Consider the following 64,535-nt stretch of genomic DNA (forward strand, 5'->3'; position numbering starts at 1 on the left):
TGAAAAGTGTCGATGATATGGATGATAATCACGGTAAGATCTTGTTTAATAAATCTTCCTCTCCGAGCAACTCCAAGGGTGGGAAAAAAGGGAAAGGAAAACGACATCAAGAGCAATCCCGAGACAAATCGAAAGGCAAATACAACCGGAACAAAGAAGGTGATTCGGGTATGAAAAAGGATTATTCGGGCGTTCAATGTTTTCGGTGTGACGAGATGGGTCACTTCGCTTCGGCATGCCCGGAACGAAGAGGAAAACGAGTCGGAGCAAAACGACCCGAATTAAACCTAACCGAAGCAATCGGACAAGCAACCAAGGAAGTTTTGATGAAGATAAGTATTAATGAAGAAGTTTTCTTGAATGAAGAAAACGTGCATCCGAAGCGGTACGAGTCGGAACCGAAGGAGGATGGCGTTTGGTACCTCGATAATGGGGCGAGCAATCATATGACGGGTACGAAATCTTACTTTTCTGATTTAGATGAAACGGTTGCTGGACAGGTTCGTTTCGGTGATAGTTCGTGTGTGGACATAAAGGGAAAAGGGTCGATAACTACTATTTGTGATGATGGTGTTGAGAGGGTAATCACTAACGTTTATTTTATTCCAAGTTTAACGAGCAATATTTTAAGCTTGGGACAAGCAACCGAAAACAGGTGCAAGGTGATTATGGAAGATGACCAACTTTTAGTGCTTGATAAATCGAGAAAGGTAATAATGAAGTCGGTTAGATCAAGGAATCGGTTGTATAAGGTGCGGCTTCGGGTTGGAACACCGGTATGTTTATTATCAAACATTGAAGATCCGGGTTGGTTATGGCACGCGCGTTTAGGCCATTTGAATTTTGAATCAATAAAACTTCTAACAACCAAGGATATGGTACGTGGTGTTCCTTCGTTTATTGCTTATACTAATCCGTGTGATAGTTGTTTAGTAGGTAAGCAAACCCGAAAACCGTTTCCCGATCAAACACGTTTTCGAGCCAAGAAACCACTTGATTTGATTCATGGCGATTTACGTGGTCCAATTTCACCGAGTACATCGTCAAGTAAGAAATTTATTTTTCTTATTGTTGATGATCACACGAGGTTCATGTGGGGATTTTTGTTAAAATCAAAAGACGAAGCTTTTGATTATTTCAAAAAATATAAAAGTTTGGTAGAAGGTGAAAGTGGGTACAAAATTGGAAATTTTTGAACCGACAACGGAGGAGAATTCACGTCTTGTGAGTTCTCAAAATTTTGCACAAGTGAAGGAATCACACGACATTATTCCGCCCCATACACACCCCAACAAAATGGTGTGGTGGAGCGGAGAAATCGAACCGTCATTGACACAATTAGAAGCATGCTCCATGTCCCAAAAGTTCCAAAACGGTTTTGGGGAGAAGCGGCGAGACATGCTATTTATATCCTAAACCGAGTACTGACGAAATCACTACCGGAGAAGACTCCCTATGAAGCTTATAAAGGTGTAAAACCGAATCTTGATCATTTACGGGTTTTCGGGTGTGTCAGTTATGTGAAAACACCTCCAACTACTTCGGTTAAAAAGCTTGACGACCGAAGTACCCCTATGGTTTATCTCGGTACCGAACCCGGGACAAAGGCATACCGGATGTACGATCCGGTTAGACATCAAATTCATGTTTCTCGAGATGTTATATTTAATGAGAAACAAGGTTGGAATTGGTCTAAAAGTGGTGAAAACTCGGCTGAAAATTAGGTAGTTAATCTGGAACAAGTTGGTAACGTTATAAACTTGTTTGACCAAAATATCCCTACCCCTAGTGAAATCAGCCAAAACAGCTCAAACAGGACCCAAAACAGCCCAAACAGCACTGGTTTCAGCCCAAACAGCACCGAAATCAGCCCGAACAGCCCACCAGGTCAGTTTCAGCAGCCCATTTCAGCAAACTGCGCGCATCAGCAGACCGGTTCGTCTAGTTTACATGCTGACCCAGGTCCATCTACCCCATGACGGTCGAACCGAACCTCAATTTTACCTAAAAAGTTGAATGATTATGTGTTAAATGTTGAGTTTCCATACGGGGAAGAAAGGGATGAAGGGTTTGAAGATGAATTATTTTTGACTTAAGATGGTGAACCGACGAGTTATGTCGAGGCATCCGGAGTAAAAGAATGGGATAATGCAATGAACGAGGAGATTGCATCTATTGAACGAAACAAGACGTGGGTACTTGTTGACAAGCCAAACGGGTTTAAAGCGATCGGTTTGAAGTGGGTTTATAAAATTAAAAAGGATGCTATGGGTAGAATAGTAAAATACAAAGCACGGCTTGTGGCGAAGGGTTATGTTCAGAAATTCGGTGTAGATTTTAATGAAGTTTTTGCTCCTGTTGCTCGAATTGAAACGGATAGATTATTACTTGCCTTAGCCGCCCGAGAGGGGTGGGAAGTACATCACTTGGATGTGAAGTCGGCATTCTTACATGGTGAGCTTGACGAGACCGTGTATGTTAGTCAACCGGAAGGTTTCGAGAAGAAAGGAAGTGAAAATAAAGTTTATTTATTAAAAGAAGGCCCTTTACGGGTTAAAGCAAGCACCGCAAGCTTGGAATGTGAAACTCGACAAAGTGTTGCAATCACTTGGTTTTTACCAATGTCAACGAGAAACAGCGGTGTATCAAAAATATATAAAGAATGACATATTAATAATATGTGTATATGTTGACGATTTACTTGTCATAGGTTCAAGTACGGATGAAATTCTTAAGTTCAAGAAACAAATGAAGGAACAATTCGAGATGAGCAATTTGGGTTTATTGTCATTCTATCTCGGAATAGAAGTCTCACAATCCGAAACCGAGATCGAGATCAAGCAAGAAGCCTATGCCAAGAAGATCTTGAAAGAAACAAATATGGAGATTTGTAATCCTACCAAGTGTCCACTTGAACCGAGCACAAGGCTTTCAAAAGACGAGAAGGGGAAACCCATTGATGCTACCGTCTACCGAAGAATAATCGGGTGTTTGAGGTATTTGTTACATACGACACCGGATTTGAGTTTTTCTGTTGGAATAGCGAGTCGGTATATGCAAGAGCCAAAGGAATCTCACATGGATGCGATTAAGCATATTCTTCGGCATGTTAAAAGAACCATGTCTTACGGTTTAAAATATTCAAGGGGTGGAAGTCGTCACCTTTACGGGTATTCCGATAGTAGCCACGGAGTTGATGATGGCGATGCAAAAGTACTACCAGGTATGTTTTCTACTTTGATGATGCCCCGGTTACTTGGTGTACTAAAAAACAGTCAACAGTAGCTTTATCTTCGTGCGAGACGGAGTATATGGCAGCAACCGCGGCTGCGGGTCAAGCCGTCTGGCTCCAAGAATTACTTAGTGAAGTAAAGGGATGGCCGATGGAAACCGTAGTATTATATGTTGATAATACATCTTCCATTGCACTTATGAAGAACCCGGTGTGGCATGGTCGAAGTAAACATATAAAAACAAAGTATCACTTCATACGAGATTGTATCAAGAACGGGGATGTTAGAGTGGAACATATTCCCGGAAGTGAACAACGAGCTGACACGTTGACGAAGGCTCTAGCTCGTATAAAGTTTGCGGAGATGCAAAAGCTACTTGGAGTGGATGATCTCTCGAAGGCCAAACCGAAATTAGAGGGGTGTTTGTTAGCCATAATTTGGTTTGGTCCGGTCCGTCGAGCCTATGGTGGATCGGTATCTTGGAGACCAAGTCGAGCACATGATTTGGGCTACAAGTTATTTATTAATTATTATTTAGATTTGTTTTTACCAATTAGTATTTGAATATGATTATGGTATATGTATTCTAGTCTAGTTGGGTTTTGAAATCTAAATTAGTATATATACCCGAGCTTGTGGGTTATATCATTATGTATTGTAATTTTTCGAGCTAATGAAAGTTACAAGGATCGAGCTTATGATCTAAATTCGTTTTGTGTTTTCGATTCTGGTTACCAAACTTCAGTTGCGTGTGCGCATACACCGCTACATCGCCACCTGACTAGTTTGTTATAAAAGAGCACTTGCTATTTTTTCCGTCATACACTGGGAAGCTAGATGGCTGCACACTTGTTTGTATAAATAAAATCAATTAGAGGCTTCGTGTGTGTGTGTGTCTCATGTATGTTATAAGGTTTGCACAAAATTAAAATCTAGGAAAAATAATTTAAAACACTTACTGCTTACTACGCATAACACATATAATAATTACGTGATATTTGAAAATTTAGGAAATAGGATATACCATTTATTCCTAGTTTTGACATGATCGTGCCAATCATTTGTTTATTTTATCATCTCTTGTTTGGAGTTGTCATTACTAAATCATATAAATTTTGGGAGCAAGTGCACAATATTATATGATTATATCAATAAGTTGTCGTCTCCGCAAGTGATCATTTTATTGGTTCCAACTCCAAGTCAACTCTATATTATTGAACAATAGAGTATTTGTATCTTACGTCTGGTAATATACCACGGTTTAAATCGTAACCAATATATTTACTAAAAATACTATCTATTTTATATAAAAGTGATTTAAATAATATTCATATAAAGTATAACTAAACTAGTGCAAATCTAAATAACCTAAAATAACGTGAATTCAAATAACTTAGTTATAGTCTTGAAGGTATTGTTATCGTCTTTTTTCTTATGTTTACGACTTTTGTCTTTCTATTTATGTTAATGTTAAACCGATGACTTTGGATCCTCGATTTTGGTAGAATATGGCGGTGGACGGATGCCATTAGTCGCAAAAGTAAGGACCGTACTCAATGAGATGTCAATGAATCAAGGAATGAACACGAGGATTGAAATGTAAATTGGTTTGGTTAAGAGGCCTATCATTAAAATGTAAAAACGTAAAAGCCTCAAACTATTTTCTATCTTTAAAATATCATACCTGAATTTGAGTGGAGTCTTTTCCTCCATGGGGCTCTACATCAATCTATCCAGTCATCGCGTTGGACAATTTATTTTTTCTAATCACTTTATATCTATATAACTTTAAATAGAAAGTATATGAATACTTAGGGTGTATTTAGGATTGCCTATCTAATTGAAAAGGGACTTTTTATTAAAAAAGACTTAAAATGAGTTCTTTTAAAAAGCGTATTGATTAGCTTATGTGGTGAGTAAAGCTAATATGACCAAAAATGACACTCACTTCTTTAAAAAAGAGTGTAATGGGTTTTGAGAGTTTGAGCTTTAAGAGATGTAATAGGTAAATCATGCACGATAAGTTAATAAGTTCGACTTTCCCAACTTATCAAAACCTTCTTATTTTACCTTGTCGATAAGTTAAAATAATAGATGTAAAGGTTATGATTAGGGGCGGATACGTATTGAAGCCATTGAGATCAAGTTACTCCATTGATTTTTTTAATTTTTAGTGGAGCGCATATAACCAAAATTGTGTATCGCCCCCACAATATTAATAATTCAATTGTCGTCATAAAAGTGAACTTTTGGTTCTTGTTATTAGATAGTCACGGTTTCAAGTCTTTAACGAATAATTATCTTTATTTCTTAGATCATGGGGTGGACTCTAACCCAAATATAAATTAAGATGACATGACACTTTAAAGATGGATTAAACCATTCATCACTTGTGCTAAAATTGTTAAAAGGGGTCATGGATTATACTTTAAACGGGTTAAAAGACAAAGAACAATATATTAAATTAACAATTAATAGGAGTGAGATGGGGTTAAAAGGATTAAACAATTTCCTTTGGGTGAGATGGAGTTAAATAGAGAAAAATAAGTGATGTGGTGCTTATGTGGAGTTAAGAGGGGTTAGAGTATACCCCGTGGCCTTAAAATAAAACTTGTTGCCTATTAAACCCAACTTTGGGTTCACCATCATTGTACCATTTTCACTTCTACTACATGTATGTTTCCAAGAATTTACTGTTGATTGTACTATTAATGGCCGGGTATAAATCATGTATTTATTTGTATTACCTTTTTTATTAACTTTTTTGTTAGAATTATGATACATCATACATACTTTTGACTTTTAGGTTCTTGAGCATTAAAAATACATTTTGGATGCATGTAACTGAATAAACTGAAGTCCCGGGATGATGTGTGATAGCGTATGATCAAAACTGTGGAATTTGGGTAAAAGTTTGTTTCTGCACACCATTTGATGAAACAAAGTATCATATGTTGAACATAGGAGGAGCCTACATCAAGAGTTTTTAAAGTATGGTTTGCTGAGTTAGAGTACCATTGGTTGAGTCATAATACCTTTTGCTGAACCTTATTAAATGCAGGAGCACAAGATAACATGGGTATGCAAGTTATAAATCAGGGTTTTTGGAGAATAACATATCACTAGAGGCTGGAGACCATTATTCGAGAGAACAACATCAATTATTTTATCAAATAAACTCTGGATTCCATGAAGATAGAAGATTCCATCAACATGAGCGGCCAATCTCTTCGAGTTATACCTGGGTGTAAGATTATGTAACCTAGGTTCACGTTCTGCACTTTGGATTCATATTTGTTAAGATTTTCTTGCATCATTAACATTGTGAAATGAAGATTTATAGTAAGACTGATTTATACTAGGGTTTGTTAAATGTTCTTGGTTTATAAAGTGTACAATTGTTTGTGATTCATAGAGTGAATGTTTTGTTGTACCAGTTACATTTGATAGATGATTGTTAGCACCTATTATTAGGAACGTATGTTAGTAAACTTGAATTGCCAATTGTGTTTAATTGAAATCAAGTCAGTTACGTAGGTTAAACCTAGGTGTGATTTGTTTTCCGTTAGTTGTTTGCAATTTGCTCAAGTGATTGCTTAGTTAAGTCTAAAACTATTGCTAGTGTGATCATCACTCAACTATTACTTCATAAAATAACGTTCATAATATTTAAAATCAATTACACTACACACTGGTCATAGACTCTTCGTGGTTCGACAACCTACTTGCCCTAACTAGTTAACGTGAATATGAACACTCACTTAATACTATTTTTTACCAGCCCTTCGACACCGATCAAATTTTGGCACCGTTGTCGGGGAGTTCGTGCGTATAGTGTTTTTATGTTTAACTGATTTTTGTGTTTTATTTTTAATTTATTTTTTTTCCTTTTTACGCTAATTGTGTTAAGTATGTAATTGACATACTGACAAGTGCATGCACACCTGCTTTTCAGGAAGGAAGTCACCACTGGTTTTTGAGCCATAAATCGAGAAGTTAGCAAGAAGTAGTCGAGTTCACAACAAATAGTCAAAGTCTAAACTCGAAATCGTAATGGAAAATTAGAATAAAAGCCAGAATTGAAACCTGCTACCTGAAGACAATATGTTTCACCCAAACAACAATCGAGTTGAAATTGACCCGTATACCAATCAACATGTAAACAATCAAAGACCACAAACTCCATCCGAACTAAACAACACCAATCAAGACCAACCAATACTTCAAGACCCACCTCATAATCGAACCAAAATCGCATACCACAACAACCCAGAAATAACTAACCACCCACCCACCTGGTTCTCAAAACTGAAGGCATCAAAATCAAAATGAGGATGATATTGCCTACAATTTGTAGTCAGATGATGATGACAAGGGGGTACGGGCATGCAAATAACGATGAGTGGAATGAGCATAATGATGATTGGTATGGTCAAGATGATGTTTATGTTGATGATTGGGGTATGCCACTTCTGCTGGTTAATAATCTGTGAGGTTTTAGAGACGAAAATGGTAATGAAAGACAGAGGGGTAATCTAGGATTTTATAGAGTGTATGGAGAACCACATGGGGTTACAAGAACATAAATGTGCCAAGAAGAAATATCATAGCCCTCGTCAGAGGTGTTAACAGTCGGTTTAGACCGGCTATATCTGAACATGCTTCCTCGATAGTCCCGCCGGTTCGAATACGGGGAAGAAAAATGTTCAATTCCCCCTCTTACATTATCTGTTTGCCCACTTTTCATGGCATGACTTCGAAGAGGCATATTCCCATTTATCAGATTTTGGGGCAATTTTTAGTTCTATTGGCGATGGGACCTACGATCAGGATGAGGTCAGGTTGCGGTTATTCTAGTTCTCCTTGAAAGTCAAAGCCAATCACTGATTTAATTCCAGTTCTTAAGTTGAATTTCTTAAGTGTGTCTGTAATTAGGTTTTCTGTAATTAGGTTTTGCATAAAATGATGGGTTATATATTTTGCTCATATTTACATAAAGTTGCCTCTAACATTGGCTAATTACTCCTTGTCTAATAAAGGGAGTTTGTAAAGGATGATGAGTAGTCAGAAAAGTAATGTTTTCAAAGGATAAGTGAAAAACCAATTTGGTGGATTGTTTAGCATTTGTGTTTTAAAAATATAGATTTATAGAAAAGAGTTAATTGCATAAATCTATTGACTAAGTTTACAAACTTTCATTTATATAGGCAAAACATGCAATATGATCAGATCAGACGAGTCATTTATGAAATTAACTATTAGAGAAAATATAAAATGACAAATATGCCCTTTCATAAAATACATGCAAGGTTATTTAACCCCAAAATTGACGATCATTAGTGTCGGCATTTAAACATACAAGTGTACAACCCGCTCATAACTATTTATATTATAGTTGTGATTTTTCATTGTCAGAATTATACACGCCATTTAAACCAGACGACACTAACTCAATATTTTATTTGTTAGTTTTGTTTAATTATTTGTATATAAAATAAAAAACCACTCTCTATTTCTTAAAGACCCAACAAACATATAATTGTCTAGGTATTTCATACAGGGTGACCCAATTTCAAAAGGTCACCGCCAGCTAGCCCAACCTAGCCATACGGAGCCCTTAAGTGCCTCCAAGTTATCTCTAGTACCGGGAAAAATCCACCCGCCAAAATGCCCACCGGTGGTAAACCCGGATGTCCTAAGAATCGAACTGGAGATCACAAAAAACTCAGTATTTCTTCATTGAGCCACTTATACCCCTCCAAAATGTTGTTAGAGAGGTTTAAATTTGTGTCTCCATCGAAAAACTCAAGCCGGAGAAAATGGTTTTTAGGCTATTATCTAATTTGGCGGTTTGGATTATTAGGCTATTAATATATAATTGAAATTCAAAACTCTACTCTTGGGTTGCATCATCAGTGATTTTGACATCTCCCACTTTCTTCCCCAATCAATTTATCAATCGCCATTGTTGTCTGTCTGTCTGTCTGTCTGCTCACTGTTACTGTTACTCCAATGCTACTACTACTTTTTAACCCTAACCCATATCATTGCTTTTTTACACTCTCTCTTTCTTAAATAAATTATATATAATTATATATGTATTATGTATGCATCACCAACTGCTTGCTTATTTATATCTTCTTGTCGTATGCTCATCATTCACACATCATCTCTCTTTCTCTCTCATTCATTCATTCATTCACATTTTCCCCTAATCACCTCCTACCCATTTGCTTCAATGGCTCCTCGTTAACCTTTCAATCTCCTGATCCCACCTTCTCTTTTAAACAGATCTTCAACTTTATTTCACTTCTCAACGCTTGAATCATGTAATTGGTCTTTTGGGTTTTACTGCACACCACCTGTTCGACCAAATTCCCTTGCTTTTGTTTTAAGTAAAAAATGCTTCTTTTTTATCAAGTCAACCGTTAATTGATCGATCCATGGAGGCTACTTTGTTATTTCGTTAATTTATCCAGTTATTAGTTAACAATGAACTCGTTCCGTTAATATTTTTCGCAACCGAGTATGAGGAGTTTAAGTAGGGAATAATAATAATAATTCATTACTTGATTCTTTTGATTATTAACTGTTTACTGATCTCCTGAGATGTAATGATCAGCAACTGTAGATATTAGTCATTGATCTCATGGGGATCGTTATATATATATATATGACTTGATATAACTATTTCGATATTAACTCTTCTAATGATGTAAACAAATTTTCTTGAATTTCTGCCCATTTCTACACATTTTTGCCTTTATACTACTACAATTGTTGTTATAATATCCTTCATTCATCATATATTAAAGTATAGTACATAAAGGGTTGTATAAGTATACAACCAATATTTATGGAAGAAACATTCGTCCCCTTTCGTGGGATTAGTAATGATCTCAAAGGAAGATTACTCTGCTACAAACAGGACTGGACAGGTGGCATCCGGGCCGGTATCAGGTTTGTGATTCTTTTCATCCTTGGATTTGCCATTTAATTATGGTCCTGCTGTACAAGTATCACTCACAAAAGTATACACCAGCTTGCCTATCACATCATACAACATGTATGATGTCAAATTAACTATGCACGCTAGAGTTTGTTGCATCATACGGGCTGTACGTTAGGGTGAAAAAAGGCAATACGGTACTATATGACTTTGTAACTGCGCAAATCATCAATTTGTTTGTCAGTTAAAAACATCATATGGGCCGTATGACTTTGTTAGTGGTCACATTAGTCATTTCTTTGTAAGTTAAAAACATCATACCAGCTTTATAACAAACTTTGTGAGTGGTCAAATTACTCATTTATGTGTCCATTAAAAGCATCATATGGGCCGTAGTGGTCACATCAATCATTTCTTTTGTCAGTTAAAAACAACGTATGGGCCGTATGACTTTGTCAGTGAGTAATTTCTTGCTAGTTAAAACATCATATTATGTGTCCATTAAAGCATCATATTGATCGTATGACTTTGACAGTGATGACGTCAATCATTTCTTTTGTAAGTTAAGAACATATGGGCCGTATGACTTTGTCAGTGAGTAATTTCTTGCTAGTTAAAAACATCATACGGGCTGTATGATAGGGCGAAAAATGGTCATACAGGACTGTATGACTTTGTAAGTGGTCAAATCAGTCATTTCTTTGTCAATTAAAAACATCATACGGGTCCTATGACTTTATTAGCAATCACATTAGTTATTTCTTTGTCAGCTAAAAACATCATACGTGATATAGACTTTGTGAGTGGTCAAATCAGTCATTACTTTGTCAATAAAAAACATCATACGTTAGTAATGTCTAGATAGTGTGTCCTTGTTTGTTTTTCTCTGCCCTTCAGTTTGCTCAAAGAAAATAGTGTAATTATGTTTTTCATTACAAGATTTCGTTTTTTTCAGGATTCTGGCTCCAACGACATATATATTCTTTGCATCAGCAATACCGGTTATATCTTTTGGGGAGCAACTAGAAAGAGATACCGGTTAGAAACTTTAAAAGTTTTAAGATTCAGATTCTCACTTATAATATATAAATTAGGCTGAACGTTGGTTATACTTTTTAATGCTTATTTGGTACAGATGGAAGTCTAACTGCAGTCCAAACTCTAGCCTCAACTGCACTTTGTGGCATTATTCACTCTATAGTTGGAGGGCAACCGCTTCTTATATTAGGTGTTGCCGAACCAACCGTGTTAATGTATACGTTTATGTACAAGTTTGCTAAGGATCAAAAGGACTTAGGAAAACCTCTTTTCTTAGCCTGGAGCGCATGGTATTTTTCTGAACACTCTTGGCTAGGTCGAGTAACTGATTGGGTTGGCAATCGGTTTGGGTCAACCTGAAAATCTTGTCTGTTTTTTACAAGTAAATAGTCTTTCAAATATGATTGCATAAACAATATTATTTAGTTTTTGTATACCTTGGTTGACATAGTAGTCCATTAGCTATTTAGATTTTTATATTTCTAGGGTAATAAAAGTAAATAAGAATTAAAATGGTATAAAATGTACCTGGGAACAATATTTTAGTACTGTACAAGACTACTACCGTCGCCTTATCGCTTCACTGGTTGGACTGGCCAACTGGATTTAAGAACCAGATGACATTCTAAGTAATACAAAAGTTAAAACTGTTTAAAACTGTATATATATATATAGGGTTTGGATCAAATGCAAATGAAATTAACGTGTTAAACGTGAGAATCAAGTAGAGTAATTATATATACAAGTAGAGTAATTATGTAATTACTCTATGACAATTACTCTATGATGTAATTACATAATTACTCTACTTGATTCTCACGTTTAGCACGTTAATTTCATTTGTACGTTAACCTTCCCCTATATATATATATATCTAACACAACAAAATATGAGAATATTATATGTTTTGGTGTGCATTCGCAGTTTTAATAAAATATTAAGACTTAAAAATATATAAATTATGGAATCTCGAGTAATAAATGACTCATAAAATGAAATTTTGAAGGGGAAAAAAAACCTTTTACTCTTGGAATTCCAGTCTGACCATCCGGTCCGGTTCACTGGTCCAACTGATAACCAGCTGGTTCAAATGAGGTTTAATATTTAAGAAAGTTATTCTTGTATTAATGATAACAGGGTTTGTGTGTGGACGGCTTTTCTGTTGATCTTGCTATCTATTTTGGGTGCTTGCTCAATCATCAATAGATTCACACGAGTAGCCGGTGAATTATTTGGTCTTTTAATTGCAATGCTCTTCATGCAACAAGCTATCAAAGTGAGTTGCATTGTCTTTAAATTCAACTTAAGTTTACTAAACTAATAGTGATTTAACATAATTTTCATTACATAGGGAGTTGTTGACGAATTTGGTATACCAAAAAGTGAAAATCCCAATCAACTTGCATTGCAATCTTCATGGCGTTTTGCAAACGGAATGTTTGCACTGGTTTTATCATTTGGACTTCTTCTTACTTCTTTAAAAAGTCGTAAAGCAAGATCGTGGCGTTATGGAACAGGTTAGTGTTTCACCTTTGGGCTTTGTGACGATTTTTTTTTGGAGAGGGGGGGGGTTCATGTTATAACATATAATCTATATCTATAATTAGCTTTAATAAAATAGGTTGTACCAGATAGTGTATGGATGTGCTTTTGTTTGAAGCTGCAATAATAATCCAAGATAATTAGATATTTGAGTGTTTGGAAAATGATATTTTTCTGTGAAATAAAAAGTGAGATGTCGTGTAAAATAGGGAATTTTTATTTGGGAAAACTTCACTCTGTAGTAATCACGTTTTTCAAGTGAGTCACTCAACTTTCATCAGGTATCATTGTTGTGAAATTTTTTTATAAATTATAATTAAGTGGCCTTGTTATTGTTTAGTGATTATTTTCTTTAAATTAACTTGAACTCTTGAAGTATGAGGCAATAGATAAGAAAAAAAAAGGTTCACCAAATAATAACTAAGTTTCATAATTGTTCTATTTAACTCAAACTAGGGAAAAAAAACTAAATAGTGACCAGGATTCATATATGTTTAATTTTCCTGGCTTAATTTTAAAATACTTGAACATTTATAGAAAAATTTCACAAGATTAGAATGATGAAGTTGGGTGACTTCAAAGAAACAAAAAAACTTTTGAGTGACTTTAGTGTGACGCTTGCTTATTATTGTGTATCTTACATTTTTACTCATAGCTACTCACTTTTGTGGTGGCTGTTATCAAACTTGTTATCAAAAACTGATTAAATAATCAGAAGTTCAGAACACTAAAATGAAGGCAAAAACTTATGCTAGCTAATATTGATGTTAATAAAGCAAACCCTTTTGTTGACTTTTGATTCTTGTTTCAAGGGTGGCTAAGGGGATTCATAGCGGATTACGGGGTCCCGCTTATGGTGGTTGTTTGGACTGGTGTGTCATACATACCAACCAATAGTGTCCCACAAGGAATCCCGAGGCGACTTTTTAGTCCAAATCCATGGTCTCCGGGTGCTTATACAAATTGGACTGTTGCAAAGGTGGTTAATTAGTTTATTCATACTTACAATTTGATGTAAGGCTGTCTACATCTTACCCTCCTCAGACCCTACCATAGCATTGCTATTGGTGGGATATACTGAGTACGATGATGATGATGATACTTACAATTTGCATGAATATTGAACATGAACCTGTTTTTTTATCCTTAAATTCTTCAATATCATGTTTCTTGCAGGATATGTTGAACATCTCGCTTGCGTATATTATTGGAGCATTTGTTCCCGCTACCATGATTGCTGTTCTTTACTATTTTGATCATAGTGTTGCGTCTCAACTTGCACAACAAAAAGAGTTTAATTTAAAAAAGCCGCCTTCATATCATTATGACCTTCTTCTTTTAGGTTTTTTGGTAAATGATTGTTCGTTTCTTCATGACAATTTACTTCTACATCTTTTTTTAGCATATATGTTTATTTATGTATGTATTTTTTTTGTTGAATAGACCTTACTATGTGGACTTATTGGCATTCCTCCTGCCAATGGAGTTATTCCACAATCTCCAATGCACACAAAGAGCTTAGCCACCTTGAAACATCAGGTATACTTATTTAATATTTATTAAAACAAAAATGTTATTTTCCTTAGGGCGATGTTATTGGTAGTTTGGGGTCATACTGACCTTATGGCTTCCAAATGATTTGATGTATAGAAATCACTTTGTATCCGTTTTAAATAATATTACCTTTGTATTCGTTTATATTAATATTTGTTTAGTTTTATTAAAAAAAGTTTCTATTAAAAAGATTAATTAAAGAAATGTTACGGCCTGTATGAATGTGTCACCGATAGTGACTGACATCAATAGTCAACTTTTGATGCTAATGTTTTTAAAATAGCATCATTTTCATTGTTTTTCTTAAATATCAAATCCTTTACTATTCACGCGTGTAAGTTAATACTTTTGCATTTTTTTAAACAGCTTCTACGAAACAAACTTGTATCTACAGCTCGAAGAAGCATACGCGCAAACTCAAACTTGGGTGATTTATACCGAAGCATGCAACAAGCATACAGCGAAATGCAGACTCCACTCGTTTATCAAAACCCATCAACTTTGGTATGCAACTAAACAAAATCTATCTATTAAACTTCATTTTTCTATATTTTAATCAAATAATCATCTTTTATACAGGGACTAAAAGAACTGAAAGAATCAACAGTCCAACAAGCATCTGCTGGTGGTTACATTGATGCACCTGTTGATGAAACCGTGTTTGATGTTAATAAAGATGTCAATGATTTGTTGAACATTGAAGTGAAAGAACAACGGTTGAGTAATCTGTTACAAGCATTAATGGTTGGCGGTTGTGTTGCTGCAATGCCTGCTCTTAAAAAGATTCCCACTTCGGTTCTTTGGGGATATTTTGCGTTTATGGCAATCGAAAGCTTGCCTGGTAACCAGTTTTGGGAGAGAATACTATTACTTTTCACCGCTCCGAGCCGAAGATACAAGTAAGTTTCGAGAGAGAATATTATTACTTTCCCTACTTTTATTTGTGTCGAAAACATCAACCCTAACTTGCACACACTTAAAATCGTGTAATCTGAGCACAACCCGTTTATCTAAACGTGTCAAAACGAGTTCGCGGGTAATAAATGAGTTGTAAACGTGTTAATCGGGTTGGCTGGGTGGTAAAAAATGCGTTATATAAAACGGGTTAGTGGGTCGACCTGCTTAACAAAACAGGTTGGCGGGTCGACTTTTTTTAACTTAACGGGCTATCAGGTCACTCTAAACGCGACCGCTTAATTAAACATGTCAACCTGAACAAGACCCATTTTTTAAAAGGTTAGATATGCGAAGTAAAACCTAATTATTTTCATGTCGTGTCGGAAACTGGCCTCGTATGTAGCCAAAACATTTTTTGTGTGAAACTTTATTAATGTTTAGTGTGTCAGATATTAGAAGTGTTATTTTATTTCAGTAACAAACTAACAGTCTAAATTTTTTAATAATGTTATTTAGAAAGTTTAGACTTTTGGATTATTTTTTTTGTTTGACCTGGTTGATCATATGATTTATATTATTGTTATTAATATTTTGTTACTTTTATTTTAATCAGGGTTCTGGAAGAGAATCATGCTACATTTGTAGAAACCGTACCTTTCAAGACGTTTGCATTTTTCACAGTTTTCCAAACGGTTTACTTGCTTGCTTGTTTCGGGATAACGTGGATCCCCATCGCTAGTGTTCTTTTTCCACTTTTGATCATGCTTCTTGTTCCCGCAAGACAATATTTGCTTCCCAAGTTTTTCAAAAGTGCTCATCTTCAAGATTTGGACGCTGCTGAGTATGAAGAAGCACCTTCCACAGCTTATAATATGCCATTTGCTGTAAGTCAAGTTTCTCTTTCTAACTATATTGCAAAAACTAAAGGAAAATACAGTACATGTGGTGAGTGCCCAATTACCTTCTAGCAGAATCCAGCCGAGCGCGATCCCGAGTCAGGCTCTTGAGGAGTTTTTCCAAGTTTCTAGCTTGAGCTTGGCTCGTTTATTACTAGTAATTAAGTTGTAGACATTTAATAATTTTTTTATACATATTTATTTATAATTTTCATATATGATATGACATAATATATACTATTTAGTTATTTTTATCATAATATTATATATAATAATAGTTATTGTTAAGATATATATTTAACATAATTTTATAAATAATAGGCTCGTTAAGTCTCGCAAACCAAGGTCGATAACTGAAGCTCAAGCTTGTTTATTAAACAATCTTATTTTTAGGCTCGAGCTCATTAAAGCTCGTGTCAGTTTGAGCTTTTGGTGAGTCGATCTCGAGTAACTAACGAGCGACTTGGCTCGTTTATACCCCTAGTCTCTTGTTTCCCTAGTCTCATGAAAACCAGTGGACTTCAATAAATATATTAAACGAAAATAAATAATTCGCAATCACTCATAAATATCTTTCGTATGTATGAACTTGTAGGATGATGATGTTCATTCAAGAACATCTCATATTGATAGTGGGGAGGTACTTGATGGAGTTATAACCAGAAGCCGAGGAGAGATCCGCCATACTAATAGTCCAAAAATAACAAGTTCAACTCAAACCCCACGAGACATGCAGCCTTCATATAGCCCACGTGCGCCACAACAGGCTTATAGTCCACATTTGCATGAACTAAGGGTCGATATGAGGGTCAGATCGCCTGGAAAAGGGCTAGAAATCAAGCAAAGTCCAAGTCCTGGTCCATCTAATCTTGGTGAGATTAGGAAAGGTTCTTCCTCGTGAGAATTTTGCAATTTCAATGGTGGTTAAGAGGTTTATTTCATGGTTTATGGTGTTTAAGAGTTGTGTATTTTCTTTAGAGTGTTTTTATATTGTTGTATGTGTATGTGTATGTATGGGCAGGAAAAAATAATCTAATTTATAATGAAATAATGCCTTTTCATTTGTGTATAAGCAAAGAGTGAGAACTTTTGTAGAGAAGTAAAATGGTGAAATTTTTAAATTGATTATGATGATGGAAAATATAAATTTGTTAATTTATGTTGAACTTTAACCACCTTTGGAGCATTCTCATGTCATTTACCATGTCCAAAATCATGCTCAAACGTTAAGAAAATCATATGAAAAATACCTCCAACTCAGTTCACATTCCCATATTTCTAAAGAAATTCAAAGTAGTCTCATCTTTGAAGGCTGCTATTCATCTTTCGTGTTCTTTATTTTCTTTAAGTGAAAAAAAGAATATGTTAAAATGAATAGAGATAGATATGAAGAATGAGACGTTAAAGATTTTTATAAACATAAAATATATATTTAAAATATAGTGTTTTTAGTTAAATATAGGGATGGAGACTAAAATGTTCCGTGAATGGTCTTGTTAACTATCAACACTCTTGGGTTCAATTGCGGAATTAGAATCAAGAATGAACCGATGCCAAAGTTACAAATGATAGGTGAGAATTTCACAATTAAGTGAAATTTACTAGTTATTGAGGCTGCGATGTTTTTAAATTTGCGTGAATATGTGTTTTTATCTTCATTTGATACAATTTCTAAGTGATTGAATCAAATATAAATGATCTCTGATGTGAGAAGCGGACGCATAGACTAATTATGTAAACACTAAATTAATTATTGTTACAGACTTTTGAAGTGTAATTACTTTAGTTCAAAAACCTTATAATAAACCCATTAAAAGATTAGACGATAGTTTTAAGTTTATTTACTAATTTATCCGAAGTCAGTTATTAATTTCATGAAAATGTATAACAGTGTACTTAATAAAATTAATTGCCAAAATAATTTGAACGATTCAAAAGATACAGAATATGGTTGTCGAAGGACACATCATTTAACCCGTATTCGGCCCCTTTGACCCGTCCCTTATGGATTGGGCTCGATTGATCTTGATTTATACGAGCTTAAGCCGTTTCAACAAGTACATTATGACATTGTGGTGAACTTGAACCACCAAAACAAAAATTCAATGAGCCAGGCCCAAGGCGTGTTTTTCAACCCCTTTCTAAATCCAAATCCGATTTGTACCAGATGAAACACGCATCACTAACGACAATGTAATCAATAAAGATAATAGAAAGCTATGCAAAGGGGAAAAAAATAGACAAATTAACCGAAACCCGCAATCAGATAGAACTAGAGTCTCCAAAGCCAAAATGAATATTATCTAATGACGTAACATAATCTTACAAGATTTTGAATCAACTTCAAGCTTTCTTGGGCTTTATACGCTTCACCTGCGAGTAAAGGAATACTCCCGCAAGGGCCACTCCTGTGCCTGAAAATTAAAATTACCAATCAAATACTTGAAAAATGGAAAACGGGCAAGAATATTGCCGGGTTGTAATTTCAGTAAACGTCAAAATGTTCGAGTCAGGTCGAGCCAGATTGACCCACGAATCATTTCCCATATTTTGGCCCGTTTTAAGTTTAGCTAAATGTTTTGGTTTTACACATTCCCGAATGGGTCAGGTTAACCCATGAACCTTTCCTCAAATTTTGGCCCATTTCAAGTATAGTTCAACACTTTAGCTTTCACATTCCAGGCAGAGTAGGTTGACCCGTTTACCTTATCCCAAATCTTGATTCACTTCAAGTATAGATAATCATTTTAGTTATACATTTCGGGCGGGTTGACCCGTGAACCTTTTCCCAAATTTTGGCACATTTCAAGTATAGCTAAATGTTAAAGTCCATGCTTTGGGTCGGGTTCTTTGACCCATTTCAAGTATAGCTAAATGATTTAGTCTTACACGCTTTGGCCGGGCTGACCCATGAACATTTTCCCAAATTTTGACCCATGCCAAGTATAGCTAATTGTTTTAGCTTTAAACATTTTGGGTTGAGTCAGGTTGACCTGTGAACCTTTTTTCAAAATTTTGACCCATTTGAAGTATAGCTAAACGTTTTAATTTTAAACAATTGACATGCTAAAGATCAACAGTAAGCTGAATCAAACCCATTAACCTATAAACGACTTGAAATTCCCTCAAGAAAGAATGCAAAATACATGTTTTCATAATATGTCAAAACATTGAAACTTACCTATGGAACACCACCACACGTTTCACACAGTTGCCAACAGAGTGTGTAACTGGAGACACCCTTTGCAAAATCATATATGAAACCTGCCCAACATATAAATCTTAGCATTGCAGTGTTTCAAAATCCGTACCGTTAATTTCTATTTGATTAAAATTTCTTTAAAATACTAGTTTTGATGTAATTACAATCAAGACATAAGATTTAAATATTACCTGCTGATAAGCATGGAAACAGATTGCAGCAAGGAGAGATCTAACATACACTTGTTGAACATTCAATCCCTAAAAGATTAAATAAAATTATATATAAAAACCGATCACCAAAAATGATTATTTGCAATAATATATGCTAGAAAATGTGTAACACTCACAGCAGACTGAAGATATGCAGGGGTAAACCTAACTCCTTCAGTTAAGAGAGTAACAGGGGCCAACAAGAAAAATGACATGATTGTTATAACCGAGAAGAGTGTAATATTATCCAATGATTCCTGCAATCACGAAAATGTGAGTGCATAACATACAAATAACTCCACACCATCAAAAACAAAAATACAAAAAAAGGTTTGCTAAAGATACCTCTTTCTTAACCATAAATTTCTTGCTGAGAACATTATGTGATTGGTTTGACACATTGGATGCCATCGCGCTCCAAAACCTAGCCCTGTTTACCAAATGCAATGATTAGATCATAAAAATAATAAATAACAAACATGTGTCACTAAAAGACTAATAAAGATTGTTATACCAGTTGAAACAAGGCCTCGGTCATTGATGCAAGGGCCACTCCACCAGCAATAGGTAAAAGGGAAGCAACCACCCATGGTGTAGGCATCTGTGAGTAAGATGATAAGTATTCATTGATAATAGTGGAATAACACTCGTTTTAAGCTGGCTGAAATTATTATAAAAATGAAAGAATGTAATGTTGAAAATATTAACAATAATAATAATACCTCACCTAGGAACATAGCAGACAGTACAACAGAGAAAAACGGTTCCATAGCTTTGATTGTGTGAGTAAATGAAACAGCAACTTTTCCAAGACTCATGTTTGTGAAAAGATTGCCTAATGTGTGCACCAGAGCCAATGGCAGGATTGCTAGAAGCTGCAAGTTAACAACTAATCAGTACATAACAACATATACAACAATTTCATTCATTCATAACATTAAAGTACCTGTGAGCCACTGATTTTCGGTCGTTTGTGAAGATTGAGCGTCCACATGAAGAACACAATCACACTCCCAACTGCAAACTGAACTGTAGTGACAGTAATTGGATTTGGAAAAACCTTCAAAACCTGCACACATATTCTACTTTATCAGAAACTTCACCAACGTTATTGTACTCTGATAATTCAATTTCAAACTGAATCAAATGATAAGTGCAAGATCAACCTTACATCTGAGAGATTCATATATTCCACATTAGAAGTTATTAATATCCAATCATGATCAAATCCAGTGTTGTAAAAATCAGTTTCAGGCGACAATTAACCAAGGATATGCAAAATCAAGTAATTGGACCCAAAAATAGGCAGCCAGTCCAAATTGGTCCGTGGTTTTTTTTAACTCGTTAACCTCTAGTTGTTGGTTTTTGTCATTGATTTGTTATGTTTACGTTTATTTGTTTATGTTTGAAATATACTATATGCACTTTAAAGTATTTATGTGAAATTTTAAATGTAATATTTCAAATTACACACACATATATATAGTTACAATTATGAAAAATTACATGTAAAAATTCGAATCCGATTCATCCATATTAACTTCATTGAACAGACACTAGTCATTTATTTCAAATTCAGCTGGCAAATTGGGCACCTCAATTTTATACTTTTAAAAAAAAATGAAAAATCGGAGGAATAGAATATGATGCATAAAACATATAACTACCAAAGGCAAGTATTAAAGACATAGGTGTAGAATATGAATTGAAACAGTATGTATGCGATTCATAAGAGGAGAGGAGAAGCCAGTGGCCTAGGGTTGTTTTAGGTGAAGAAGAAGAAGAAGCAACAAACTACGATTGAGTGATGGTTTCAAAAGTGAGGGAAGGTAATAATAAGTGCTTCGGTTGAGAGGAAGAATAGCCGTTTGAGATTAGGAATGGAGTTGGAGTTGGTGTTGGTGAGAGTGAAGGCAGAGGTCTGCATATTGCAGCAGAGGAGATGATTTTGGTAGAGTACATACACAACTTACTATGGACTCTGTGAGGGGCCCTTTTTTTACTCCGTGCTGGAGGGGCTATAAATATTGGTGCTCTTCGAGTTCTTTTTCGGGATTTGGGTTTTTTGGGTCGGGTTCTTCAGGTTTCAAACTTTTAAATCTTGATCCGAAACCCAACCCAAATCTCTCACGAGTTTTTCGGGTTCGGGTAATTCGGGTTCATGTTTTTTCGGGTCGGGTTAATCGGGTTTCGGGTATCTTAGAAAACAAAACAAAAAACAAAAAAATTAAAAACTTCAATGTTAAAATTAAAACAACATATTATTCTTTGTTCGTAAGCAAATAATCAAATAATAAACCATCATAACTTGATAAAGCAATCCATAAAAAGAGTAAAACTAACTCGAACCGTAATCGTCTTCAATCAGTCGTAATTTGGTTGTTCGATTATGATTGCTATTTGTAACAAACGAAAAACATAAATTAAAAATAAACAATCGATCTAATAGTTGTAATGACAACAATCGATTAGGACCAAATTCTGATAATGTTAGTGGCTAATTCTAAGTCTGTTATACCTATAAATATATTTAATTTCAAAACTAAAAGTTTAGTCGGGTTATTCGGGTTGACCCAAAACTTATAAATCAAACTCGAGAACCAACCCGAATTACTTCGGTTTGGGTTCGGGTTAGTCTTTTCTCGGGTTTGGGTTTTTCGGGTCGGGTTAGTTCGGGTTCGAGTACGTGTTTTCTCGGGTTAGGTTTCGGGTAAAAGTGACAGCCCTAGCTATAAATAGGGGCAAATTGCGACAACTTGCGCCCATTCAGCAATGGGTGGAAATTTGTTTTTGGGGTGTAATGATGTAGGAGCTACAAACTGGGCCCACAATATCTTTTTTTTATTATTTTCTTTTTATATTTTATAATTAAACTAAACAAATAAAAACCAATTTATTTAAATAATTAAATAAAAATGTATTAAAATTAGAAAATAAATAAAAAAATACATAAAACTAAAAACACTCACTAATAATAAAAATAAATTATAATAAAAAAAAGACACCACAACAAAATACATATAAAAATACAAATAAAAAACTAATCTATTCGTCTTCATCTCCATCCTCCTCTTCGTCCTCAACGGGACGATTATCCACACGTGCTGTACCAAATCTGCCTTCAGTTGGTTATGTATATCACTTGATGTGAGTGGTGAATGTTATACGTTCGTTGGTCTTGGGTTGGTTCATGGAACTGTTCTGGAACGCTTCCTGGTATATAGTGTTGGCATATTGTTTTTCCCTCGTCTTCTAAAATCATATTATGCAATATTATACACGTATACATGGCATCGTTCATTTTTGCCAACGACCATACACGACATGGGTTTTTCACATAATGCCAAGGTTTTTTTAGAACCCCAAAACATCTCTCGATATCCTTTCTCGCGAACTCTTGCTTCTTCGTAAATTCTCTTTTTTCTTCGATCGGGTCTTGAAACGTTTTGACGATGATCGAGTACTCTGGATATATCCCATCTCTCAAATAGTATCTGTGACGATAGAAGGTATCGTTGGCATAAAACGGTAAGACCAGTATGCTACGGCTGATGTAATACTCTAGCACGGGTGACGCTTTGAGAACGTTTATGTCGTTGTTGGACCCGACTGAGCCGAAGTAGGCTGACCAGATCCAGAGGTCGTGTGAACAAATGGCTTGAAGACTAACCGTTAGCACTCCATGATCACCACGAGCGTATTGACCTCGTTATGCGATTGGACAGTTGGACCACTCCCAATGCATGCAATCTATACTACTGATCATGCATGGAAAAGAATGTTTGCTTTCGTGTACATCGTATATGCGAGTCAGGTCGTTTGAAGTTGGAATTCTCAGATAACGACGAGAGTATTCATATACAAATAAATTATTAAAAAATATTTATATTAAAAACAATAATTAATACAAACAATTTAAATTTTACCGATGCAAAAATTCTCTAACGCATCTCTCGTCGTTTTCTCAGCCATCTTTAGATACTCGTCATTGATGTCGGTCGTGTTGCCGTATGCGAGGATGCGTAGAGCCTAAGTACACTTTTGGATGACGGAGAATCCTAAATATCCTCTTGCGTCGGGTTTCTGTTAAAAATACTCATACTCCCGCTCCATATCTCCAACGATGCGCAAAAATAAACGCTTAGACATCCGAAAATGACGTCGAAACATAGCGTCATTAATGTAGGTTTGTCGTTGAAGTAGTCGTTCATCAAACGATCGTTCGCTTGCTTATGATCCCGAAGGATATATGACCGTCTACGTGGTGGCGAATAGCTAGTAGAGCCGGACACTATGCTATTGGCGACGGCCCGAACTGCGTTCGTGACCTCTAAATGCTCTTCCGACACTCGTCGATGAATCTGATGAATTCTTTGATTCTCCTTGATTACTTGATCCCAAATCTCGGCAGAATTCGTGGAATCCGGGGAAACCATTTTGTTTGAAGAAGTATGAAATGATGAAAATGATTGGTATTTTCTTTGTTTGAGTTTGTGTATGATATGATGAAAATGGTTTAATTGGTTTGATATTTATATTAAGTTTTTAATTTAATTTTTTTTAATTGACCGTTATCCAACGGTAAGAATAATAATATATTATTTTTTCCTTTCTTCCGGCGATACTAACAATCCGCCCCCGCCCCTTTTCGCCCCAATATTGCCGGGGGGGGGGGGGGGGGGGCGGTGTTCCTCCACTTTGTCGCCCATTTTCGTCTCAATCATCGCCCTACTACATCTGGCCTAATAGGAATGGGAACATTTGTAATTTTTTAAAAACCCGATGCATTGGGTCTCTTGCCTTTGATATGTTTCTGAGAAGAGTTCAACGGGTCGTGCACAACAACTCATCGACGCAAAGAACGACAACTTTGTTTTCAGTATGATCGGATTTGTCATTCAAAAAGGTGTGATGACGCACCTTGTTGCCCACTTACCTACATCTCTATTGTAATTGGATTCTTTTATTGTTGCCTAATAACAAAATAGTTTAATAGCATGAATGGCATTTAATGATACGTTTAACATGATTACATATAAACAATGTAACTACATGAATGAAGAATGACATGATATACTTAACATGACAATTTCCATAATTCATAAAGACAACAAAGAAAATAAAGAACACCCTCCCTATATGTCCGGTATAGGGTTACACGCCCTTATAGTCCTATACGGGGCGTATATGCCCCCGTATTGCCCTATATAGGACGTATAGGGGGGTTTTTGGGGTGTTCCTAGTAACTTTATAGTAACCTTCATTGACCTTGGTTAACTAAAATATACGAAAAACAAAATGTCCTCTAAACCATTTACCTACACCATACACATGCTTGAAAACTCATGGACCATTGAGCAACGGTGTGCAACATGCACGTGTAAACCCAACAAGTCTTTGAGCACCTTATGACTCTTAAAATATGTAACATTCTGTGTTCATCCTTGATAGGAATTGCATTCATTCAATCAGTAAACCTTAAAGCCCATAACCATTTGGTTGAACCATGTGTGCTTTGTAACACTTTTTAAACTATAAGACCACTCCTATCGGTGATGTTAAAATTGGTCAGTCGACCAGTTAATTAGTTTTAATTAATTTAATTAACTAGTTCAAAAACGACCAAAGTTGGTCCATCAAACCTTGGTTGGTTATTACTTGTTTTAATTATCTTTGACACATGGTATGGCTCCATTGGATCGGCATATAGGGCTATTTATGGCTCCATTGACTCCAACTCATTTACAAACCAAATCGAACCGAAAACGGACGGGCATTTTTCACGCTAGCTTTGAGCGATGGCTAGATTACTTCATGCTAGAGGTGGGCAAATAAGCCGGTTAACCGAACTGACCCGAAAATCGAATTGGTTTGGAACCGATTAAAATCGTAGATTCGAAAACGATTTGTAGTTTTCTCTCCCAAAATCGGTTCCAAACCAGTTAACTGAAACAAATCAAACCAAAACCAAAACCGATGATAACCTGGTCAAGAAACCGGTTTCAACCCGAACTGAAACCGGTTTTAACTTTGGTTAACTAAACCGATTTTGAGTTTTAAACGGATTTGTTACTTGAGACGGCCCTGCAGTAGTTTATGGCCGGGATTTATGCGAAATATCTACTCTTCCACAAACAACGTCCTTCCTATTCGAATCCCTTCAATTCAGCTTCTTTTATTTTCTCTCACACGAAGAAATCACACCAATTTCTTTTCTTTCTGAAAATATTATTATTATTATTATGCATTCAGTAAGCTTTAAGTTGCTTGTGGAATTCAGTAACCGCCATACGACGTCACTACCTGCTGCCGGAGATGTTCCGGTTAGGTTAAACTGCTCCTGTATAAACCTAAACCACCGGCGGAGGAATTGTAAACTAATAATCGCTCGTGCTTCAGATGCCGAGAACCAGCAGAATACTTCTTCGTTTTTCGAACGCAATCAAATGTATGCCTTGATGAAACAGCAAATGGAAATTGCCGCCATGTCTGAGGTTTTCTATATCACTTTCACTTTATGATATTATTATTATCACTCCAATTCATCCCAATTTGTGATTAATACTTGAATTATGTGACTCTAATAGCTTCGTTTTTTGAGGGTTTAGATGACATAGTTAGGGTTATTTACTTATTTGCATAAAAATTATAATTAATTAACTAATCATGTTAGTAAACACAGAATCTGGACCTTCTTAATTCGAAATCAGATGTACAAAACCAAAGTCAATATTATGAATAATTTGAACAACAATACGAACCGTCACTAAACTCATATCAGCATATGATTTCATCATGAATTGAAGATGAAAATCTAACAAACAAAAATAAACAGACACAACAACAAATTTCTAGATCAAACCACACACTCTCCTTTGCAATTGGTGGAAAATATAATGCCGAAAACGATGTTGAAGCAGTACTTTGTATGATTCGAAAGATCTCAACGACAACCTCGTTAGAGCCTCTTGAAATAATGAAGATGATGTAGGTTAATTCGATCTTCAACGATTGATCACATAAATTGGGAGAGACGAACTCTTCTTGAACATGCAGATTAGGTACGTAGATGAAGAAGATATCGGCCCCGATTTAAGTACCTGCATCACTTTAACTCTACACCAGCCCATATGTTGAGTAGAACCCGTATTTAGCTCAGCAACAGCCCAATTCATAATCCCATATTCAGCATCACGATTCATGAAACAACAAGACACACAAACAATTAGAACACGGTTACATATAACATATGTTTAATATCGAATTAGAAACATACATGTATTTTAACAGTTTTAATACAAAACTTTTGTAGAATTACGAAGAGGCTGCTAGAATTCGTGACTCTTTGAAATTATTTGAAGAAGAAGAACCTGTTTTAAGGCTTCAAGGTTTGATGAAGGAAGCTGTTGCAAATGAGAGGTTTGAGGTACCAATTTTCCCTATTTTTTTTTTGTTAAAACTTGACATATTTGATGTATAATTGTGTGTGTGTGTGTGTATGTATATGCGTGAATTTTGTTCATTGTTGTTTTCTTTTATGCTCTTTTAGGATGCAGCAAGATATCATAATCAGATAAAAGAAATTGCGCCTCACTATCTATTGAAATGTTCTAGTGATGCAACAACCTTGGTATTATAACTGTCTTTCTGTCATTTTTTTGTTCAGTTCTGTTTTAAGAATCTTGTAAGTTTCAACCAATTAATAATAAAAAAAAATGTTTTTAGGGGATCAGGGTTCAAGCCAAGAGTGTGTACATTGAAGGGCGAAGTCAACCTTTGCGAGGTCAATATTTCTTTGCTTACCGAATAAGGATCACCAACAATTCAAACCGACCCGTTCAACTTCTCAAGAGGCATTGGATAGTTACCAATGCTAATGAGAAATCTGAGGATGTTTGGTATGATACTGCTTTGACCATAATACCAAATTCTTATATTGACTTTTTTTTTGTAAGAGTGATGTAAATTGATTTATATTTTTTTTGTAGGGGTATTGGAGTTATAGGTGAACAACCGGTTATACTTCCTAATAATAGTTTTGAATATTCGTCAGCATGCCCGTTACCTACTCCGACTGGAAGAATGGTTAGTATATATCTACTCATTTATTTCTTCATAGGGGTGTTCTTTACAGAACCAATAGTGTGTTGAAAATTGCAAAAACCATTTTTTTTATATGCATGTAGATTTCAATATGTCTAGGATTTATTATAAAAGAATATGGTATTGACAGTCTTTTGTCTAAAATGCATATTTGCATATACACTATATGCGATTGTGTAGTTGTATACGCACATGTAGTCATTTTTATGAAAGAACATATTCTAAGAAATTTCATAGTTTTCTTTCTTTCTTTTTTTCTTGTTCGTACTTTTTATTGTTTTTTTTCTTGATTGTTTAATTACATGTAGGAGGGTGATTATGAAATGAAGCATATTGATAAAGTGGGGTCCAAGACATTCAATGTGGCTATTGCACCCTTTGCTCTTTCAACATTAGGGGATGTGACCGATAACATTTGAGATATAAGATTTGCATGATATATGTTTACCGCCTACTTAAATTCTTGCAGAAGTTAACTAATTGAAGATTTGAAGGTAGTAAATATCGAATTGCAATTCTAGGTTTGTTTTAGGTGACACTGGTTCAATTTTGGTTTATGAAGTTTTAATTTATAAAGCATGTGGTTTGAGATTTCTGCAGACCATAATAAAACTATGTATGCATGCGTGTATGGATGTATATAATAGTTTGTTTAAATACAAATTTATCAAACCGGTGGATCTTATACAAAACTAATTTCAATCTCGTGAGTTGTGTTGTATCATCATGTATGACGTTTTCAACTCATTATATGGCCAGAGCACAATTGGTGTCGCAACATAGCTACAAGTCCGTTGCCTATTTTAGTGCTCATTTACAAAGGATTGAGTTTTATTACCATTCTCTGCTGGAGTTCCTGCAACTTTCTTTGTGTTTTGAATGCTTAGGACCATTTGTAGATTTCTGAATGCCTCTTAGCCAGTACATATCATATATTTGCTACCAAACGTTGTATTGGCATTTAGTCACCATGATGACAAAGTGACAAGACTAACAACATATCTACCCATCTGTGATATATTTCCTACAATTTGTACCTTTTCAACAAATGTAAAAAGTCGAATCAAAATCAAAATAGATATACACTTAAAATAGAGCTAAGTTTTTGATGAAGAAATTCTTTTACTGAAAGAATAACAAGTGTATAAGTTATTTATGTATGTATCGGTTTTATTCAGAACAAAAAAGGCACTAGAAATGTTGTATAATAACAAAAAAGGTGTACTATTTTTTCAACAAATTGCTTATTGTTGTTAACTCGATGCGTGGGTTATTTTTTTTATCATTATTATTATTATAATAGAGTTAGGGCCGTCTCCGAGATTTCAAGTGCCCAAAACGAGTACTGAAAAATGGACGATAATTGTAATCTTTCATTACTAGGCCTAGGCTTTATTAGATTGTATAATGTTTAACAGACTTGTTTAGATTTTTTGGACCCTTGTTGGTTTCTTTTCGACCATTTTCAGTACAATTTTCTAATTCAAGTTAAAACAAAATTTATATATATATATAACTTTTTTTTTATAAATATTTTGGGCCCTTACTGATAACGTGCCTTAGATGCCGGTCGAGCGAGCCTGGGACGACCTTTGATTGGACTGCAATCCAATAAAAAGAATTATGTATATGTAGAAATTGCAAGTTTAAATTAAAATGGTTACAGAACAAGCAAGGACCGTTGTTGCAAAAAGCATATTCGAGTGTACCATATAAGCTTAAAAAGCATACTAAAGCAAAAAAAAGTCACAAAAGTTGGGCCAGCCCAAAACAATAAAAAACCCCAAAAGACAAACCGAAAACCCATAAACAATTCACCAAGATTCTTCACTAAAGCATGCCACTTTCGACCATCACAAGCAAAGTATCCCTACTCAATTTCTACTTCAATTCCCAAATCCATACTCTTTTCACTCATATTCATCTTGTCAGCCTCCCACACCATGTCTAGACTCCTCATCTTTATCTCATTACAAGTGTTGTTTGTTCCGTTAGTGTATAGTTTTGGTGTGTCACATGTATGTCGGTCTTATTGTGGCAACATAACTATAGATTACCCGTTTGCTATTCAATCGGGATGTGGCCACTCGGGCTTTAGAGACCTCTTGTTTTGCATCAATGATGTTCTTATGTTCCATATTAGTTCTGGCTCATACAGGGTTCTAAATATAGACTATGCTTATCGGTCACTGACATTACACGACCCACATTTGTCCACTTGTGACTCCATTGTGCTAGGAGGAAGAGGAAATGGGTTCGTAGTGGAGCATTGGCGGGCTCCATACTTGAACCCAAGTGCAGATAATGTCTTCATGTTATTAGGTTGTTCGACCCAGTCACCACTATTTCAAGGCTTTCCAGCTGGGAACCATGTACCATGTAGAAATGTCTCGGGCATGGGTTGCGAAGAGTATTATGGTTGTGAAGGTTGGATGGCTCTTGGTCTCGCTCGTATGGGCTTATCTTATGGGGTGGGCCCACCTGTTTGTTGCGCTTTACCTTTTGATACAATTAAGAGTGTAAATCTTAGTAAATTAGAGTGCCAAGGGTATAGTAGTGCATATACCCTCGCACCTCTACGAGTTAGTGGGCCATCCGAGTGGTCTTATGGGATACGAGTCAAGTATGATGTGGAGGCGAGTAATGACTCCTTTTGTAAAGCGTGTGAGGCAACGGGTGGTTCTTGCGGGCATGACGTGGGACGGTTTGGGCAGTTGTGTATGTGTGGGAGTTGGAATTCTACTTCAAATTGTGATACACGTAAGTATCTTCTTTAGCTAGCTTAATAGTTCCTTATTAAAACTTAGTCCATAGAGGTAACATGTTATACACGAATTTTGTTATATAATACAAATATTAAAAGCTTTTTCAGATTAACAAATTATACCAATGTATTTTTATGATTCATGTAGTTATCATATTATCAGTTGGAGGGGCTATTTCACCAATGGACAAGTTACCAGGTTATTATCATGTTTTTCTTTCTTTCTTTCTTTTTTTAATCATATAGACCATAACACGCTACAATAATTTTCTATGTAAATTCATAGATATATAATGATTTTGTCGATTTCCATGATATTATAGGATCATTGATTGCTACAATCGTGTTCTGGTTGATGTCTTTTTGAATGTGAAATGTCTTTGGAGAAAGAAGCAAGAAAATGAAGAAATACCAAATTATGTTGTCCTTGTCTATATTGAATGCTTAAAGTGAGGCCTATTTGTAAGCCAAATATAGAAAAAGAAAGCTGTACCCAATTGAGTGGGAGTATCTTATCGAGCCTAAGTTTTTGTTTGCTTTACTTTTTTTACTTTTCATGTTTTTTGATGAAACATATAAACACTGATATAAATATAAGATATATACATATCGATACATGAAAGTTTAGCTCTAGTTTTTGTTTGGATGTACGTTTTCAAATGTAATATTAAAACTTAAATATATAGTTAACATTGGAACTGAATAATGAGTTGTATATGTCTTAAAAAGTTTTAGACAGCATTTTAATATAAGCATTCAACTTTTTTCGGCTCACCTACAAGCTACACATCCGAGGTCTTATAAGGCCAAAAATGGTACTTTTCATCATATTTCCAAATGAGCCCGAGTCACTAACCAATCAAAATGCGACACCTATAATAAAACTCAAATTACTCAACTTGGGGATCGCGATGCGCTAACCTAGCCCTGTCTTTTTTTAATTTAAAATTAAATAATAAATATTAACCAAATAAATTATGTTCCCATTAATTAAAAAAAAAAAACAATACAAATGTTTTCTAAATAATATAAATATATAAAAAATATAAAGATAAAAATTAGGTTTTATAAAACCATAAGTATAGAATTACAAGATGATTAAAAAAGTTGTCTTGCAATTAAGCAACAATTGACATATGAGAATGATTGCTCGTAGTAGAACTGATAGTCGGTTAATTAGTGCGGAATTCATAACTTATTCTGGTCAAATAATACTTAATTATTTTGTTATATTGTAAGTAGTACAGTCCATAATAATGCTCTTAATATCTACACTTTGATTGCTGAAATAAAAAGGGAATTTTTAAAGATGATTGTAATTCAATCATGGTTGAATATATTTATTAGGTTTTCAAATACTAGTTGGGAGTGGCTATAAAATTGATGTCCACGTTTACTTTTAGTCCATGATGCTTTGATTATTATCGGCCTTCTACATATACAAAAAACCATCGTTAACGAATTTGTAGGTGGGAGATGGCGAAGATCGACAAATTTTGAAGAAGATCGACAAAGTTGGAGCAAGAAAATTGGGAAATAGTAGGGTTAAACATCGTGTGGGGTCATTTAAATCCTCATGTGTCAAGCATGTAAGGGGCTTCCGAGTTGACTATTAACAACCACCCAACCTTAATTATTACTTGACTAGTAAATAAACCTGTCAGCTTTTAGAAGAAACGACCACAACTAAAAGCATATATATTTTTTGAACAACTAAGTGTTACATTCTATAGGGATCAAAGCCATTAATCTCGTATTTTATACTCTAATCACCTTACCATACAACTAAAGTAAAATTATACTCCTTAATTAAGTGTTGCTCTTAATTGTTTTTGTAATAAATAAAGATAGCAGCTGGCATGGAAACCCTAAGTAGTACCCCCATCAACCACACCTTAAAACACATCCAACGGATCAGAACACTAGTAACCCCACTTTCCCAATCAAGTAACCAACGCGCGTGAGTGGCGCGTGGACCTTACCAAAAAAGGAAGGAAGATGGTGCATGATGATCATCATGATTCATGATAGACGAGACTACACATTCAGGTGCTGATGCTGCTGCTGGGGCTTTTTTCTTCTTGTTTGTACGCTAATAATAATAATAATAATAATAATCAACTTGCCCATACTGTACTACTTTCTTTTCAAATTCACATCTCAATCACATGTCTCTAAGGTCTTATTATTTATTAATCGATTGATAATGGAGGGCATGTACGAAGTAATGAGTTATCATGACCATGTACGGGATCATCATGATGATGATCAGTCCACGCCGGATATTCGACAGAAGCGCAAGATCCCTGCGGTGTTTGGATCCGCCTCCAATATTCAAACCCGTAGTACTAGTAATAATAATAATAATAATAATAACAACAAGAATAATAGATTAGCCGAAGAAGTGGAAGACGAATTTTCGTCTACAAATCGAGCCAAAATCATGTCTCATCCGCTTTACCCTAAGATGCTTCACGCTTACATCGCTTGCCAAAAGGTAAGAGTATGCGTGTGTGAGAAAGTGTACGGAACTTTGTTTTACAGACCTAGGTGGTTTTGTTAATAACATCTTGAAAACTAGTCAAGTCGCATGAGGGGTAGCAAAATCCCTTATGCGACTGGACAGAGTGATTAACAAAACCACCGAGAAACCTAGATGGTTTTGTTAAACCATCTAGATCTGTAAATAAGTTTGTGTACGTGTACTAGTATATGTATGTTTGATGTATGCAAATCTCTACTAGCCTTGATGAAGAATCACACACGATGCTTGTTTGATTGTTATCAGGTCGGAGCTCCACCAGATATGGCGAATTTGTTCAACGAAATAATAAGAGAGAATAAGTTCAGTCGGAGGTTCAGTGCAAGTTCTTGCGTAGGCGACGATCCAGAGCTTGACGAATTCATGGTTGTTAGACGTACTACATACTGTGTGTTTGTGTGTGTGTTTATTGCTAAATTAATTTGTGTTGTTTTGAAGGAAACTTACTGTGAGATGCTGGATCGATACAGATCGGAATTAGCTCGTCCATTCGATGAAGCTACGATGTTTTTGAACGATATGCAGACACAACTTTCCGATCTATGCAATGGAACTTCTTTAACCAACTACACAGGTACGTCTCTCTCTATCTTTCCGTACAATTACAATAGGGATGATTATCATGCATCTCATGTATATAGAGTCATATACTTTGTCCATCAGAATTTCGTTTATTATTTTGTTATTTTTATTTCACGGTCTTATGCGGTGATGACACCTCTTCGATCTGAAGTAGTTCTCCGTATGAAACCTCTTAACGGTTCTAAGGAACGGAACCCCTAAACGATAAGGGTTCCAAGGGGCATCGTCTCCTTGGCGATGTCTAACGCAGCACCTTGGCAACGTTCAAGGTGATGCCCCAGTAGGGTTAGAGGAGAAACGCTGCTGTGCTTCAAGTAGGGGTGTCGCCGCCGATGGTGAAAAGTTTAAGATTTGCATGGGTTATGAAAATTTGAGTGGAACTCTAAGATAAGTGGATACATGATACTAATCTTCAATGGCAACTTGGTTTAGTAGTTGCAAGAAGCTTAGTATTCGAGAAAGTGGCATTTGATGCAAGTGATATGTTACTACTAAGCAATAGTAACTCTTAGTACTGGCTAAGAGTGGTGGTAACTTTAGCTTGGAAGGTCATACGGGCGTCACCCATGGTAATGTTAGCAACTTCTGGTGCGCTGATCAACACATGCGCGTCAAGGGCACCAATGGAGGAGGCGTTAACATGTTGGTGGGCGCTAAAAAGGGGAGAAGCTAAGGCCAAGAAAAACAAGTCACATGCCCATGGTGACGTCCTCATGGCCATCCACAACACTTTGTCTTGATTATGATGAAGTTTCCACTTATGCAACTACTAGAGTGTTGACGGTTGTACCTTAATCAACATACGCTTTCGAGAAGAGTTGCAACATTTTACCCAAATGTTATGATCGTTTAATTAGTATCAAAAGAATTTATGTGGTATGTTGAAGATATGGGATTACACTTGAATAATATTGGGTTGTTCAAAAAACTTGCAGCTCGATGCTCAGGCTTGTAGCTCGCTCGATAAAAGCTCAAATAAGACTATATAAAAAAACTTGAGTTGAAACGATCTAAGCCGAGTTGGCTCATTTTTGTAACTGATCCGAGCTCGGCTAGGCTCGTTGGTTCGATCTAGACTCGTTTAACTTCAAGCTCGAGCTTAGCCGAGTGACTTGTTTAATTTTGAGCTCGAACCCACCCTTACTCAACTCGGGCTCGACTCGTGATCAACCCTTGACTTGTTTTCATAGGAAGTAACATCCTCATTTCTTGTAGAATCTCTCTATATTTTGTTAATATTAGGGAAAATCTTCAAATTGTCTACTTTTTTTTTTTGTTAAAAGTCACATTTTGTCAATTTTAGTTACTCAAGAATGTTTATCAAGAAAACAATCTATCATCCCGAATTTTAATCATCATCCGACTGGATTTTAGTCCAACTAGAAAATGCCAAGTGACACTAGTCAAACATACTAGATTTTTTCAAAATTTTGTTTTGAACGTTATATGAATATAATTAATTATGTTTAGTTCTATTTGGTTTCTTTTATAAGTTTTAAGATATATAATTTTATATCTTCTGAATTCTTATTTTTATCTAGTGCTGACGTATATATGACAAAAAACATTTTGTTTACCTTGATTTTCTATTCTAATTCTCTTTCTCAGTACATAATCTTTCGATACACACTTATAGTCATTGCTTATAGTTATTATTATAAACAATTTTTTTAACGGATTGTTGTAAAACAATTAATCATTTATTTTAACACATGTAGATATATTGCATGTTATAAATATATCAACATAACTTATAATGCTACAATCTATAGATATTGCATGTATATATTGACAATAAATGCGTGGGTTTAACCTAGGTTTAGTACCTGAGTGAAAAAAATATATATGGTAGGGCCACCCAGGTTGAGGTTGGGTTAAAATCTCCGTTTGGTTTCTTATCGTACGTAGGTACGTATAAATTAAAAGACTCACATAATTTATGGACTCTGCTTGCGATTCGACACAACAAACCTTGCATTATCATTTCCACTTTTCTTTACTTATGGCCCACCCCCACCCAATCACATCCCTCGAATTAATCATCAATCTACCTTAGTTAGAATCTTAGATGCCCATTTTTCATCTTTTTTTCATATTAATGAGATACTTGTTTAGGTGTTCTTCAGTTTTGGACTTTCTTTTTAAGGTTTTTAGGGTTTTAAAGTTTTAAATCTATACAAGAAATCCAACCCAAATCTCTTATGGTTTTTTAGGTTTACGTTTTTTGGGTTGAGTTTTTATAAGCCTTTATTCTTCCAACTACTTCTTCAAGTGGCATTTTGTCAACTTCTTAATACTACTCGATGGCTATTAGAGGCGGATCAAGGGATTTTCTCTACATGAGACACAAAATAAACGGGGTAAAATATAAGTTGGGTCAAAGAAAAGAGGGCTAGCCCACCATTATGAAGGCCCAGAACGAAATGAACTTTCGGGTATTTACTGCACTCTTTTGTTTTGAACAACGTTACCCACAATGCTTGATCGAGTGAGTCTTTTTGATATAGGATGTAAACCATCCATGCTGGTTTTGAGGCTCCACACTTGAGTCACCCAAGAACACATCAAGAAGGAAACCCACCTCTATAAGAATACCACTTTTGAGTCGGGTTTTAAAGTTGAAACCATAAGATCCCAAACCTTAACAACTCTTCTCATGTCATCATATCATAACGCCACTGCATTTTACTGCACCTAATAATTCAATTTTTATTGAATTGATTACTTTCGTTCAAAACTTTTGTTTTGAACTAAGTACATATTAGTGATTCTTTTATGGGTATTTAGTATTTACTTTTACTGATGTAATGAAAGTTAAATCTAATAATAATTTTAAATAAAACAAATAAAGTACTATATATTTTATGACAATATAACTAATAAAATAAAATAACAAATAAAAACCATATGAACAATATATAAAAGTATAAAACTAAAGAATAACGTTTAGTAAGAGAGAGATAAAACAAGTAAATGATAAACATAATATAGTAATATAACTTTAGGCATTTGACTTTATTTTATACTATACAAAAGTTGTTATACTCTTTAATAAACAAGAAATATAATATAACAAAGTCTTCTTTCTCAAAAAATTCGGAGTCCACTAGAAAAGAAATAAATTCCGAGTAGCTTTGCTCTCTTCTCGCTTCACTTATTGTCTTTTCTGCACTATCTTCTTCTTCTCTCTTAAGGTAATAGACGGTGGGCACTAACTGATTCTTGACTCATAATACACTAACGCATACATGCAAACATGGCAGCAAAGGCGAACGGTGGGCACCGGCTCACTGTAGCCAAGCCATAGATCCGCCCCTGGATGCTATGATGGGAACAAACGTTTTTGGAACTGAATTGAGTAGTTTTTTTATTATTACCTTGTCTTTGAGATTATACCGAAGGCTTAAAAATTTTGCTCATGTACTAATTAACTTACCTGCAAACTCATCTACAATCACGTTTGATCTCTTTCATCTTTAAACTTTCTGATGCACTCCTCATAGTTTGTAGACATGCTCTTTTTGAACAAGATCTGCTTCTTGGTATCAAACTTTAACAAAATCTCAATACTCCCTTCGCATTCAGGTATTATGCAACTTGCACTAAACCATCTCCTAGCAATGTTTGGAAGATCATTGGTTTTGTTGTATGAATTATCTTTTCATTTACTACTGTTGCTAAAAGAACCGTCTCCAAAGACCATAATTCTTCAAGTTTCCATAAACTTCAAACACTAAAGTGACATGTTCCCTTGCTCTCAGACTAATAAAATGCTCTATGTTGTATCATCTTCCATACTTTCTTGTGTTTTTTGTTTTCGTATTTGCTGTGATCATTCTTTGTTTCTTGCCCCTTCTTTTTTGGCCCGTCTTTATGTTATTTTGTTATTTATGCTCTCACTTTCTTTCTTTCTTTTTGATTCAGCTTGTTGCATTTTCTTGTTTGAAAAACTGGCTGACTTGTTATTGTTAATTGCTTTAACATGTTGAAAATGATCTTGCTTCTCAACCATGGATTCAAAACGAACATGTTGCTCGCTTTCCTACTATTGGCCTTGAACCCGTACTCCCGTGTTCTCAATTGATCACAACCAACCTAGTGCCCAATCGCTTGTGTATTGTTCTTGCTGTAGGCAATAAGAAAATCAAACAAGAAACTTTCCCTTTATATCTCACTGTTGTTGCAAACCCAAATATCAAGAGCCTGATACCAATTAAAATCCAAGACCATTCAATTGATACGCCAAAATCATGGACCAAGAAAAAACAAGAATGAAAGTTTTATAAAGTAATCTCATTAATATTGTTGCATACACGACAGACCGTTGATCCCTATTACATATACACCTAATGACTATCCTAAACAATTGTAACTAGCTTAGCCTTCAAGGTAAATAAAGCCGCAAAATAAACTTCACCAAATAAAAATCATAACATAAACTAAAACATATTAAATAAAATACTATAATGATAAAGCTGATAAAAAAAAACTTTGTCCCATTCGTCTGACCCATGACCCACACACCTCTAATCTAGCACTGCACATGTGAACCAAACAAGGATTAGGTGTGACGATAAGGCTCTTAAATAAAAATTACAAAGTATCGACATGGTGACAAGTTGTCACGGCCTAGTCCTTGATCTGGTTCTAAGTTTCAGTTCTTGATTGCTTATTCTTGTTTCTTTTCTTTTTATGGGTTCGTGCTATTAGTTAGAATTTGGTACAAGCCCTAGTGAACCATTGTATTGTTCATGTTTGCTAACCGTCCATCACCTCCATTGAACTGTTGATCAAGAGTATTTGTCTATCCGCCCTAATAGTAATGTCCATTGAGTAAGATATTGTTCATTAGATTAAAGTATTGTTCATCAGGTGTTGGAAACACTATTAGTCGGCCAAAGTATTGCTCACCCCAAAAGCACTGCTCATAGTATTAGAGTATTATAGATATAATATTAGAATTTTATTATTATTATTATACATTTATCATAATTATGAGATGGTATTTAATTGTGTTTACTTGTGTTTATCTGATTTTACTTCTATATATAACTGATTAAGAATACATAACAATTTACTGAGTTTTCATTATTCTAAATGGTATTAGAGCCATTGAGCCTTAGGATCATTGAATTTATCTTTTTTTCTTCTTCTCATTCTTGTCCTGCCCCGGGACGCCTGTACACACACACACATATAGAATTGATTACGGTCTACACAACATCGCCTTCCAATAAGCCCTTGTAGATTACGATGCACTGTCGTCGCCATAGACTCTAGTCTGTCTATCCCTAGTCACCACATACTTTCTTGATAGCGTTCACTCTCGTATGTTCATGCCTACGGGCCAATGTAAACAACACCATCGTTACCATTGTGCGCAGTTTAGTTTTTAGAGCAACATATCAACATCGTGGCCCCGTCCTTCCGCACGTGTGCTCGCGTGCCCCGTTGGAGTTTCCTGATTTCAAACATGTTACGAACCTTTTCTAGTTGTTTCGCTTACCAGTTGACAACACCAAAAGTAATATGTACTGTTACGTGCATCATGGCTATCTAAACCGTACACACCGTGATTTGCTGCAAGCTGCCCCGTCTTATGTACCTATGGATGCTATGTTGGATTTGAGTCACATTTCAAACCTTTTCTTTTGGGTAGAAGGCAAATAGGGCCAATTTCTTTATTTGTATCTTCAAATATTGGAAATAAGATTGCGATGCGAAGAGCTTTGCTTGGACAAATCGAAAAAACATGTATCATTTAGGTGTTCTTTGTTTTTTCAAAGGCAAAAATTCTGCAGTCTGCATACCACATCTGCAGACATCTGTAGAAAAATATATGGACCAAATCTCTGTAGTGTGCAAGAAGAAGACTGTCTGTTTTTTAATGTTTGTAGACTGCTAAAATAATTAGTGGTGGTGTATGAAATGTGGTAGTGGGTGGAAGTGGTGGATGGTAATAGTGGTAGTGGACGGTAATGGTGGACGATGGTGGATGGCAGTGGTGGACGATTGGTGGTAGATGGTGGTGGTAGGTGGTGGATAATGGTGGGTGGTGGTGGCGGTCGACAGTGGTGGTGGTCGTAGTGGACGATGGTGATGGCGGGTGGTGATGGTGATGGACGGTGGTGGCGGACAATGGATGTTGGTAGAGTTTGAAGAAGTTGAATATTAGCTTATTTTTAAAACCATAAAAGAACTTTTCAGATTTAAAAAAAAATGTTTTCAGAAGCTTATGTCTACGCGCCTGCATACATAATCCCAATGCAGACCTTTTAAGCAAAAACAAACATAACCTTAATTTAGAAACTCTTTCCAAAGGGCGTAAAAATGCAATTTGATCGATAAAAATTAATAAGTAAATAGAATACTGATATCTTGGCAACATTTCGAGTAACTCCATAACCTTGGGTTCCGCCGGTTCATTCTTCAATAGGCACGCGATTAGAGCCTTAGGCTCTTCCCACGTCTTGAGAGCTTATGGTTTCATGTACTATTTCATTTCATGATGAAGTTCTTTTCTTCTAACACTTTTATTGGAAAATAACACCCCCCCACACCCCCCACTCACCCTACCACCACTCTTTTCCACCTAAGATGCGCTCTAGGGGGGGGGGGAGTAAACTCAAGCTAGTCGTTAGGACGCCACTTGGATAGGGGGCTCCGATTTAGACAAAAAATTTACTAAATGATGAAAATAACCCTTAAGTTATTTGAAAAGACAAATATATTCGTGGTTAGTTGTTTTGCTTTTTTAATAATAAAAGTCATAAAAAACCTCAAATTCTCATTTCGCTTTAGGCTCAAAAAGGTTTGACCGCCTTGGCCACCGCTTCCTCACACCGCCAAGGCACCAACTACCCAGTTTTGTCTTTCAATTCCGAGCGTACTACATAATCACCTTTATACTCGGAGAACCAATTTTTTTTATTCACTCCACATTTTTGGATTTAATATTTTTGTTCTAGGTTTTGTCTTTTGTTTATTTAATGTTATTATCTAATTATTTAGACAAAAAATTTACTAAATGATGAAAATAACCCTTAAGTTATTTGAAAAGACAAACATATTCGTGGTTAGTTGTTTTGCTTTTTTAATAATAAAAGTCATAAAAAACCTCAAATTCTCATTTCGCTTTAGGCTCAAAAAGGTTTGACCGCCTTGGCCACCGCTTCCTCAAGCACCGCCAAGGCACCAACTACTCAGTTTTGTCTTTCAATTCCGAGCGTACTACATAATCACCTTTATACTCGGAGAACCAATTTTTTTTATTCACTCCACATTTTTGGATTTAATATTTTTGTTCTAGGTTTTGTCTTTTGTTTATTTAATGTTATTATCTAATTATCTATTATCTACTATATATAAACTACAAGTTTGGTGCCGTTAAGCCGGCACTGGGCCACTTGGCGGCGCCTACTTGTCCGTACAATTTTGTTTTTTTTTTCCCGTTTTGGTATCATAACGAACATAATGGAAGTTGACCGAATGATAATGTTGTTTTTTTTGTTTGTTTTAATTCTGATATCATGACGAACGCGACAAAAACCGGTTCGCATAGACTCAACGTCTCAACGTCCGGGACCGACAACTCTCGGTTTTACCAACACCCGAGTTTACCGGCTGACAGCCTTACACTACCCCACTGGTCCACTCAAATTTTATATTTATTTTCCTTTTTAGCTCTGTTACTGTAACAAACGTAGCCGAAACCGATCGAATTTGTGTCCAGTTACCACTTCAATGCTCGGAACTGACAATGTTTGGATTTTACCATCGCCCGGGTTTACAAACGAAACAAACTTCGCTTTTAATAATTTAATTTTTGTATATGTTAATTTGATGAACATATATATTTTTGGACGCTAAAGTTTTACCAATGGTGCCTATACTAAAGAATGCAATTGATACTAACTGAATTCGTGTTAACTCATCGGTATCGCTTGGGTTTTACCAACACCCCAGGTTTCAACGTTGAGGTTTTATTAATTGACCCGGTGCAACGCGCCGGGATGGGGGGGGCAATTATTGGTTTCATAACCTGCCACCCATCAATTCACCTCGACTCGCAGACGCACTTCACGATTTGATAAGTTGTACGAGTACGACTTTCAATAACATCAACCCGGCGCAACGTGCCGGGAATTTTGCTAGTTGTTAATATTGGAAGAAAAACTGACTCTGTGTGCTGCAAATTCATTGCTTCCACATACTCAGTCATACAAGATATTGAGTTCCCTCATTATGTGATAGCCAATCATGTATCTTCGCAAGCCTTGCGCTCTAGTCTGAGCGTTCGATTTTCTTCGGCTCTAACTGTGGGGGAACATTATATAATATAATATTAGAGTTTGATTGTTATGCTATATTACCATACTAAAAAGATAGTATTTGATTATGTTTACTTCAATTTATCTAGTTAGTTTATTAATATATATAATACATAACGCAATGGACCAAAGCTACTATTCAACGGGCTGAGTTAGTGTTCATCGAGCTGAACCACATGTTCAACACTACCCTTATGGAATGTTAAGATAGTGAAATTGGTGTTTGTCCTTGTTAGTCAAAACGTTACAAGTAAACTTATATAACTATATGTTCACTGTATACCCTATGGAACTACCTGCTACATGATTACAATAAATTAACTACAAATAAATTAACTAAATAAATTTTATAATAACTGATATTATTAAGTCTTAAAAAACTACATAATTTCTATGATAACCAGATGAAACTGAAGAGAGATCAGAGGAAGATCTAAGTATGGGAGAGGCTTCAGAAGAGCCGAAATCCGACTGGGCAAATGAAGATCGCGCTCTCAAAGAAAAACTATTGAGAAAATACAGCAAATACATTAGTTCTCTGAAGCATGAATTCTCAAACAAGAAGAAGAAAGGAAAACTACCAAAAGAGGCAAGGAAACTACTTCTTGAATGGTGGAACATTCACTACAGGTGGCCATATCCAACTGTAAGTAACTTCTTTATAGCTTGTAAAATTTTACAATATCCAAAATTAGCAAATTCAATAATAAAACAAAACCATCAAGTATAAATGTCAAACACGTACATCAACTCTAACTTGTACACACTTAAGATCTTGTAAAGCGTTATCTAAATATGTCAAACGTGTTGGTGGGTCACAAACAACTTAAACTGGTTGGCAAATTAGAGTTATAATTTAAACTATTTTCATTTTTCACTCTATTGTTAAACAAGTCGACTTTTTATATTTTTTAGTACAAGGCATCAGCCCTAACTCATACACACTTAAAATCGTGTAAAAAAATACGACCGATAGGAACCATTTATCTAAATGAGTTAAACACGTTGGTGGGCTAAACAAGTTAAACTGGATGGCGAGTTAAACTTATAACATACTTTTTTAAATCTTTTATTCTATTTTTAAATGTGGGACATTATTGGTTTTAGTTCAAATTGAACATGACCCATTTAGTTAAGGTTAAATCAAATTTTTTTCATGTTGGGTTCATGCAGGAAGCAGACAAAATAGCATTGGCGGAATCAACAGGGCTGGACCAAAAACAGATAAACAACTGGTTCATAAATCAAAGGAAACGTCATTGGAAACCATCGGAGAATATGCAATTTGCAGTCATGGATAATCTTTGTGGATCGTCGTTTCTGGTCAACAACTGAGGAGGTCGGTTAATCCCGAATCTATTTAATTAGACATGCTCTTTTTGAACAAGTTCTGCTTCTTGGTATCAAACTTTAACAAAATCTCAATACTCCCTTCGCATTCAGGTATTATGCAACTTGCACTAAACCATCTCCTAGCAATGTTTGGAAGATCATTGGTTTTGTTGTATGAATTATCTTTTCATTTACTACTGTTGCTAAAAGAACCGTCTCCAAAGACCATAATTCTTCAAGTTTCCATAAACTTCAAACACTAAAGTGACATGTTCCCTTGCTCTCAGACTAATAAAATGCTCTATGTTGTATCATCTTCCATACTTTCTTGTGTTTTTTGTTTTCGTATTTGCTGTTGATCATTCTTTGTTTCTTGCCCCTTCTTTTTTGGCCCGTCTTTACAATTCAAGTGACATAACTCTCAGAAACCAGAATAGTAAAACAAATATGAAATACAACTTAGTGTTATTATATTTAACTCATTTTAAAATATATAACTTTTACTAACAAAGATGGACCCTAAAAGAAGGTACTTTCCACTTCTATCAGTTGATTTATGTTGACTCTGATTTTACAAAAATCAACTTGGCATTGCTGTACGTGTTAATCATGTTATATTTAGAAGATAATCCAAATAACGCTGAGTGTTTCCAGCTAGCGAAATTCAAGAGAATTATAATACGAATATAACTTTTGATGCGTTTAGTTCGCAAAATTTGTTGAAATCGAAATCTTAATGCTATTCTTAACGTGTTTGATTGGGAAACAAATTGAAAATAAAATTTGAAGTAATCCTTTCAATTTCTTCTAAAATAATTCAACAAAGTTTCAAAATGTGAATAAATTCAACAAGACTGAAAGAACTCAGCCTCATTCACAATATATCAATAATACACCATAGATCTTGTGATTCGATCAAGGTCATCTTATGCAGGCATTCTGTTCTATACAGATTCCTATTTCTTGTTTCTTTACAAATACCACTTTGTTATAAAATAACATAAAAATTAAATCCCAATCCAACTAATCCCACATACTTTCTTATTTCCCACATAATCCAATTCATCCCTCAACCTTTTCACATCATCCCACCTTCTATTTCCAGCATGGAAATTAGAAACCATAACCTTATACGCGCTTCTATCTCGTTGTTTATCGAACACCCGACGCGCTACAACTTCCGCAAGCTTAGAATCGTTATGCGCATCACAACAAGACAGAAGTGCACCCCATACACCCGAATCCACATCATCCCCTAAAGAACAAACAATATTATACGCCTCTTCCAACTCCCCCGCCATCCCAATGAGTTTCACAAAGTGTACATAATACTCGGTTTTAGGTTTGATCCCAAATTCAACATCCATTCTGTTAAAAATATCACGACCTTCGTTAACAAAACCACCATGATAACAAGCGGATAATAAACCACAAAAAGTAGACCCGTCAGGTTTTAAACCTCGTTCAACCGCTTCTCTAAACACGTTAAATGCCTCACATGCAAGACCATATGAACCAAGACTTGCTATAACTGAATTATAAGAAACCATGTTTCTCTTTGGCATTTGATCAAACACCTTGAGCGCAAAATCCAAAAAACCACATTTTGCATACATGTCAATCAAAGCAGATGACACCATTGTATCTGAATCTAGGTTATGACGGATGGCATAACCGTGAATTTCAACACCCGGTGCTAGAATCGCCATTTGTGCAGTGGCAGCAAGTAAAGTAGCAATTACTATGGAATCTGGCTTTCTAAAACAGTTCATTTTCTTGAAAAAAACTAAGGCTTTTTGATACTCTCGGGATTATGAAAAACCGGATATTAATGCAGACCATGTTACTAAATCGGGATGTGATAAGCTTAAATACCTTATAGGCTGAAATCATACAACTACACCTTGAATACATCCTTACAAGCATGCTATTTATATATGTGTTAGAATCAAATCCGTTTCTTAAACAGTAAACGTGAATACCTTGACCGATTTGCAGCAAGTTTGACAGTGTAAAACCTGATAATAATCCTACCACTTTATACCCATCAGGCTGAATCCCAGTACTTCTCATTGCATTAAACAAATGTAACCCTTTTTCTCAATTCCCACTATTAAACAGACTTTATTGTAATTAGGCAAGCTTATGTTAAGGCTTGTTTCTAGGCTAGTCATTTGCTCCAGAATATATTCTTAGGCTTGATATTAGGCTTAGTCCTAGCTTTCTGTTTTTAGTCTCTCTCTATATATAGAGACTTCTTGTACCTTTGATATCACAATATACAATTACAATATACAATCACTCACAGTTTAATATGGTATCACAGCCTATTCGATCATAATACCTTCACTATCATATTTCCGCAGCGGCGCAGCCCATTCTCTTTTTTTTCTCTGGCCAGTGTTCTTCTCGCCTATCCACCATGGCTATAACCGCCTTCACCACTGAAACTAAAACAAACCATAATTCTCACAAATTTGGTTTCAAACTCACCGCCAACAACTACGGATTCTGGAAAACCATGATCACACCCTTCTTAATCACAAATGATCTATTTAGTTACATCGATGGCTCCCTCCCCTGTCCCGCTACAACCATTTCAAATGTTGCAAATCCCGAATATCGAGCATGGATTTCCAATGATGCTCACATCCGAATGCTCCTTCTTTCTACAATTTCTTAATCCTCATTTAAACATGTGCAAGGTGATACCTCGCGTCTCCTATGGCTTGCCCTGGAACGTGCCTATGCGCCTCACACATCCTCCCGAGAATACACTCTCAAAACCCAACTACTCAAAATCGAGATGAAGCCGAATGAGACATCGGCTGAATACCTTACACGAGCACAAGAGTATTCAGACGTCTTAGCCAACATCGGTGAACCCATGAAAGATAAAGATATCGTTATGTTAACTATTTCAGGCCTTAGGGAAGAATACAATTCCCTCAAATCCACTCTCGTCTCTCGAGAACCTGCTGTTACCTTCATAGAACTTTCAGGTCTAAATTCTGATTATGAATATATGATAAGAAAAGCAACCCCCACCATACCCTCCACCCAAGCCTTCACTGCCAGTACCAATCATGAACCCAACAGCCTACAAATTCCACCCGACACTCTTCAATCTCTTCAACAATTGCTAACACAATTGGGACTCACTGTCCAAAGCAACCCACAGCAGAATCAAGCTTTTCACACCACCCGCAACACACCTAATAATAATTCCTACCATCGACGTGGTCGTGGACGTCACATCAACCACACTCACAACAACCGCCAACTGCCTCCTACAAATCCCAGATTTCCTTGGGCATCAAACCAAAATATGGTTTATGGGTCTTGCAACAGGTGTGGTATTGGGCACATCCCGTCACAATGCCCGAACCGTGACCCCGCAACAACTCGTTCAAATAAACAGCCTTCACAAGCCAATTTTGTTGATCATCGCTCACAAGCATCTTCTTCATGGCTGCCCGACACTGGTGCAAGTAGCCATGTGGCGCCCGATCTCCATGGCTTTGATGAATCTGAACCGTACTATGGTAACGGCACTTTAATTGTTGGTAATGGCAAAAGTTTACCCATTTTTAATATTGCTTCAACCACATTTAATTCACCAAATAAAACCCTGTCTCTTAAAAATATTCTTCATGTTCCACAAATCAAACGTAATCTTCTTTCGGTACAACGTTTTTGTCAATACAATAACGTATTCTTTGAATTTCATTCTAACTTTTTTTGTGTGAAGGACAAGCTTACCCGTACTATCCTCCTCATGGGTCCAAGTAAAAACGGGCTCTACTCCTTCAATCTGCCGAAGCTTCTACCGGTTTCAAATGTTGTTTTTTCCACCGTTCGTGCATCTCCCACAACTTGGCAACAAAGACTTGGCCACCCGCACACGCAACTGTTAAAGTCTATGATCTCCAACAATGGCCTTCCAGTTATTAATAATTCAGTTCTTTCTTATTGTAATTCTTATCCAATGGGGAAATCTACAAAAACACACTTAACTAGTTCACCCCATAGAAGTACACGTGCTTTGGATTTAATCTTTTGTGATGTTTGGGGTCCCGCACCCATTAATTCCTTTTATGGTCATCGTTACTTTTTATTGTGTGTTGATCATTATACTCGTTACATGTGGTTATTTCCCATTCAACACAAATCCGATGTCTCACACACTTTTAAACAATTCCATACAATGGCTGAAAGACAATTCCAATCAAAATCAAGTCCGTTCAAACCGATGGGGGTGGAGAATTCAGAAGTTTATCTTCTTTTTTCACAACTCTTGGAATTTTGCATCGTCATTCTTGTCCCCATACAAGCGAACAAAATGGTTTTGTAGAAAGACGGAACCGAAATGTCGTCGAAACCGGTCTCACTCTCTTGGCACAATCCGGTGTTCCAAAGCGTTTCTGGAACTTTGCCTTTGAGACCGCAGCATATCTCATAAATCGTATGCCCTCCCGCACTTCCTCAAACATCTCTCCTTTTGAACACCTATTTAACCGCAAACCCGATCTCTCATTCCTACGTGTTTTTGGGTGTCAATGCTTCCCTCATCTTCGACCTATAATCCACACAAAATGGATTTCCGCTATTTACCCTGCATTTTTTAGGGTATAGCTCCGCTCATCACGGGTATCAATGCCTCGATCTCGTTACTAACCGTATTTATATTGCCCGACATGTACGGTTTAACGAAGCACACTTTCCTCTTCTACAACCTTCCTCACCTACACCTCCCACACCATCTCATGACCCTTACTTCTCCTCCTTTCCATCCCCTGTTCGAAATAAACCTACTTCACAAGGCAGCCCAAATCTGGCAGACCAAGAGTCAAACAACACAACCCCACCAGCCTCTCCACCATCTGAGGCTGTCACAGACCCAACACCTACCCCAGTCACAAATACAAACGTTTAACCTGCCCAAACCTCCCCTACGGCCCAAGACACACATCAGTCCACTCCACCACCCCAACCCACTACAACAGCTACCAATAATCAGCCTCCTTTCCAATACACCTACACTCGCCGCACCCAAACTCCACCTGCTGCCACTCATCAGCCGACTGTTCCAGCCAATAATCAGCCCGCAACATCTTCAACCACAACCGAATCTCAATCCCGAAACCGACCAGCCAACCTCTGACAAAATCCAAAAAAACGAACTCCCTACAATGCCTCCGCCTTTCACATCTCAATAGATTCATCCTCGCTCGAACCCTCCTCTTTTGCTATTGCCAATAAAAGTCCATCATGGCGCAATGCAATGACAGATGAATTCAAAGCCTTGATGAGAAACGGCACTTGGACCTTAGTACCACCTGTTCCTAATGCTAATGTTGTCGATTGTAAGTGGGTGTACAGGTTGAAACGAGATGAAAAAGGAAATATAAAACGCTACAAAGCGCGTCTAGTCGCAAAAGGGTTTAGCCAATAGCCGGGAATTCATTTAGTCCGGTGGTAAAATCTACAACTGTTCGTGTAGTTCTGTCCTTAGCCGTCACACGCCAATGGCCGCTTCGCCAACTCGATGTGCAAAATGCATTCTTACACGGTGATCTCAAAGAAACAGTCTACTTAAGACAACCACCAGGCTTCATTGACCCACAAAAGCCAAATCATTTATGCCTTCTTCACAAGTCCTTATATGGACTCAAACAGGCTCCAAGGGCATGGTTTAATCGTCTTTCGGGAGCTTTGTTACAACTTGGGTTTCACGGATCCAAAACGGATCCATTATTGTTTATTTACTCCCACCATGGTATGTTAATGTACATGCTCGTTTATGTCGATGACATTATCCTAACCGGAAACAATCCGCAGCTCATTAACAATACCATTAAACGATTAAGCACCACTTTTGCCCTCCAAGACATGGGCCGGCTGTCATATTTTTTAGGAATTGAAGTGATTCCCAAAGGTAGATTTGCTCCTCTCTCAACAAAAATACGTGCATGACATTATCGAGCAGGCTGGCCTCTCTCAGTCTAAACCCGCTGACTCCCCGATGGCTCCTAATTCCATCTTGTCTCTTGGTGATAGTCCTCAATTTGATAATCCAGTCAAATTTAGACAAATCATTGGAGCTCTGCAATATTTAACTCTTTCAAGACCAGATATCACCTTTGCAGTCAATAAAGTATGTCAGTTCATGCACTCTCCAACAGAAAATCATTGGTCAACAGTTAAACGAATTCTACGATATCTTAACGGGACCTCTCATTTCGGTTTTACTGATTCAACAAAAGTCAGCTGTAGTCATTCACGCCTATGCCGACGCCCAACAACGGTCACTAACAGCTTTTTCCGATGCCGATTGGGCTGGCTCTATCGATGACCGTCGATCGACCGGGGGGTATGCAATCTACCTTGGCTCTAATCTTGTTTCATGGCGTGCTCGCAAACAACCAACCGTCTCTCGGTCATCAACCGAGGCCGAATACAAAGCCATGGCTGACACCGTTGCCGAGTTAACATGGCTTGAGGCACTCCTAAAGGAACTTCATGTTACCACAGCCTCTGCTCCTATTTTATGGTGTGACAATCTCGGAGCTACCTATCTCTCTGCCAATCCGGTGTTTCATGCACGCACAAAACATGTGGAAATCGATTTTCATTTTGTTAGAGAGAAAGTCGCTCAAAGAAAGCTCCTTGTTCAGTTTATTAAAACAGATGATCAAATTGCAGATGTATTTACCAAGCCTCTATCATCCCAACGGTTTCTTCTACTTAGATCCAAGCTACAGGTCGCTTCCTGGCCTTAGCTTGAGGGGGAATATTAAACAGACTTTATTGTAATTAGGCAAGCTTATGTTAAGGCTTGTTTCTAGGCTAGTCATTTGCTCCAGAATATATTCTTAGGCTTGATATTAGGCTTAGTCCTAGCTTTTTGTTTTTAGTCTCTCTCTATATATAGAGACCTCTTGTACCTTCGATATCACAATATACAATTACAACATACAATCACTCACAGTTTAATACCCACAACTTCCATATCCTGCAAGGAAATAACCAAATTAACCGAACTATAACCAAATTGACCAACTTAACTGACCCGAACATAACGATGGCTTATTTAAGCTATAACCGGTTAACTGAAATTTGTGGTTTGGGGTACTGTTTTGGTGTGTCGCATAACTGAATTAACTGAACCATAACTAATATAATTGAACCAAACAACTAACGATGGTTCGGTCCAGCCATAACCAATAAACTTAAATTTGCGATTTGTTACGGTTTTGGCATGTGGCACAACCGATTTAAACGAACCAAACCGGTTACATCCAAAATATGTAATATTCTTTGTATAAAGTGAAAATCCCAATTTGATAAATAAGGTCAGACTAAAGCCAATCTAATTGAAAGCGACCCATAACCGAACCGAAAACCAATCGGTTAAAAATCTCCAATAACCAAACATCTCGGTTTTGGTTTGGTTATGGCTCAAAAGTCAAAACCGAACCAAACCGCCCCGTGCAGACTCATTCATACCTGCAATCATCGTGTTATACAACACCAAATCGTGGTTGTTCAGACAATCAAACACCATTCTCGCATCGTCAACAAAGCCTAGCTTAGAATAAGCCGACACGAGTGCACTGCCACAAATAGAGTCCATTCCCAGAGCCGAAACAATCACGTGTGCATGCACAAACCTAAGACCTTTAAGATCATGGCCCGCAAAATGCAAGCAAATGTGAAAGTATCAGGGTTTGTTTCTGAAGCAAGCATTTGTTTAAAGAGTGTAAATGTATCAAGGAAACAATGGGTTTGGGCGTGAGCTGAGTTCCAGAGGTAGACGGTTCTGTTGGGCATTTCGTCGAACAGGTGGCGTGCAGAGGTGAGATCGTCATTGGATGCGTAGAATTTGATGATTTTGGTCGAGTAAAATGGGTCGTGGAAGATGCAGGTTTTGATTAGTAAAGCGTGGAATGATTTGGTTCTTGTTAGGGTTTGATTAGGCTTCGAGAGTTCCAACACGAGTGATTTAAAATGAACGAACATCAAATCAACTTATGAGGGTGTGTTTGGTTCACGGATTGTTTGAGAATTGGAATTGGAATTGGAATTGGAATTTGGAAGAAATTGGAATTGGAATTAGAACACAAGGGATTTCTTTGAAAATTATTATTTGTTTGGTTATGCTTTTGTGAATGGAATTGGAATGAAAACAATATATGCAAAAGACAAGATTACCCTTAAAACTAACAAATATATACAGACCCTACCCCACAAAAGTCATCCGCCTTTTCTCACATATGAAGCCGTCGGTGACCGGTGCAACTACCATGAGTATGGTTGCCTGCTTAAAACTTGGATCTGAGAAAACCCCGTTGAGGCGACCTTCAAAGTCGCCTTCCATGGTTTGATACCTGTCACATCCAAATCAGAAATGAAAACCATCACCATGCTGACTAAGGCTTTTTGGGTGGCGTTTTGTATAAAACGTTGGTGGAATGCACACAAATTAAAAGAGTTTTTTCTCAAATAGGTGTTGGCGTAAAAACTATTTACCAATATAGTGTTCATTGAGAAATATTTACTAAAATGGTGTTTTTGATAATTTTTTTTATTTCTCACTACTACTCTTGTTGGTAATTGGATAAAACTAAGATTGACACATGTAAATATCTCTATTTTATTTTTATCATAAAATAATAATACTAATATAAACTTAAAATAAATAAGATTTTACATGCATGTATGCGTCTTCTCTTAAGTTTTTTTTTTTTTTTTTTTTGAGTTCATACTTTGTTTTTATTTATATACAAAACCTTGTATATTTATGTAATCAAGTTTTTTACTAAAACAACATTTTTAAAACGGATAATTTATTTTTAAATCGAAAGTACAGGTTTAAACAATAACCTTTAACTAAATATTTATTTTATTGAACACCGACGAACTAGAAAAAAAGTTTATACAAATATGAACATGTTATAACAAAAAAATATGACTTGGTTTGTGAATCTTTAAATACATGTTGAGTTTCATTTTTCCAACACAGTTTTTATTTTCGTAGACAAAAAAAAAATTAAACACGGTTTTTTTTTAATATTGGTTTCATTTAAATCTAGGTTTATTAAAAGTTAAAGTGTTCAAAAGGATAAGCTTTTAATAAAACCGATGGAACTAAAAAAAAGTATGTTACATGAATATATAATATATTACTAAAACAAATTCTTGATTTGGTTTATAAATTATTAAATAGATCGTTTATTTTAAGTTTCCAAAATAGTTATATTTTTTTGTAATTTTAAAAATTTATTAACACAATTTTTTTTTCAAATAAAAGTCTTAGTGAGAATTTTAGTGCTCAACGGGGTATTTTTTTATATGTAGGTTTCTATTCTTCCAAAATAGTTTTTTATCCTAAAATGTATTAAATATAGCTTTTTATTTAAATATAGATTTCATTAGTCATATAGATTTATTAAAAATTCCAGTACATTTATATTTACATGTGTCAATCTTAGTTTTATCCAATTACCAACAAGAGTAGGAGTGAGAAACAAAAACAATTATCAAAAACACCATTTTAGTAAATATTTCTCAATGAACACTATATTGGTAAATAGTTTTTCCACCAACACCTATTTGGGAAAAAACCCCAATTTAAAAACAAATAAACTAAGTTATGGAGGCTTTATGACTAAATCCTATTTTTGTAAAAATCCATAACTATAACTGGGCGCCACGTGACGCATAATGCCTGGAGGTAAGACTTTATGACTACTCATTATCTTAAAAAACATGAAAGGATTTTGAATTCTCCTAATTGAAGGATTTGATTGGAATTACTTTCAATTCCAATTCCTATTCTTAGCCAACCAAACACAATAAAGAATGAAACTTAAATTCCAATTCCCTTCAAATCCCATCAATTCTTTCCAACCAAACAGGCTCTCGTAGTCATAGGGGCCGACCCAATTAAAGTAATATCCCAACCATAAGGTGAAAATTGTAACCGGTTAACTCAACCAAAATCCACTTAAAATCATAACCGGTTATAAACCAGTATTAACGTTGGTAATAATCTATACTACATTACTATATCATAATACAGATATACAACCTTTCACCTCCTGCATTCTCTCTCCTTCAGACGTCGTTGTATTTATGGTCCTAATTAATCGTTCGGCGCACTCTCGGCAGCAACCATCCCGGCCGACAACTTCAATACAACCCTTTCACTCATACGTTACAGCCTTCAAAAGAATATGTAGTTGTTAGAAACCGCTTTTTCCGTATTACCCTCATATGTTGGTACTAGACGAGTGCCCGCGCGATGCAGCGGGTGTTTGAACCTGTTAATCACGTACAAATGGTTCGGTTAAAAACCTTGAAATCGTTTAAATTGGTAATTCGTTTGACTTCTTTTTTCTTTTCTTTTTTACTTTCGGTTTGTTGGTCGGTTTCAAAAATTTTCAAAACGTAGTGAACGGTTGGTTCGCGGTTTATATCGGCAACCAGCCACATGAAACCAGAAAAGACTGTAAATTAACCTAATTGCAATATGATTCATTTTGTAATCTTTGTTGTTATTATTTCACGTCCTAGATCTTCTATTAATATTTACCATTTATGTGGCTAAAATTATCATTTTTTTATTTATGATCATCTCAAGTATCATATTATGTTGGTTTTAGTTAAAATTGATGGTACATTTAAAATATTAATTATTTTAAACTAAATTTATTATTAAAGTTTAAATTGTGAAATCAAACTGGAACCAGGCCGTTAGTAACGATTCGGTTTCAACTTTCAATGGTTGAGTTTGGTTTTGGACGACAAAAAATCAGTATTAACGGTTGGACTCACAAGTATAACTTAAAAACCATCAAAACCGACACTGAACACCCCTACGTAACATATTAATTTATTTAAAATGAAAAAAAATTACAACAATATCATATCCAAATTAAAGAGAGTAAAATGCTCGTTTTTATGGTGGAATTTGTTTATAAAAATATTAACGTATGAAAAAGTTACAGTCGTTTAAAAATCATGGGTGGTAAGTTAGTTTACAAGTTAAATTAAAAACATAATATGATTAAACATGAGGGACCAAACTTGTAAGTTGAATGGATTGTGTTTAAAAGACATGTTTACCCTTACTAACACATGTACCTCATGCTTTAAGTGTTGTAAATTACTTAAAAATGAGTGTCTTAATTTGTCCTTGTTTGATGTATTATATATAATATAGATATATAAATGCATTGTATTGGTTTGAATATACCATTTCTTTAGCTTTCAAACCTCTCAAAAACACAAATAAATAAATAAATAATAATAAATAAAATCTCATCCAAAAACACCGAAGTCTCAATCTTCGATAGCTCAAATGGCAAATGAAGCGTGTTTATACAAAAACAAAGAGAAATCCTAAAATTTTAATGAAGTTTGACTTACGTTTAATGTCAGACAAAACATAAATGTCTCGTTGCAATAATTTTATCGTGTTCCTCAAAATCACATCCAACTCCACTTTAATAGCTCATTTGTCAAAGCATTGCAAGGCTGTGAATCTAAAAATGAAGCACAATTGTTAGCCGAAGCCTCCAGAGCCCGCAACTTAAACTTATCGAATACGAAGATGATGACAACGATGGTTATATATCATCATATTAAATGTCTAGTCGTTATTCTTTTTTTATTTTAACAATGTTTTTTGTTTAATTTATTTGTTTATTTAGCTAATGTTATAGCCCACACTTTGCGGCAGGGTTGTCTTTGTTAGTTGGTATATCGATCAAGGGCGTAGGATAAAAGGGACCGGGGTGTCCCCGGTCACCGTTGTTTTTTCTCTTTGTAGTGTAAATTTTAGCGATTTCGTCTGAAATTTTTTATAGGTATTGAGTCCGGTCATCATTCGGTGACTCTAGTCACCCTATGACTTGCCCAAGTTTAGCCATTGATATCGTTGAATTACTATAGACCATTAAAGACGTTAAAAATAACATACTACACCGTTAACTAAACATTTCTAGAGTTAAAAGTTATCTTTAATTATAATTAATTATAAAAAATAAGAAATAAAAAAGCTATACATGTGCAGAATTAAAAGAAAAAATATTTGTTAAAAGAATTAAAAAATATATTTACTACTCTATAATTATATTAAAATTCATGGATGAAAACGTAAAACACTTAAAGAAATATAATTAATAAACTTCATGAGACGTATGATAAATCTGTTAAAATAAAAATATAAACTGGTTAAGGTAAAAACAGAATGAAATGTAAAATCTTTAAAGAAAAAAATATTATTAAAGTTTATAGATCTTATGATTACTGTATTAAAGTTTAGAGATAGAAACGTATATTGTGACAAAAAAACAAATTGTTTGGCTTATGCCATGTAATCTATATCTATATATAGAATATACACAGAACAAAGTGGGTTTATTTTTACATTTTAGTAGTTAATTTATTATATTAAAAACTGGTTACTTAGTAATTGGTTCGGTTATTAACCTAACCGCTGACTAATGTTCTCACTCCAAAAGTTGTAAGTAAATGTAACCGGTGATTGATAGTAACCGATTTTCACCGTTAAACTAACAAATAACAAATGGTTAACCTATATTTGCACCTTAAGTTAGACCCAAAAAGACTCCAAAACTTAGCCAAACTCCTTGCGCTCTACATTTCCTTAAAGCAAGACAAACTCCTTGCACTCTACGTTCGCTTAAAGCGAACCAAACTACGAAACAGTTAACTTGTGACTCAAAGCGCATTTAAAGTAGAAAAACTTAGAAAACCTTGATCATATATAACTCTATTATAAATGACCCAAACTCAATTCATGGTTAACTCACTCATAATTTAAGTTACTTATTATAAAATTTTAACTCATTATTACAACTTTACTAATTACTAAATAAAAATCATAACAACATCTCAATAAGTAAAGATATTTTATTTCAAAAACAAGAAAGTCAAAATCAAAATTTAGCACCACAAAAAAAATCCACCACCACATCATATTTCCTTGGCTCATTTTTAACAACAAACACAATTGATATTTCTAAGTCTCCAACAGCCATTGATCACAATCCAACGGTCCGTGACGTTCCACACCTCCACCACCCCCGTCACCCTATCAACCCAAAAATAATATTATCCTCGTCTCACTCCGGATGAGATGAGAGTTCCAGAAGTTGCGTGTACAAATAATAATAATAATAATAATAATAATAATAATAATAATAATAATAATAATAACAATCAAGGCGTGTTAGTTTAACACAAGATAATACATACAATACAAGACTCTCCGCCTGTTATCATCATCATATCCACATCTCATCGATCCGTTCACCGGAATATTCGCTCCGAACACAACACGCATCTGTTCTACCTTGCTCCGGCGAGTTAGGTATACAATTCGTTATGAATTGTTTCGTTTTGCTGTGTTTTGTAGATGAATTTGCATATGTTTGCTGTTATGTTAGGGCTTCGATTTGAATTATGCTAATTATGTGTTTATGTTATTATTTGTTGAATTTTGAGAGGCGTGTGAATAATTGAATGAGTTTGATTGTTATTGGTTAAAGGAGATGTGTCGGTGATGAATTCGATGGCTCGGTGTTTGATTCGAAGTGTGTAAGTTATGGATTTGTGGTTATGTGGATTAGATAGAGGACTTTGTGGAAGTTTGTGTGCATATGATAACTAATTGATGTTGTTTTTGTTGAGGTTAAAGTTCAGATGGTTTATTATTCTATAGATGAGTGCGTTAATGGCGAAATTAAGGTGGTAATGTAGGCATAATAAGTTTTCGGAAAGGATACATGATTTCTTTAAAGGAGCTTTTAATTCTGGATTTTGTTGTTTCTTATGGTTTAATTTATCTTGAATTATTTTGTATTCTTGTAGTTTGTGGTTAAAACATGATTAAACATGCTAACTTGAATATTGCTGGATTATATCATCATTATTTAACCTGATATTGGGATTAGCAACTTGTGTATGATATATATTTCTGTAATATTTTAGTGCTTCTTGCTTTTTAATGCATAAGTTACACTTTTCAATTTTTTTTTGTGCATGTATATGTTGCTTATGCTCTTCTTTCAGAAGAATTGTTGCAAGTTTGTTCATGCTACGTCATTTAGAGATTATATGGAGTGTAAATACGCGATAAAAATTATAAAAGTTCATTTTTATGTGCAGAATTCTTTGTTTGCAATCATGGCGGGGGCTTTGGTGCAATCTACCAGCTTTCCTTCTGCAGTTTCAAGTGAAAGCAAGGTCCGTTCAAAGCGATCTGGTAATACAAAAAGAGCAGTTAAGATGATGTACAGCTTACAAGCTCCTGCAGCAAGAGTGAGGACTTTTTCTGGTTTAAGGGGAGTCAACGCTTTAGACAGCATGATCAACAGAGGTCAAGATTTCCACTCAAAAGTTGCAGCAGCCACCTCAGTTAGGAGAGCAAAGGCTTCTAGAATTGCACCGAAAGCCATGTTTGAACGCTTCACCGAGAAGGCTATTAAAGTAATTATGCTTGCACAAGAGGAAGCAAGACGACTTGGTCACAATTTTGTTGGTACAGAGCAGATATTGTTAGGGCTTATTGGTGAGGGCACTGGCATTGCTGCAAAAGTGTTGAAGTCAATGGGTATTAACTTGAAAGATGCACGTGTTGAAGTGGAAAAGATTATTGGTAGAGGTAGTGGATTTGTTGCTGTAGAGATTCCATTTACTCCCCGTGCCAAACGGGTACTGGAACTGTCACTTGAAGAGGCCCGGCAACTTGGTACACCTGTTGTTCTTTTGTAGTAGTCATGTTGTTATTTAAATCATTGATAACTTTTGTTAGTTCCATGGTTTAATGTTTCTTGTTCCGTTTTTCATGTCTCAGGTCATAATTATATTGGATCAGAGCACTTGCTTCTCGGTTTGCTTCGTGAGGGTGAAGGTGTAGCAGCTCGTGTTCTCGAGAATTTAGGTGCAGACCCGAATAACATTCGCACACAGGTAAGTTATCTTTGATATCTATACATCTAGAATTTAATTTGATTTTGTATACCAATGTCCGTGCCTTTGTGTAGGTTATTAGAATGGTTGGTGAGAGTGCAGAAGCTGTGGGTGCTGGAGTTGGTGGCGGGACTTCTGGTAATAAGATGCCGACACTGGAAGAATATGGTACCAACTTGACAAAGCTAGCAGAGGAGGTAATTATTTATAGTAAAATGTGTGGTAGGTTACATTCAAGTTAAGATCGACTTTTTTCAAGTTACAATATTGCCCCCTCTAAACAAATCCTTTACACCCTAAAGTTTTGCCTTTTTTTTCTTTTAACCAATTATGTTATGACAAGCCGCCCACTCGTTTTTTTTGTTTTTGTTTTATTTTTCTCTTATAACTTTTAAAATATGATGTTTTATATGATTCCGAGTGTACCGTTGCGACGTGTATATTTTCATCTACGTTTTGGTGTAATTTTCATTCAAAACCGAGTTTTTGTCATAATGTACAATTACTCGAAGCATGAATGTACATACCGTTAAAGTGGCTTCAAGTTTTTGTTTTTTTCCCACAACCTTAAAAACATGAAGTTTTATAAAATTCAGGGTTTGCCATTTCTACGTGCTTATTTTATGAGCGTTTCAACATGAGTTTTTTCCTCTGGTGAATTCTAATGTAAATGGCGTCGAAACCAGGCCTCACATGTTTTAACATCCCTGCCGCAGTGGCGCTGGTTATATTTTGCTGGTTATCGTCTGATATTTGGTTCTTTTACCTTTTAAGAAAGTTTTTGTCACAGTTAATATCTTCTATTATATATTTATATAGGGTAAACTGGATCCTGTTGTTGGAAGACAACCACAAATTGAACGCGTTACCCAAATTCTAGGACGGCGTACAAAAAACAACCCGTGCCTCATTGGAGAGCCGGGTGTTGGAAAAACTGCCATTGCAGAAGGCCTTGCACAAAGGATTGCAAATGGTGATGTTCCAGAAACAATTGAGGGAAAGAAGGTGTGTTTGGTTTTTTAAGGTGGTTTTTGTTTAAATAGAAGGCTGTCTGTGATTCATGTTCTAGATTTTCAGGTGATTACTTTGGATATGGGTCTACTTGTTGCTGGCACAAAGTACCGTGGGGAATTTGAGGAGAGATTAAAGAAGCTCATGGAGGAAATCAAGCAAAGTGATGAAATTATTCTGTTTATTGATGAAGTCCACACGTTAATTGGTGCGGGAGCTGCAGAAGGTGCTATTGATGCTGCTAACATCTTGAAACCTGCTCTTGCTAGAGGCGAATTGCAGGCAAGTGAAACATAATGCATGTGTTTGTTCGTTGGACTTTAACCAAACATCTGATCGAACACTGACAATTAAACGAACGGGGTGTTCTTGTTCATGTTCACTTGTTAAGAAGATGAGTGTGTTCGTGTTCGTTTGTTAATAATATAAACAAATGGTTCACGGATGTTAACAAATGAACATAACTTAACATAGATGAAAATACATAATTGAGCGAACAACAATTAAAGTAAAACTGTACATAAATCTGCTGGGTCTATTTTTATTTTTTCTTTTTAACTAGACTAATTTGTAATGGCAATCATAAAACTAGACTAAGTTGTAACGAGTCTATAAATTTAACTTAAAGCAAACCTAAACTAACAAACATAAATGAACTTAAACAAAAAAACATAAATGAACGAACATAAACAAACGCCCACAATCATAAATGAATGAAAATTTACAAACGTAACGTTCATGCTTGTTCGTTCAACTAAATGAACAAAAAAAAGTTGCTCATGTTTGTTCGCTTATTAATAAACAAACACAAATGAATGAACATATTGAAACATTCATGCTCGTTTGATTAGCTGGATGAATAAAAAGTTGTTCATGTTTGTTCGTCGAATTGTTCACTGAAAGTTTGCTTTGTTTGGCCTGTGGCTGCATAATGGCTTGCACATGACGATTGAAAGGCTGAATTCAATGTTAAAAAATGTTGTGTCACTTATCAGTTTTATATAAGTTGTAACCTTTCTTTTGCAATTGGTGCAGTGTATTGGTGCAACAACCCTTGATGAGTACCGAAAGCATATCGAGAAAGACCCAGCACTTGAGAGACGGTTCCAGCCTGTTAAGGTGCCCGAGCCCACAGTTGATGAAACCATACAGATTTTGAAGGGGCTTCGTGAACGTTATGAAATTCACCACAAACTTCGTTATACCGATGATGCACTCGTAGCTGCTGCCCAGTTATCCTATCAGTACATAAGGTATATTATATATAAAATAATAAATCATCATCATCATCATCATCATCATCATCATCATCATCGTACTCAGTATATCCCACCAATAGCAATGCTATGGTAGGGTCTGAGGAGGGTAAGATGTAGACAGCCTTACCTCTATCCCATAGGGATAGAGAGGCTGCTTCCGGTGAGACCCCCGGCTCGATAGTAGTTTTGCATCAAGCCTTGGACATAAAGCACATAGCACTCAATCATCGGGACACCGGCTGATTGGTGCATGTGCCCTTGTCTTTCGGCTATCAACGCCACCACATGATGCCTGATTAACCTTCCGCCACTTTTAACGTTATTTTCATGAGATTAGTAAAATAATGTCAAAATTAGTGCAATTTTACTTTTGCCCACCCGAGGGTTCACACATATATACATTATATGCGCGCACCGCAAGCAGGGCGTTATATAAATTAATAAATCCAGTGGTTAAAACTTATAAGTTACAAAATGATAAAAGACGGCATATTTCATTTTGTTTCTTGCAGTGACCGTTTTCTGCCTGATAAAGCTATTGACTTGATCGATGAAGCTGGTTCTCGTGTTAGACTTCGTCATGCACAAGTATGTGTATTTTTTTTGTTTTTGCAATCACTCGTTTATTGATGACTTTTTGTTAGTCACTCGTTTATTGATGGTTTGTTTTTTCAGCTCCCAGAAGAAGCTAAAGAGCTTGAAAAAGAACTCAGACATATAACAAAAGAAAAGAACGAAGCAGTTCGTGGCCAGGACTTTGAAAAGGTACTTGCTTTCTTCCCTTCATGTGACGAAATTAACGGGTTGGGTAACGGATCAAAACCAGTTCGGCTCAGAACGCGTAATAATTTATTGTACAAATTAAAATGGGTTAAGCTGGTTGAGACGTTTTTGTCCAATTTTTTATTAATAGTTGGTGTGTGTCTGTTGTGCATGAAACCGAAAAAATCGATCCGTAACCGAAAGCTGATCTGAAATAACCAAAACACAAACAAATAAATGACATATGGTTTGTGGTTGTGTGTTTTTGTAAAAACTGAACTTTTAGTTTGGTTTCGGTTTTGCATGTATGTAATTAAAACTGAAAACAACTGAATTGGACCAACTTTTTGAATTATCCTATATTATTTCGAGTTTTAAGAAGTTTAAGAATTTAATAATTGGGTTCCCCAAATATTTTAAGCCCAAATGTATAATAAGAATTACTTATTAATTTACATCAAAATCAGGCCCGAATTTTTAACCCAAATTTCTTCTTTTTGGCCCCAAAAATTTCAAGCGTAAATGGTTAAACGAAAAAACCAAATCAAACCCAAACAGAAAACTGAAACCGAACGGTTTTCAAAAACTCAAAAACCAAATTTTGGGTATTTGGTTCGGTTTGAGCCAAAACCCGACCCACGACGGCACGACCTTTGCACCCCGTCATTATTATAACAATAATCTATCTGTTATTTTTAAATAAATGATTTAGGAGGTTATGCATTAAAAATACACTTGGTGCATATTTTGACCCGTTTGAGATCAACTATAACCCATATTGAACCGTTCATTTAGAAATTACCATTATTATATTTTCTTGTTTGGTGTTATCTCCATACTCTTCTTAATTTTATACCCTTGACAGGCTGGCGAGTTACGGGATAGGGAAATGGATCTCAAAACCCAAATATCAGCTCTTGTAGACAAGAACAAAGAGATGAGCAAAGCCGAGACAGAGGCTGGAGAAGAGGGCCCCACCGTAACCGAAGCAGATATCCAGCACATCGTATCATCATGGACCGGCATCCCGGTGGAAAAAGTCTCCACAGACGAATCCGACCGTCTCCTCAAAATGGAAGAAACACTCCACACCCGAATCATCGGTCAAGACGAAGCGGTCAAAGCCATAAGCCGCGCCATCCGCCGCGCCCGTGTCGGTCTCAAAAACCCTAACCGCCCCATCGCCAGCTTCATTTTCTCAGGTCCAACCGGTGTTGGCAAATCCGAACTTGCTAAGGCCTTAGCAGCTTATTATTTCGGTTCGGAAGAAGCCATGATCCGCCTCGACATGAGTGAGTTCATGGAACGACACACCGTTTCCAAACTCATCGGTTCACCGCCCGGGTACGTTGGTTACACCGAGGGCGGGCAGTTGACCGAGGCTGTCCGCCGCCGCCCTTACACCGTTGTCCTATTCGACGAAATCGAAAAAGCTCACCCCGATGTTTTCAACATGATGCTTCAAATCCTTGAAGATGGACGGTTGACCGACAGCAAAGGACGGACGGTTGACTTTAAAAACACGCTTCTAATCATGACTTCAAACGTCGGTAGCAGCGTTATTGAAAAAGGTGGTCGGAGGATAGGTTTTGACCTTGACTATGACGAGAAGGATAGCAGTTACAACCGAATTAAAAGCTTGGTTACTGAAGAACTTAAACAATATTTCAGGCCCGAGTTCTTAAACAGGTTGGATGAGATGATTGTGTTTAGACAGTTGACCAAACTGGAAGTCAAAGAGATTGCTGATATCATGTTGAAGGAGGTTTTCGAGAGGTTAAAAGGAAAGGAAATTGAGCTTCAAGTGACTGAGAGATTTAGGGACCGGGTGGTGGAGGAAGGGTATAACCCGAGCTATGGTGCAAGGCCGCTTAGACGGGCAATTATGAGGTTGTTGGAAGATAGTATGGCGGAGAAGATGCTTGCACGTGATATTAAGGAAGGTGATTCCGTCATTGTTGATGTTGATTCTGATGGCAACGTGACGGTTTTGAACGGGAGCAGTGGTGCACCTCCTGAGGCATTGCCCGAGCCGATCTCCGTGTAGAGAAGGAAGGACAGGGCAGTCTTTTATCTCTGAACTTTAATCATATATGTTGTTTGTTATGTTTTATTGAATATGCATGCACAGTCACAGGGTTGTTAGATGTTAAAGCTGAGAAGTGTATTTAATATTTCTAGAATGTATTTTTATTGTATTTCTGGAAACTAAATTGTGTATGCAGTGTCTAGTTCAAACCGATCAAACCGTGTGATTTACTTCGGGTTTGGACGGTTTATGAACACCCTTAGAGTGTATGGGTTTAAATAATTTGGGAAATATTAAATGACTAATGAATTTATGTAGTATGTAGTATTAGCTTGTGTGGTGATGTTTGATGATGTGTCTTGGATGCTTAAACGCTGTAGTGCATATATGTCTGCATAGTTCCCCTAATTTTGCATAAACAACATCAAGCATCCAATGATATCTAAGCTTACACGTTAATAGAGGCGTGTATTGGTTTGAGGACTCACAGTTGAAACTGGTTAAAACTTTGTAAACCGGTTAAAATCCAATCAACCCTGCTTTTGATCAACCTTGATTCAATCCGATCTGGTTTCCAAAACTATCTGATGAAGCCTAAAACTGGTTTTGTGCACACGTAAGGTACCGATGACATTTCAACTCACTAGCTTCATATCAATGGTACGCATAAGGTATCAACCATCAATTATCTATTTGCTACCAGTATCTTAATGAACATGAGACATATTATCATGTGATTTAATTATTTTGTTTCTTGAGTCAAAGTGATCAAACCAAAACCATTACGAATTAACTTTGTTTGTGACTGTTCATGCGTTTTCATCACTTTTGCAGGGGGCATATTCTCATCGACAACTACGATGACCTCTATAATTGGCTACAGAACAATGTTTATCTTAATAGTCAAGACCAATTATGTATCTTAAATCATACTACTAAAGTACTAATACATTACCATTTTTAAGATTCACTTATGACAACGATTCTTAAAGTTATCTCAAAGCTAGGTCTTTCGTAATGTTTGTTCATTAACAAGCATAGGTGAATTTTGTCTCAAGTCATTCCTAAACTTTTATCATCTATAAAATTCAACATGTTTGATTCATGATTTCATAAGTTATAATTATGATTATGGACATCTTATAATAAGTGACTTACTTATTCATGAATCGCAACAATAAATTTCAAGCCAAATAAAAATAAAATATTGACATAACGTTAAATGCTAAACTACACACATTATCCTAACAAGTTCTTATAAACTCAACACAACCTTTACATTCAGGTTGTGGTAG

At 35.9% G+C, this 64,535-nt stretch overlaps 5 protein-coding genes and 2 pseudogenes across 6 annotated transcripts; 5 read left to right on the top strand and 2 right to left on the bottom strand.

The window, feature by feature from the left end:
• The first annotated feature begins 10,089 nt into the window (after nucleotides 1-10,089).
• LOC143602578 (putative boron transporter 2) lies at nucleotides 10,090-17,133 on the top strand. The gene is made up of 12 exons (XM_077079639.1): nucleotides 10,090-10,193; nucleotides 11,138-11,220; nucleotides 11,318-11,510; nucleotides 12,358-12,496; nucleotides 12,572-12,737; nucleotides 13,575-13,741; nucleotides 13,939-14,112; nucleotides 14,206-14,301; nucleotides 14,683-14,820; nucleotides 14,896-15,215; nucleotides 15,827-16,097; nucleotides 16,705-17,133. The coding sequence occupies exons 1-12, from the start codon at nucleotides 10,090-10,092 to the stop codon at nucleotides 17,008-17,010; spliced, it is 2,157 nt and encodes a 718-aa protein (XP_076935754.1). The 3' UTR covers nucleotides 17,011-17,133.
• A 1,199-nt stretch (nucleotides 17,134-18,332) lies between these two features.
• LOC143602575 (phosphoenolpyruvate/phosphate translocator 1, chloroplastic-like) lies at nucleotides 18,333-20,610 on the bottom strand (annotated as a pseudogene). The gene is made up of 9 exons (XR_013147869.1): nucleotides 20,470-20,610; nucleotides 20,246-20,398; nucleotides 20,038-20,124; nucleotides 19,869-19,953; nucleotides 19,661-19,780; nucleotides 19,503-19,571; nucleotides 19,291-19,373; nucleotides 19,103-19,110; nucleotides 18,333-18,523 (listed from the first exon to the last, which is right to left on the bottom strand). The product of XR_013147869.1 is annotated as a phosphoenolpyruvate/phosphate translocator 1, chloroplastic-like (transcript).
• A 5,112-nt stretch (nucleotides 20,611-25,722) lies between these two features.
• Nucleotides 25,723-28,555, top strand: LOC143602581 (uncharacterized). Its single transcript, XM_077079641.1, has 6 exons — nucleotides 25,723-26,017; nucleotides 26,836-26,949; nucleotides 27,073-27,153; nucleotides 27,249-27,421; nucleotides 27,512-27,608; nucleotides 27,935-28,555. Exons 1-6 carry the CDS (start codon nucleotides 25,766-25,768, stop codon nucleotides 28,043-28,045), a joined length of 828 nt encoding a protein of 275 aa, XP_076935756.1. The 5' UTR covers nucleotides 25,723-25,765; the 3' UTR covers nucleotides 28,046-28,555.
• A 752-nt stretch (nucleotides 28,556-29,307) lies between these two features.
• Nucleotides 29,308-30,904, top strand: LOC143602583 (uncharacterized). The gene is made up of 3 exons (XM_077079642.1): nucleotides 29,308-30,386; nucleotides 30,539-30,589; nucleotides 30,714-30,904. The coding sequence occupies exons 1-3, from the start codon at nucleotides 29,570-29,572 to the stop codon at nucleotides 30,755-30,757; spliced, it is 912 nt and encodes a 303-aa protein (XP_076935757.1). The 5' UTR covers nucleotides 29,308-29,569; the 3' UTR covers nucleotides 30,758-30,904.
• A 1,692-nt stretch (nucleotides 30,905-32,596) lies between these two features.
• Nucleotides 32,597-43,179, top strand: LOC143602577 (homeobox protein knotted-1-like 2). The gene is made up of 5 exons (XM_077079638.1): nucleotides 32,597-32,887; nucleotides 33,179-33,298; nucleotides 33,371-33,506; nucleotides 42,249-42,490; nucleotides 43,018-43,179. The coding sequence occupies exons 1-5, from the start codon at nucleotides 32,597-32,599 to the stop codon at nucleotides 43,177-43,179; spliced, it is 951 nt and encodes a 316-aa protein (XP_076935753.1).
• Nucleotides 43,180-44,079: 900 nt separating this feature from the next.
• Nucleotides 44,080-51,198, bottom strand: LOC143602579 (putative pentatricopeptide repeat-containing protein At1g64310; annotated as a pseudogene).
• Nucleotides 51,199-56,389: 5,191 nt separating this feature from the next.
• Nucleotides 56,390-63,560, top strand: LOC143602580 (ATP-dependent Clp protease ATP-binding subunit ClpA homolog CD4B, chloroplastic-like). The gene is made up of 10 exons (XM_077079640.1): nucleotides 56,390-56,578; nucleotides 57,376-57,958; nucleotides 58,064-58,179; nucleotides 58,254-58,376; nucleotides 58,999-59,184; nucleotides 59,257-59,472; nucleotides 60,226-60,443; nucleotides 60,962-61,037; nucleotides 61,125-61,214; nucleotides 62,077-63,560. The coding sequence occupies exons 2-10, from the start codon at nucleotides 57,394-57,396 to the stop codon at nucleotides 63,256-63,258; spliced, it is 2,772 nt and encodes a 923-aa protein (XP_076935755.1). The 5' UTR covers nucleotides 56,390-56,578; nucleotides 57,376-57,393; the 3' UTR covers nucleotides 63,259-63,560.
• Nucleotides 63,561-64,535: the final 975 nt, after the last annotated feature.

This window comes from Bidens hawaiensis, unplaced genomic scaffold (genome assembly GCF_021521415.1).
Source record: "Bidens hawaiensis isolate Kalapana, Puna unplaced genomic scaffold, B.hawaiensis_p1.1 tig00059182_1, whole genome shotgun sequence".
NCBI classification, from domain to species: Eukaryota; Viridiplantae; Streptophyta; class Magnoliopsida; order Asterales; family Asteraceae; genus Bidens; species Bidens hawaiensis.

What these genes read in the sequence shown, in the direction of transcription:
- LOC143602578 (XM_077079639.1), top strand. Translation starts at nt 10,090, where the DNA reads ATGGAAGAAACATTCGTCCCCTTTCGTGGGATTAGTAATGATCTCAAA. An exon ending in TAGCCACCTTGAAACATCAG is followed by an intron (nt 14,302 to 14,682) that starts GTATACTTATTT and finishes TTTTTTAAACAG; the next exon opens with CTTCTACGAAACAAACTTGT. An exon ending in ATCAAAACCCATCAACTTTG is followed by an intron (nt 14,821 to 14,895) that starts GTATGCAACTAA and finishes TCTTTTATACAG; the next exon opens with GGACTAAAAGAACTGAAAGA.
- LOC143602581 (XM_077079641.1), top strand. Translation starts at nt 25,766, where the DNA reads ATGCATTCAGTAAGCTTTAAGTTGCTTGTGGAATTCAGTAACCGCCAT. An exon ending in AAATTGCCGCCATGTCTGAG is followed by an intron (nt 26,018 to 26,835) that starts GTTTTCTATATC and finishes AAACTTTTGTAG; the next exon opens with AATTACGAAGAGGCTGCTAG. An exon ending in CTAGTGATGCAACAACCTTG is followed by an intron (nt 27,154 to 27,248) that starts GTATTATAACTG and finishes AAATGTTTTTAG; the next exon opens with GGGATCAGGGTTCAAGCCAA.
- LOC143602583 (XM_077079642.1), top strand. Translation starts at nt 29,570, where the DNA reads ATGTCTAGACTCCTCATCTTTATCTCATTACAAGTGTTGTTTGTTCCG. An exon ending in TACTTCAAATTGTGATACAC is followed by an intron (nt 30,387 to 30,538) that starts GTAAGTATCTTC and finishes TGATTCATGTAG; the next exon opens with TTATCATATTATCAGTTGGA. An exon ending in ACCAATGGACAAGTTACCAG is followed by an intron (nt 30,590 to 30,713) that starts GTTATTATCATG and finishes ATGATATTATAG; the next exon opens with GATCATTGATTGCTACAATC.
- LOC143602577 (XM_077079638.1), top strand. Translation starts at nt 32,597, where the DNA reads ATGGAGGGCATGTACGAAGTAATGAGTTATCATGACCATGTACGGGAT. An exon ending in CTTACATCGCTTGCCAAAAG is followed by an intron (nt 32,888 to 33,178) that starts GTAAGAGTATGC and finishes GATTGTTATCAG; the next exon opens with GTCGGAGCTCCACCAGATAT. An exon ending in TTCTTTAACCAACTACACAG is followed by an intron (nt 33,507 to 42,248) that starts GTACGTCTCTCT and finishes TATGATAACCAG; the next exon opens with ATGAAACTGAAGAGAGATCA.
- LOC143602580 (XM_077079640.1), top strand. Translation starts at nt 57,394, where the DNA reads ATGGCGGGGGCTTTGGTGCAATCTACCAGCTTTCCTTCTGCAGTTTCA. An exon ending in CGAATAACATTCGCACACAG is followed by an intron (nt 58,180 to 58,253) that starts GTAAGTTATCTT and finishes GCCTTTGTGTAG; the next exon opens with GTTATTAGAATGGTTGGTGA. An exon ending in TTATCCTATCAGTACATAAG is followed by an intron (nt 60,444 to 60,961) that starts GTATATTATATA and finishes TGTTTCTTGCAG; the next exon opens with TGACCGTTTTCTGCCTGATA.